Raw genomic sequence first — 72,089 nt, forward strand, 5'->3', positions numbered from 1 at the left:
CTCTGCCTGGGGTGGTCTGTGGGACTGGCAGGATTCTCTGGCTGGGTGAGGTCTGTGGGACTGGCAGGTTTCTGTGCCTGGAGAGGTCTGTGAGGCTGTCAGGTTTCTGTCCCCGGGGAGGTCTGTGGGGCTGGCAGGTTTCTCTGCCTGGGGTGGTCTCTGGGGCTGGCAGGATTCTCTGGCTGGGTGAGATCTGTGGGACTGACAGGTTCCTGTGCCTGGAGAGGTCTGTTGAGCTGCCTGGTTTGTCTGCCTGGGGAGGTCTGTTGGGCTGCCTGATTTCAATGCTTGGAGAGGTCTGTGAGTCTGGCTGGTTTCTCTGCCTGGCGAGGTCTGTGAGGCTGGCAGGTTTCTGTGCCCAGAGAGGTCTGTAGGACTAGCAGTTTTCTGTGCCCCGGGAGGTCTGTGGGGCTGGCAGGTCTCTCTGCCTGGAGGGGTCTGTGGGGCTGGCTGGCTTCTGGGGCAGGATGCTGGGTGATCTTGTCACACCCACAGAGTCAGAGATTTGGAGCTATTTATGGACCAGAAACATTGATACTTTTACTGCTACTGAGCGGAGTACAACGGCTTCAGGGCGGAACAGTGCACGGAGTGCCCCATAGTTCAAAGGTCGCAAGTGGGGTAGGTTGTGCTGGTGTTAAAAAAAAAGTCCAGGAAGAGGAGAGAGTTACACGCGCTGGTGCCTGTTTCCACGCAAGTCACGTGCAACCTCTGGTAGAACATGCTTTGTAACGTAGAAAGGCTGTAAATGTTATTTTTTTCCTTTCATATCAATGGGGTAGGATTGGTGGCTCTTAGTGATAGCAGTAAACAGAGGGGTAGTACATGGTATGCAGTGCCATGAGAATTATGCTGCAGGTACTAATTTATGCAGCAGGAAAAGGCAAATTATGCGGTCTAACACCACCCATTTTGTGATACTTATACTTAATTTTTTGTAATTTTGATACCTTTTAACCCCTTCACCGCGGGGCTAATTCCCCCACGGCGCTGGGGGGGAGGGAGGTGCGCACAGCTCCACGGTGCTTGTGATGAGCTCAGGTCGTCATGCTGCATGGTGGCGCTGTGCTCAAGACGAGATGAGCTCATCATGACCACGCTCATTTCAATGGAACGTTCAGCACAGCAGGGGAATTATCCCCGCGTGTGAGCGCAGCGCTGGTCGTGAGGAGCTCAGCCCGTCATGAGCACAGCGCCACCATGCCTCAGTTCGTCATTAGCACGGAAGGTGTTAAGACTGTTCTGGCAAACGTTTCACCTCAGTCTCTGTTTAACAGCCAAACAGCAAAGAGTAACTGAAAGGTGGCCTGTCAATTTTAGTGAAGGGCATTTAACTGTGCAGCAATGCATGTTGCTGTATTTTTATAACTTTTATCTGTCTCAGCTAGAAACCACTTTTTTCTGCAAGCTGCAATTTATGTAGCACCACTGCCACCACAGCCCCAATCCTCACCCTCTCTGCCCCAACCCTCCCCCCACTCTACCCACTCACACCCTGATGTCCAGTTCAGCTGGACCCGTCCCTTCAGAACTGACATCACTCGGCAGCTAGAAATCAACGACAAAAGAAATCGGGTCAGTTTTTGGGGGAAGTGGGTACCACTTTGCCTTGATAAAGTCGGGCGAAACCGGGAAACTTCTCCCAAAGTCACAGACGAAGGTGTACATTCATAGGTGAAGGGTACATTTTCTTGCACCCACAAACTTCAATAACGATTTTTGTGTTTTCTGTATAATCCGTAAATTAACATAAATCGCAGGTGAAACTGATGACACGCACTTTTAGTCTTTAATGTGTAACATAACCCCCCCCTCTTTTCCAAACAACCTTCATGTACCAAAGGCACCTTTCTTTCACTAACTGACTTCACTCTAAACTGGAGACCTTACGCACACAAGTGGTCGTCGCAATGAATTTTGGGTAGGGTTCACTTGTCTGTGGGGGGGTGGCATAGACTGGCAGAACAGAAAGACTCACCTGCGCGGGCCGCAGAAAATAGGGCAAACAAGGCTAACCAGAGAAATAATTAAATTATGGCCGGCGGTTGCCGTCGCACGTTAGCTCTCAATTGTCTCCACTCTGGTCTCTGGGATGCCTCCTCGTTTCACCAGTCAGCAATGCGCATGACAATTGGTCACCAGCCCCACCCTAAGGGGTTAAGAGTAAGACCGCGCAGACGCGGAGGTGGAGACATATGCACGCTGCACAGTGTGCACCATTACCATTTTTTTACATTTTACCATTTCATTTATGAAGAAAAGTCTAGAGCGAGCGTACGTTACATAACCTACCTATATTAATTGATTACCTATCCCAGACGGTCACTGATGTGTAGTGCTTGCTGGCACTGCTGAGGGGGCCCGCAACATAGGGGCCGCGGGGGCCTGTATTATGCCCCTGGGGCCTGTGTTACGCCCCTGCTTATAATTCCACGCCACACAATTCAACTATAAATAATTTGACCCTACAACATTCCATACCATATAATTATAATCCTAAAAATACACATATTTCCACTTCACTCCATACCACATAATTCCACATCACATAATAACATTCCACACAACTTAATACCACTCCCAACCACATAATTACACTCCACACAACTGAACTACACATAATTCAACTTTAACCTATATAATTACACTTCACACAACATATTTACACTCAACTCTAAAACACATTTACCCTCCACAAAATACAACTCTGCAACATGTTGCATAATTTCACTCCGCATAATTATACACCACGCCACACAATTCCACAATTCATCCCCACGCCATTGAACAGACAGCATAATAACACTCCACTTATACCACACAGCTCCACATAATTCACCTCCACATAATTATGCTCTACTCCATACTGCATACATACACTCTACATAAATCCAGTCTATGCCACATAACATTACTCTACATAGCTACAATTCACACCATGCCTCATAATACCACTCAACATAATTTCACTCAACACCACAACTTCCACGTCACACAATTCAACTCTACAAATTTCCATTCCACACCATATAATTTACAACAAAGTACATAATTCAGACTAACACCACAAATGTACAACACACCACATACATACAATCTACACCACAAAATTCCACATCATGCTACAATATTTAACAGCACACCACATACGTAAACTCTACTACATACCACTCCACACAAAATACCATTCCAGATAATACCACTCTAAGACAGACAATCGCACTCCACTCAATACCACATAATTACACTGCACACCATGCCACATTATTTCACTCACAGATCCAATCGACGCAACACAATTCCACAACTCACAATTTCAATCCAAACCATATATGTCCATTTGCCACTACACACATTCCCTCCACTCTAAACAGAAAACGCATAGGTAAAATACATTGTCCTTTACAACATCAATAGCTCTAACACTCACCTTCAAATGCGTCTCAGCAGATCCTGTTTCTGGAGCTGCAAACTTTCTGGCCGAAGTCAGCTCTGTGCTGCCTCAGAGGAGCAGAGCCCTGTGGAGAATGTTGTCTCTTGGGCCCCCACCCCCATCCTTTCTCCTGTGAGCTCTCCACTGCGCTGCCTTCTGCGCTGTCTCTGGGGCCCCCACCCCCATCCTATCTCCTGTGAGCTCTCCTCTGCGCTGCCTCCTGCTCTCCCTGGGGCCCCCACCCCATCCTTTCTCCTGTGAGCTCCCCTCTGTGCTGCCTCCTGCGCTGTCTCTGGGGCCCCCACTCCCATCATTTTTCCTGTCAGCTCTCCTCTGCGCTGCATCCTGCGCTGTCTCTGGGGCCCCCACTCCCATCCTTTCTCCTGTGAGCTCTCCTCTGTGCTGCCTCCTACTCTCTCTGGGCCCCCACCCCCATCCTTTCCCCTGTGAGCTCTTCTCTGCGCTGCCTCCTGCGCTGTCTCTGGGGCCCCCACTCCCATCCTTTTTCCTGTCAGCTCTCCTCTGCGCTGCCTCCTGCACTGTCTCTGGGGCCCCCACTCCCATCCTTTCTCCTGTGAGCTCTCCTCTGTGCTGCCTCCTACTCTCTCTGGGCCCCCACTCCCATCCTTTTTCCTGCCAGCTCTCCTCTGTGCTGCCTCTTGCGCAGTCTCAGGTGCCCCCACTCCCATCCTTTCTCCTGTCAGCTCTCCTCTGCGCTGCCTCCTGCACTGTCTCTGGGGCCCCCACTCCCATCCTTTCTCCTGTCAGCTCTCCTCTGCGCTGCCTCCTGCGCTGTCTCTGGGGCCCCCACCCCCATCCTATCTCCTGTGAGCTCTCCTCTGCTCTGCCTCCTGCTCTCCCTGGGGCCCCCACCCCATCCTTTCTCCTGTGAGCTCTCCACTGCGCTGCCTTCTGCGCTGTCTCTGGGGCCCCCACTCCCATCCTTTCTCCTGTGAGCTCTCCTCTGTGCTGCCTCCTACTCTCTCTGGGCCCCCACCCCCATCCTTTCCCCTGTGAGCTCTTCTCTGCGATGCCTCCTGCACTGTCTCTGGGGCCCCCACTCCCATCCTTTTTCCTGTCAGCTCTCCTCTGCGCTGCCTCCTGCACTGTCTCTGGGGCCCCCACTCCCATCCTTTCTCCTGCCAGCTCTCCTCTGTGCTGCCTCCTGCGCAGTCTCAGGTGCCCCCACTCCCATCCTTTCTCCTGTCAGCTGTCCTCTGCGCTGCCTCCTGCGCTGTCTCTGGGGCCCCCACTCCCATCCTTTCTCCTGTCAGCTCTCCTCTGCATTGCCTCCTGCACTGTCTCTGGTGCCCCCACTCCCATCCTTTCTCCTGTCAGCTCTCCTCTGCGTTGCCTCCTGCACTGTCTCTGGGGCCCTCACTCCCATCCTTTCTCCTGTCAGCTTTCCTATGCGCTGCCTCCTGCTCTCTCTGGGGCCCCCACCCCCATCCTTTCCCCTGTGAGCTCTCCTCTGCACTGCCTCCTGCGCTGTCTCTGGGGCCCCCAACCCCATCCTTTTACCTCTCAGCTCTCCTCTGCGCTGCCTCCTGCGCTGTCTCTGGGGCCCCCACCCCCATCCTTTCTCCTGCCAGCTCTCCTCTGCGCTGCCTCCTGCGCTGTCTCTGGGGCCCCCACTCCCATCCTTTTTCCTGTCAGCTCTCCTCTGCGCTGCCTCCTACGCTGTCTCTGGGGCCCCCACTCCCATCCTTTCTCCTGTCAGCTCTCCTCTGCGCTCCCTCCTGCTCTCTCTGGGGCCCCCACCCCCATCCTTTCCCCTGTGAGCTCTCCTCTGCGCTGCCTCCTGCGCTGTCTCTGGGGCCCCCACCCACATCCTTTTTCCTGTCAGCTCTCCTCTGCGCTGCCTCCTGCGCTGTGTCTGGGGCCCCCACCCCCATCCTTTCTCCTGCCAGCTCTCCTCTGCGCTGCCTCCAGCGCTGTCTCTGGGGCCCCCACTCCCATCCTTTTTCCTGGTCCTTTCCCAGAGGCTGTGCCCTGTGGGGAATGCTGTCTCTGAGGGCCCCACTCCCACCCTTGTCAGGCTCCTGAGCAGTGCTCTGTGCTGCCTCCTGCTCTCTGGGGTCCCCACCTCTGTCTCTGCCCTTTGGACTGCAACCTGTTGAAAAACCCCCTCTGTCCTGGCTTTGAAATCAATCTCAGACACCAGCTGGCCTAACTGCATACAGACATGTCCTGCCATTACTGATTAACCTATAGGTGCTGTAATTAATTTACTTGTGGGTTGTGCAGAAACACGACGTAAGGGGACGTTCTGGTTATATGATGCCTTGTTCTGCATGTTTTCCTATTGGCTAATATTTTGCAGATCTGGTATGTCCATATTAGGTATTTTGCATGCTTGCAAAAGCTAGGACTGACCCTTACTTTTGTGCTGAGTTTGTAACCCTAAGCATATAAAAGACCTCTGTGTTTTGTACTCTTTAGACTGCCTCATTCAGTTGCAAAGGCTCCTGTGTGACGTAGTCTCACTTAATTAGGTTTAATAAAGATGTCTTTTCATATTTCAGCTTCTGTGCCAAGTTCTTTGTATTAGTGAGACCCCTGAGATTGAAGATTACAGTTTTTCACAGCCCGGAGCTCAGAGCGAGGGGCTTAGGGCAGGCTGCAGACACTGCTGCTACTGCTAACAACACTTCTATCTTCTCTAGTCTGGTTATCACATTCATGGCATTATGCATGCGTCACAAAAGGCACAACACAGATTCCCTGCTCCACCTGCGTTCTTTCCCCCAGGAGGCACAAATAGCAATGAAGGGGGCAGAAGCATCCAGATTTACAACTGTTGGGAGGTTGGAATGCTGCTTCCGGTCTAAGGCCCTGTTCTGCTCCTGAGAGGCCTCACAGCGCAATGGCAACAATGTTGCAAGTTTTTTTTTCATGCTTTCAGCTCAGTGGAAACCAAGCTTCCACGAGCTGTTCTGTTCTTTTTGAAGCATTCGTGGCAATGAGGGGCCCCCATTAAACAGTGAAGCCTGGGGGCCCCCCCGGACTGTGTGGGCTTGCGTTACGCCCCTGGTTGTTCACAAGTATTACCTAGTACACAGAACTTCAGACAGGAGAGCCTTTAAGGCGAAAGGAACCATATTCTACAAAGTAGATATACTAGGAGACAAATATTGTCATTGGGTTGTTTCCCTTGGTTTATAGCTGTCCCTACAGAAGAGTCGAGCTGTTTTTCCAACATATAGCCCTTTTTGGAACTCTTCTCCTATTGACAAGTGTAGTGCTCTGAAACCCTTCCGCTTGGGTGGGAGCAGTGACCTTTGCGGTTCTCATTAGGCCTTGTCTGGACTATGTTAAAACAACAAAGAGTTTCTACAGCTGGTTGCATATGAGCATATCTAGTCTATGTGTAGTGATGGAAATCTGTAAGAAGTTGTTTCAGCCGGTAGGGTGTTGAAATATCGATTACAAAAATATCGTTGACAAAAATATCGTTGGAAAAATATCGTTTACAAAAATATCGACACCCTATACCTAAACAGGTAAGTACATAAATATCGACTCAAAAATATCGTTGTAATAAATATAGTTGTAAAAAATATCGAATTTTTAAATTAATTAAAATTACATTCAATATTAAATAAATATAAGTACTATTAACAAAATAAATTACATTACTTTTATTTTTTGACTATTGAAAACAAATTAAATACACTTTTTCATTATAACTTAATAAATGTGTACATATACATATATTTAACACATTACTTTATATAACAACAATAATACATACATATAATTAAAATATAAAATATATTATTAATTAAAACATTTGATAGTGAGGGGTAAAAATTACTATTCCCACTCCAGAGGGTGCAACAGTAGGGAAAGCGTTGGATAGCGTAGGGGTTTAAATTACTATTCCCACTCCAGAGGGTGCAACAGTAGGGAAAGCGTTGGATAGCGTAGGGGTTTAAATTACTATTTCCACTCCAGAGGGGATGTATGACGTTACAACGCATACTTTTACCACGCCTACCATTACCACGCATTTTTTACAACGCAGGATCCATGACAACACATACCATTACCACGCATGTATTTACAACGCATATACCTTTACAACGCATACAATTACAACGTAAGTATTGGTAAGTATATAATATTTTTTTATATTTAATTTAATTAAAATTAATATAATGTAATTTAATGTAATTTAATTAATTAATTTAATTTAATTTAATTTAATTTAATTTAATTTAATTAATTTAATTTAATTTAATCAATTTAATTTAATGTAATTTAAATTTAATTATATTTAATTTTTACACTGTACCCTTTTCCCAAAAATCCAAAACTGAGCCTGAGCCCAAAAAATACCACTTTTACCCAAAAACCCTAAACTGACCCTGAACCCTAAAAATACCCCTTTACCCAAAAACTAAAAACTGACCCTGAACCCTAAAAATACCCCTTTACCCAAAAACTGAAAACTGACCCAGAACCCTAAAAATACCCCTTTACCCAAAAACTGAAAACTGACCCTGAACCCTAAAAATACCCCTTTACTCAAAAACTGAAAACTGACCCTGAACCCTAAAAATACCCCTTTACCCAAAAACTGAAAACTGACCCTAAACCCTAAAAATACCCCTTTACCCAAAAACTGAAAACTGACCCTGAACCCTAAAAATACCCCTTTACCCAAAAACTGAAAACTGACCCTAAACCCTAAAAATACCCCTTTACCCAAAAACTGAAAACTGACCCTGAACCCTAAAAATACCCCTTTACCCAAAAACCCAAAACTGAGCCTGAACCCAAAAAATACCCCTTTACAAAAAAAACCAAATAATATTTTTAATAAAATAATATACTTACCAATACTTACGTTGTAATGGTATGCGTTGTAAAAGTACCTGCGTTGTAAATACATGCGTGGTAATGGTATGCGTTGTAATGGATCCTGCGTTGTAAAAAATGCGTGGTAATGGTAGGTCGTGGTAAAAGTTGCGTTGTAAAGGTTGTATACCCTCCAGAGGGTGCAACAGTAGGGAAAGCGTTGGATAGCGTAGGGGTTTAAATTACTATTCCCACTCCAGAGGGTGCAACAGTAGGGAAAGCGTTGGATAGCGTAGGGGTCAAAATTACTATTCCCACTCCAGAGGGTGCAACAGTAGGGTAAGCGTTGGATAGTGTAGGGGTTAAAATTACTAAATCTATTTACAATGTTTAAAAATTAAAAAATCTTTATTTTTATTTAATTAATCATTAATTAAATAATTATTCAATTAAAATGTAATTAATTCACTACTTTTTCACTTAAAAATTCAACTACACACACCTAAAATTAATTACACAATTAACATAACTAATTTACATAATTATTAATCAATTAACGAATTGAAATTAATTAACTATTATTTATTACACTATTTATATTCAATTAACACATTCATTAATCAATTATTTTATTATATTTACAATGTTTAAAAATTAACAAATCTTAATTTTTATTTAATTAATCATTAATTAAATATTTATTCAATTAAAATGTAATTAATTCACTACTTTTTCACTTAAAAATTCAACTACACACACCTAAAATTAATTAAACAATTAACATAATTAATTTACATAATTATTAATCAATTAACTAATTGAAATTAATTAACTATTATTTATTACACTATTTATATTCAATTAACACATTCATCAATTATTTTATTATATTTAAATTACTTCCCACCCTACTCCCCTATAAACCCACAACCAGCTACGGAACTATTAACACTAAATTCAACATAAAATACGGTATTAACTAATAAAATACTACCAAAAATACTACTTTGACAACCAATACTCATTAAAACACTTAATTACTTATTATTATTTAAAAAACGATATTTTTGTAAACGATGTTTTTGTAAACGATATTTATTACAACTATATTAATGTTAACGATATTACTTACCTGTCTGTCGATATTCTTGTCAAACTATATTTTTGTCATCGATATTTCTTCTTGTCGATATTTCTGTGACGATATTAATGTTAGTCGATATTTTTACGACGATATTCCCGCTCTGTACCGTTTCAGCCAACACCAGGCATTCATTTGCGATGTTTAGTAAATTACAGGCTGGTTAGCCAGAAAATATTGCACTTTTTTGTAGCAGTCTTACTTCATTGTAAAACATTGTCATATTCTCCCATCATTATGTTTTTATCAGGAATCTTAAAACTGTATATAGGTACAGGCATAACATATGCTGGTTTAAAAGAGAGATGTGATAATTGTTCATACATGCCCTATTAGAGGAGCAAACCAAAACTGTCCACTAGAGTCCAAGGAAATTGACAGCTTCCTCAAAAGGTGTATCTTAGGTGCAGGAGAGTCCAGTTCAAAAGCAGTTCCATGTTCAAGCACACAGCTATCAAAGCATTTGATAAAAGAATTATGTCCTTCAGCCAAGCATACTGCTCCAACTAGTAACGCTGAATCTTTGATAGAAGAAAGGCAAAGAGGGAGCACTTGGCGTTCTCGCGGACTTTTTGTAGCATTTCTTTTTCCCTATGTGTAGCAAGCCAGCTCTTTATATGGTATGCCAAAAAGAGGTATACCATGAAAAGAGTCCAGGTATTTCCTTAATAGTAATCAGGGACTTGCACTAGCAGTCCCAAGATGCTCTTCTAGGGGGTAATGTGACCGAGCAGCCTTAAGCCTATCAGAGAAAAGTGTTAGACAACTGCACATTCAACAGTCCCATGATGCTCATCTAGGAGGTAATGTGGTCGAGCAGCCTTAAGCCTATCAGAGAGAAGTGTTAGACATCTGCACATACACAAATAGGAACTCACTTGTATCAAATGCAGCAAGTTCATAATTATGAGGCAAACACTACAGCCGCAGAATCACATAATTCAGTTAAAGTAAATGTTTTGATATAACCTTTATTTTGCACCTTTGTAATTACTAATATCTTTTGTACAGGCAAAACACTCCTCCACCCTCCTCACCAATAACATTTTCAATTTGCACTCCACACCATGCCACCTAATTCCAATAAGCATAATTTCACTCAATGCCACATACTTCTACACCACACAATTCAAATGTACACATGTCCATTTCCACACCAATTAATTTGACAACAAACCATATAATTCAACTCAACAACACAATTACAGAACACATTGCATACATCGAATCCACACCACAGAATTCCTCATAATGCCACAAAATTCAACAAAACAACCACATAATTAAACTCCACTAACTACCACCACACAGCACAAAATTCCATTACACATAATTACACTCCATGACACACAGTCCCACTCAAAATACTTCCAGTACACTCAATACCACGTAATTACTATTCACATAATTCCACTGCACACCATGCCACATACGTCCACTCTACACCTCACAATACCACCACTCACAATTCCACAATTAACAATTTCAATCCAACCCACATAATTCTTCTCCACCACATACATCTATTCCACTTCATACCAAACACATGGGTAAAAGACATTGCAATTTACAATGCCAATAGCTCTAACCCGTACAAATGCGAGACCTACTGCATTGCAAATGCTTGTTTATCAAGCATGCTTTTTGAACTGTAGAGCACCGTCACAACTTCCAGAGAATTCAGCCGGGCGCAACGTGTCTCTATCCCCATATCTTGGTGATTTATGTTATAATTTGAGAATTGTTTTCCTTAAGTTAACCTAATATGTGCTTTGTATCATTCCAGCTCTTGGGCCATGTCACTTCCACTTCCCTACTTCTGGGCCATCGCATCAATGAGGTGCTGCCTATACTATGTGAGCTGGAGGTCAGAACTAATTTGCTTCCCCCTTCGTTTTTCAACAGTTATATTTTCCCAGGCCTTGCGGGACTCAATGTACTTTTCGGCTTATGAACATATTAATTACAAAGGTATTCCCCAAACGATTGTTTGAATATCGCAGCCGCATGTGAGCTAACTGTGTCACCATTCTCACTGCCCCTGCACACTAGTTATACTCTTTATGCACATTCAAATAAGAGGTGTTAGAACTGGGGGTATCTAGTTGGCAGAGGTAGGTACCACTTTCCAAATAGGGACCCTTGCTTCTAGTCAGGGTAAGGTGGAAACACTCTCTAGATAACCTTTGCTCACCCCCTTGGTAGCTTGGCACAAGCAGTCAGGCTTATCCATAAGCAATGTGTAAAGTATTTGTACCAACCCTCACAGTAACACAGGGAAAACACCACAAACTGACTCCACAACAGTTTAGAAAAATAAAGGTATTTAATCTAAACTACACAAGACCAAAACAACAAAAATCCAACATACACAGTTCAAGAATATGGTTGCAAAAGAGTTCTTAATGTTCTTAAGGTTAGCGGTAAAATTATCCACAGTTGCATCATGTTTTAGCCACAGTACCTTTGTTAGCGATAAAAAGTTCCAAGCACAGAAGCTGTAGCGGTAAAAAACAAGCGATGCGTTGCTCCTGAGTCCCTGGGGAGACGTTAGCGACAGCCCCGCTGCATCAGCGGGCGTGTTGCGATGAATCCGGTCTGTATGGGGAGGAAGGCCACTTGTATGGATTCCGGTGCGTAGGTTCTGCCGGAAGTTTTCTCCTGCAAATGCACAATGCGATGATTCTCGGGTGTTGCGACGATCTCCGGGGCGACGATGCCTGGTCCAGCAGCGATTTTCCTTACGCTGCTCCTCGATGCGATGGCTCTGCGACGATTCTCGCAGTGACGTGATGTGGTGATCTTAGCCAGCAGCAGCAGGCTCTGCGACGATGTTCGCAGCGGCGGAAATCTTCCAGCTAACGAAGGGTTTGACGTCTTTGGGCAGTGGCGATAGGCGCTGCGACGATCTCGGTCTTCGTAGTGGCGGGAATTTTCTCGCTCGACCGGGATTTCGATAAATTTTCTGTAGCAGAGTCTTTAAAAGCTTGATTTCTAGCTCCCCAACACAGGGACAACTTCCAGAGGCACCACACATGGGCCACGCACTCCTGGAAGGACAGAACTCTCTCAGTAGAGTTCAGGGAAGCTGGGGGTGAATTCCTTTTGTTCCTGGGACATCATAACAGGGAGCCAGCTCTCTCTCAGGCCCTTGGAGATTTCTTCAAGCAAGGGTACACAGCACCGAGCAAAGTCCTTCCCCTCTCCTTGGCAGCAAAGCAACAGCAGGTCAGTCCAGTAGAGCAACAGCAGGACAGTCTTCCTTCTTCAGTTTCAGCTTTCTCCTTGGCTGAGGTTCCTTCTTGATTCCAGGATGATCTCATTTCTGTAGTCAGAGGGTCCTGTACTTATACCCCTAAATGTCTTTGTTCCTTTTGTGCAGTAGGGCTCTGAGCCCGGTCTGAACCGGTTCTGGGTGTTCCTTGAGCACTTTGTTTTACTGGCTTCTCCTTTCTTTTCAGAGTTAGGGGCAGGGTCGTCAGCTGACCAGAAGGAGGTGGGACCAGCATTGTGGAAGGCAGGCACAGCCCTATTCAGGCCCAGGTGCTATCTCCTCCCAACACTCAAGTTGCAAATGCAGTCATTCAGCCTAGGGCTCACTCAGCTAGTCTCCTGGGGAATCCCCAGCCCCTGTCACTCTCAGACCACACAGTCAATTCACAAACAGGCCAAGGCACACAGAAAGGTCAGACAAGAGAACAGCAACTTTCTAAAAGTGTTATTCCCAAACACAGGATTTAAAAACCACCTTTCCTAAAAGATTTGTTATTAAATTCTGAGTTCAGGGATACCAGACTTGTATGTCCTATCTTATGGGAAGATATGCTGGTAGCCACTGTAGCCAGCATCCCCCATGATAGTCTACGGAGCAAGATAGCCTTGCAGCAGTGAAAAACGAAAATAGCTGTAATTCACTACCAGAGCATGTCACCTGCACACGTACATGCTCTACCTTTCACATACACTGCACCCTGCCCAAGGGGGTACCTTGGGCCTTCTATAGGGGTGACCAATGTGCACAGAAAGGTGAGGGTTAGGCCTGGTCAGTGGGGACACTGACCAGGAGGACATGGCAGTTCACAGACTGCACACAGGCACTGCTGTGGCAGGCCTGAGACACTATTTTAGGGCTACTCATGTGAGTGGCACAATCAGTGCTGCAGGCCCACTAGTAGCATTTGACATCACCAACCCTGGCAAACTCAGTGCACTTTACTAGGGACTTCTTGGTGATACAAATATGCCAATCTTGTTTATCCAATCACAATAACAATTTACACAGGGAGCACTTACACTCTGACACTGATCAGCAGTGGCAGTGTGTCCAAAGCATCTAAACCAAACAAATACGAAATCCAGCACAGCATCAAAAATACAGGAGGTAGAGGCAAAAAGATAGGGGAAACCATGCCAAAAATGCCAGGTCTAACACGAGGCACTTGGGTTTTCTTTATTTAGCATGTACAGGCTTGATGCTTCACTGCATACTTAATAAGGTGAAAGATTTCTTTTAAACCCATCTTTATAATGGGATTTGTCTACTGTTAATTCACTAACCCCATTCATCTCTATGAGCAAATCCCTCTTGAACTTCAGCTGCTTGAACTATTTACACACTAAGGTGAGAGTACTTTTTGGAGACAGACACCACATCAATCTTACATTTGTGTCCATTACCATGTGTACATGCATACAAAAGTATTACTAATATCATTTTTCAGCCTTGAGTAAGTCTTCAGACAAAACATGTGCCAGCTGCCTATCTCTAACAAAGAATGTACTCCCACTGAATCACCATATGTCTTTGCAGGGAATAAAACATATTTAACCACATACTACAACTCTGAAAGAAGATTACTATATCTGAGCTATACTTCGAATATGGACTGCATGTGTGGGCTTTGGTTGCTTTTGTAAATATTGCAACCAGGATTCCTGTGTTCCAGCTACGACAACCCAGGTGTCGGGGGTCCATTACCAAAAGAGCACCACGAAATAAGATCTTTTGTTTCTTCTTACTTAAGATTTTGCCGACATATTTCTGTGCTACTATCTATGTGCGGGGTTTTATGGCATAGCCACTATTGCTTTTTCATTGATATATCAAGTTCAGAAGATGGTTCTGTGGAATCTATAGGGGGGTTGTGTTGCCAACGAATGTGTGACGTAATGCCGCGGTATTTCTCCCTGCAAGAAATCACAACGCAGTCTTTACAACAACCGCGTTGTGATTCCGCATACCATTACTCCGCAAGTCGGAAGAACGACTTGCGGAGGGGGTGCGCTTGATGTTGGAATAGTATAATTTACTATTCCAAATCCAGTCAGTGCGGACACTAGGAAGGTGTTGGATTTTAAATTCAACACCTTCCCCCCCTCCGCAATTCGTTGTTCCGACTTGGGAAGTAATGATATGCGGAATCACAACACGGTCGTTGTAACGACTGCGTTGTGATTCCCGGCGGGGAGAAAAATCCAACAAGTGTCTATGATCAGGAAGGACACGCGTTTCTTGGTTAAGTTCAGCTTGATATTCTCTTCACTGTGAGCACATGGAGCGTTAGAGTCTCTTGTCGAATGTTGCATTCCTTGTCCATTTCCTCATCTCTATAGGTGGTAATTAGGGTCCATTTCTTATCAGATACTCTATATTCCTGAGATCCATAAGATAGTCAGAATTATTTCAATGGCACCTGTTCTTGACCCGCATTTGGTCTCCCACATTAATGTCTGAAAGTAATGCTCCCCAATTCAAGCAAAAACTGTTGTTTACTCATAAGGTAGTCAGAGACGAAGTAGGGTAATACAGAACGGTATTGGCAACTCATCTGCTGATGCAGAGTTACACAAGTGAGAATTCAGTAGTCACATAAATAAGGTGGCAGTACTCCCTCAAAAAAATAACACCTAGTCAACTCTGAGTTGTGTCCTGTCACATGAGCTACACTTTACTCATTCACCTAAGCTTGGTCTTGATGACGCACATGGGCCAGCTAGACAACTTGATTAGTAAAGTTTGAGGGAACCATCAGGCAACAGCCTCTCACAAAGAGACCCTTGTGGCAACCACTTTCTTCCTTATATGCAGTAAAGCTGTCAGAGCTGGCTGACTTCCAAAGTGCAACATGGTTAAATGTGACAGTTTTCAATTAATTCAGATGAGCTGCTTAAATTGTGACCCTTACACAGCCTTTGCTTGCATTGGCTATCTGTGGATTAAGTAAGTACATAGGGAGGGAATATTAACATTCTTCCACCATTAAACGTATTCTTCGGTCTCTTCAGCAGTCTTGGGATATTAAAATGAGGTCCACAGTCGCCTCCCTTCAAATTCTGAGAGGTGTAAAGGAGCCATCTCTGCCCATTCAGGCCAGCCTATTGTTTGCGCCTGGGAGGCATTTAACATCTACTCACATGATAATCACTGGCTTGGAGAAGCTGCAAAGCAAATGCAAATTAGTTCCCAGCAACTCCTGCCATCACTTTCCTCAGTATTTATAAAAATATTCAAATCCACCATTGAATTGGATTTTTAATAAGTATTACAAATAGCTGTTTAATTATTTTCTTAGTTAGTCCCATTCCTGAGATACAGTATTAGGATTTAAAACTTACTCTCTTACTTACTACAAAGGGCAGCTACCCTGCCTTAGTGAAAAATAGGTTTTGCGTTCTAGTCACTGTAATGACATGTTTACAATACATTTCTACATGTATTACTTTTAAATATGCACCCTATTTTGTGCTCTACAAGACGGCTATAGGAATGACATATTATTATTTAAAAGTGATTTTTTTTGACCGGTCAAAAGTGTTAAATTAAAGTTTTTGCACAGTCAGTCAGGCTACACTGGGAGACCTGAAGCCATGTTCTACACCGTCACTGTAGTGGGTGGCACAATATGTGCTGCAGTTCACCGGTGACACTTAACTTATAAGCCCTGGGTACACTTTGTACCATATATAGGGACATATATGTAAGTTAAAAATGATGATTTGGAGCATACCAATTTCATCATGTTGAAAGGAGGAACACAAGCACTTTTCCACTGCTTAGCAGGCTTAAATTGCACAAAGTTCTACAGCCAGCAGTTACAGTTAAGACAACAATCTGGGAGGACATCATACAAAGATGGTCATTTCTCTTTCTTATAGTAAGAGACCTTAGCTTTGATGATGAGGGGTCTTTGATTAGAGTGACTGATTAGAGTAGAGTCGATTCGATAAGTCTTTATTTCGAATAAAAAATTCATAAAAGACAATGTACAATCATACACAATATATAAAAAGACACTCCAGCAATATAATAAAATTATACACAGAATATTCCTAAGAACAAAAAAATACTTTACACATATGTATATTAAAACAGATGGGACAAAAATAATTTGCACAAGAGTTAGTACCACTAAGAACCATGCAGGGCGCTATATACAGCTAGAAAAGGACATTCAACGTACAGGGATGCCCAATTTCTTGGATCGGATCAGCCAGGCCCATCTCAAAAATTTGGCAACACATACCACTACGGTTTCTGATCTAATAACACGAAGTTTGAGGAGTGCATCTCGGAAACCACCACTGTTCAGAGTCAAGCAGATCGGCCTTAACCACTTACTTCTTGGTGCTCGATAAGCAGGACAACCAAAGAAGAAGTGGCCAACACTTTCCTCCTGGTCTGGACACCAGTGGCATTTATTTCCTGTAGACGTGTCCCATTTTGCTGTAAAAGAATTGATGGGCAAGGTGCCGATTCGGAACTGGTGGTATAGTTTACGATCTAATACGCTTGTGATTAGGTCCCAATACTGTTCTAGTGAGGGAACAGCCTTGAACACTAAAAAGGAGCCAGTTATGTTAGCGTCCAGGGATTGGTTTACAAGAATAGATTTTCTCCAGGCCCAAAAGAGTGCCTTAAACTCAAGTTTAGATGGAAAAGTTGCCCCCCCTGGGTTGGACCAAAGCTCCGGGAGACCCATCAGGTTCAATACATTTTTAACTACCCAAAACCATTGTATTTTGTGTGCCCCCCACATGAGTTTTACTTCCTCCAACTCTTGGGTAAACAGACCAAGCTCAGGAGTGGTCCAGAGGCGGCGCCAAAAGGCCACCACCCGATACTGGGCCATCTCGTCGATTGGTCTGCAACCAAGATCCAACAATAGGGGTTTAGTTGGAGTGGACTGAGGGAGACTAACCAGATTCCGTAGGAACCTGTTCTGCGCAGTTGCCAGACTGGAGAGATTCTTATGACCCCAAACTTCGGCTCCGTAGAGGGTTGCGGAGATGACCTTCGCCTCATAGATTTTTAAGGCAGGGGTAACACACCTAGTAAGGGAGTTCCTCTGTTCATGGAGCAAACAGCCAGCCAACCTCTTAAATTTAAGTTTAGATGTTTCCACTTGGGGGTTCCAGTTGAGTTGGTGATCTAGGGTCACACCAAGATATGTCATGACCCTAACCTGCTCGATATGGACTCCGTTTAAAGAAACAGTACACTTAGGGGGATTTTTCTTGCAAAAAACCATAAATTTGGTTTTATCCACATTAATTTGCAAGTCATTCATAGTGCAAAACTCGGAAAATCTATTCAGGGCTACCTGAAGCCCGGCTCTAGTTTTAGAAAGCAGGAGGGTGTCATCTGCAAAGATCAGCATGGGGTACTTTCGACCACCCAACATAGGAGCATCCGACTGTGTGTTAATGAAATGTTGTGTAACCTGATTAATAAATAAGAGAAACAACGTGGGGGCCAGGACACAGCCTTGACGCACCCCTCGTTGTACAGGGAATCGTTTGGTCACCTGCCCCTGACTACCCCACCTAACCTGGGCATAATTGTCCTCATGTAGTCGCTGGACTAGGATCAAGAGCTCAGGCGGAAAGCCCATGCGACTAAGGGCCTCCCACAACTTCTTCCTTGGCACCAAGTCGAAAGCCGACTTAAGGTCAACGAATGCAGCATATAACGTACCGCCACCCAACAGGACCACCTTCCAAAAAAGTAATGTAAACCGGAAGACTTGGTCAACTGTACTGGTCCCAAACCTGAAACCCGCCTGCATAGGGGAGAGTATGTTATTTGAATCGATCCAATCCAGGATTCTTGCTAGGATCATTCTCGACACAATTTTCTGGATTGAATCGATCAAACTAATGGGCCGATAGTTGTTGGGGAGGGAGCGGTCACCCTTCTTATATACTGGCAGAATTTCTGCTCCCTTCCATGAAGGAGGAATCTCGGCCCCTGCAGCTATGTTGTTTGCCAGTAAGGTGATATATGGGATCCAAAGGTCAGGTTTGAGTTTAAAAAGGTCGGCGGGAATAGCATCGATGCCAGGAGCTTTACCCGGCTGAACTGACTCGAGAGCAAGTGCGGTGTCAGATTCCAAAAATAAAAGTCTGTCTCCTATATGTGGGGGTTGGCACGTCAGTGTAGTTTTCATCGTCGGAACCGCCGCTACATTTGGATCATTAAACTGTGCGGAGTAAAATTCCACCCACAGTTGAGCGGAGACATGATTTACTGGAATCTGGGCGGCAGGATCCTTTCCCCTCCTTATAATCAACCAAAAATCTGTTAGGTTGGGGGAATCACATGCACCGAGGAGGTCAAGCCAATAAGAGTCGTCCCAGTCTCGCTTAGCAGCCTGGATGGTACGCTTGTAGCATTGCCTTGCTATCCTTATGGCATTGGAGTTCCGGGCCTTCACAGCAGCTAATAAGTTGCTGTGGGCAGCTCTACACTTCTTATTGTACCATTTTTTATATACTCTGGTTTTAGCAGGCCTTGGTGGTTTCGTGAGAAGGTTTTTAAGGGTCGAAAAACACTCCTCATGGAGGTTAGTGATTATGGAGTCTGCATTGCCAGCAGGAGATAACAAAGGCATCCTACTCCACACCCCCCATACCTCTTCCTCAATCTTTGAAATAAGTACAGGGTCCTCCAGAACTCTAGGCCATTTTACACGGCGCCTGTTGTGGCACAGAATTACATCAGATGTTAAAATATTAGTCCTCCTGACAGGAGCCCCCATGCCTGGGACCAAAATCTCAAGTGAAAGGGGATTATGGTCACTCTCTGGGCGGGGCTCTATCGCCATGTCTTGTACAATGGACCAGCACTCAATTTTAATCAATATATAGTCGATACGGCTTGAGCACAAGCCGTTATCGAAGGTGTTGGACCCAAGGCAATCGGATCGTGTACGCCCATTGACGGCCCGTAGACCCCATTCTAAACAAAAACCCAGCCAATGTAAAGCTGCCTCAGTGCCCCTGACACCCTTTGCAATAGTAAGCGGGGGGATTGCCCAAACAGTGTCCTCCTCAGAACCCACATCCTCTACCAAGGAGGAGATGGGCTCAATGGGGGTATTCAAGTCTCCCGCTACAATTACGATCTGGTCGGTCCCGAAATTCTTAAATAGAAGATACAAGATCGTCCAGGACGGCTTGTTTTTTCCCACCCTGGCAACCGCGGGCATAGACATCGACTAAAATGATATCTGGGGTGTTAGGTTTACACAGGCTAATACATAAGAGATCCGCACACGCCACCGGTGTTTCCCTACCATGGAAACCCAAATTATTTTTTATCCAAATAGTAAGACCACCAGAGGCCCTACCCTTAGGGCTCTTAATTGCGGGTTTTGAAAAATTAAGGTAACCCAACCTATACAATGGGACAGTTGACCAGGTTTCCTGGAAGATGACGATATCATATGGATCGATAAAGTTGGCCCAATCGTCATTCTCCAGACGTCCCCGTAGCCCAGCAATATTCCAAGAGATTACTCTTAATGGGCAATCCGTAGTTAGTACACATGGTGACTGTGCCACACCCTTTACTTCATTCATAGCCAAGACAGGAATCTATACCGGATCTAAAGGTGCGCCCGGATTGTTAGACAACGGTGGGCCGACGAGAGATGGACTTGGAGATGGAGGCCTCCGTTGGTGGGGAGTGATCATAGGGGGAGATAAATCTCCAAACCTCCCAAGTCAGTCCACCTCCTCCAGGCAGCCAAACCTATTGGAGGTTGAAAACCCTTGCCACCAGTTAGGTTGATTTTGACCAACAAAACTATGTGTCGGACGACTAACATTCCTAACAGTGGTCCATGACCCCTCACTCACTAGTTGTTGTCTGGGAGGGTAGAAAAAAGTGAGAGGCCTCACCACTATTGTGGAATTGGCCTCAAAAGATGGCCATGCACATAGATGCTGGGCTGTGTGGGGGTCAGAAAATGATACCACCACACAGTCACCGGCTATGGACTTGTGAGTGCGGCCAATCCAAGGGACTCTCCGAACCATAAGTACACTACTTCTTTGATGGTCGGGGAGCTGTTTGTTGGAATTCAGCCAGTGAATAACTTTATTTTTTAGAGAAAGATCATTCTCCTGGGATTGTTGATCCAACTCTGGAACACCGGCTAATATAACAACGTACGACCCTGCTTCTGGCGGGAGGTCAATAAACCCTCCTCGAAAGTTGTGGCGACTGGCCTGACGTGTTGGGTTGCGCACCAAGGGCGGCCTGGGGGGGTGGTTGGCTGGTGCCCTGGAGTCAGTGTTCGGCCTGTATGCTGGTTTATACGGATGGAAGGGTTTAGGTACTACTGGGCTAGGGGTAGGTACAACAGTTTTAGCAATGGTGGTGCGAGGTTTTGGAATGGGTTTGGATATAGGCAAAGTCTCAGGAATGATTGGGGCTAATTGTAAAGGAGATTGAGCGGGTTCTGTATCTAAGGGCTGGGGAGTGGGTTCAGTTGCACGTAAAAGCTTAGCATCCATTTCCTTAAGGCTCAGGCTGGCCAGAGTGACTATGGTCCTATCCATTTCAAGGAGGTTATTCTCTATACGAGAAAGCCTTAGTTCTAGGGGAGAGAGTAACTGCTTTAGCGTGCCCCAGACTAGTTGGAGGAATTCGCTATCACCCTCCCTGTCAGACACTGGGCCGGTCACCCGACCCTCCAGGATGTTTGTACTATTCTGACTAGGAGAGATGATAAGAATATCATCTTCCACCGAACTAGGTATTTCCGTAAAAGCTTCCCCATTGAGAACACTTGGAATCGGTTTGGGGTTAACATCTTTCGCCCCAAGAGACCCCATAGCCCGTCTGTTATTAAAGAACTTTAATCTTGCTATTCTGGCTTTTTTCCTTGCGTGTAAGGTTCTCGCAAGGCATTTCTTTTTGTATGCTGCCGCTTTCTTAGCACTGCAATGACTTACTGCTTGGGTTGCTTTGGGAAGGGGAAAGGAGGCTGCGATGCTAAATAGAGGGGCAGGGCCAATATTTTGTTGCACTGGATTGGGTTGGGAGATTGGAGGGGAATGTAGAGGAATAATAGGGGGAGCAGGATGCATTACCACCGTTGTTAATAAGGGCCGTGGAGCGGTTGAACGATCAGGGGTACGGGCAGATGCAATATTCCCCAGGGAAGATTTTTTGGAGCTAGCAATATGCACTGACAGCCTTCGTGCAGCATCAAGTTCTAAGGAGACCTTGTGCTGCATTTTGCTGATTTCCTCGTCAATAGCCAAATTGGTTTTGACTAGGAAATCGTCTATGGACCTGTTGGAATTGCTAGCAGCCATAAGGGTTTTGCTCCGGCTACCCCGTGAACACATATTACAGAGTACAGGTCAATAAATTAATATACACACAACAATAAAACTGTAAGATGTGCCACACAAGACTAAAAACATAAAGGGGGGGTGGCCCAGCCCAGCCCTCTTAGACCTCGAACGGCCTCAAACGGCCCAGTCTTTGCCCTGTCTTCGCCCGGGCTGCGTCCCGCGCTGCGGGAGTGCTAAAGCAATAAATAGGGGGGGCGTGGCAGCAGGGAGAGCGGACCGGAAGTTGTAAAATGGTCTTGCAGGGGCTCCTGGGCAATGGAGTCCCCTGCACGCTCGCAGCCCCGCTGACCGCACTCACCCGGAAGCCTGCAGCCCCTCACCAATGTCCCGGTCTGCAGGAAGGCGAAGCGGCACCCGCGGAGCGGGTGCGGCGAGATGTGGGTCTTTGTCCTCGGTTAGCCGCTGTGTAGCAAGGTTAGTCTCTAAAATGCCTCCAAAGTGCCTCTGAATGCTGGAAAGCGTCCCGCCAAAGGAAGGGGTGGGAAAGGTTTTAAAAGTGCAGGGGGCGGGGGGCGGCAGCAGGGAGAGCGGACCGGAAGTTGTAAAATGGTCTTGCAGGGGCTCCTGGGCAATGGAGTCCCCTGCACGCTCGCAGCCCCGCTGACCGCACTCACCCGGAAGCCTGCAGCCCCTCACCAATGTCCCGGTCTGCAGGAAGGCGAAGCGGCACCCGTGGAGCGGGTGCGGCGAGATGTGGGTCTTTGTCCTCGGTTAGCCGCTGTGTAGCAAGGTTAGTCTCTAAAATGCCTCCAAAGTGCCTCTGAATGCTGGAAAGCGTCCCGCCAAAGGAAGGGGTGGGAAAGGTTTTAAAAGTGCAGGGGGCGGGGGGCGGCAGCAGGGAGAGCGGACCGGAAGTTGTAAAATGGTCTTGCAGGGGCTCCTGGGCAATGGAGTCCCCTGCACGCTCGCAGCCCCGCTGACCGCACTCACCCGGAAGCCTGCAGCCCCTCACCAATGTCCCGGTCTGCAGGAAGGCGAAGCGGCACCCGCGGAGCGGGTGCGGCGAGATGTGGGTCTTTGTCCTCGGTTAGCCGCTGTGTAGCAAGGTTAGTCTCTAAAATGCCTCCAAAGTGCCTCTGAATGCTGGAAAGCGTCCCGCCAAAGGAAGGGGTGGGAAAGGTTTTAAAAGTGCAGGGGGCGGGGGGCGGCAGCAGGGAGAGCGGACCGGAAGTTGTAAAATGGTCTTGCAGGGGCTCCTGGGCAATGGAGTCCCCTGCACGCTCGCAGCCCCGCTGACCGCACTCACCCGGAAGCCTGCAGCCCCTCACCAATGTCCCGGTCTGCAGGAAGGCGAAGCGGCACCCGCGGAGCGGGTGCGGCGAGATGTGGGTCTTTGTCCTCGGTTAGCCGCTGTGTAGCAAGGTTAGTCTCTAAAATGCCTCCAAAGTGCCTCTGAATGCTGGAAAGCGTCCCGCCAAAGGAAGGGGTGGGAAAGGTTTTAAAAGTGCAGGGGGCGGGGGGCGGCAGCAGGGAGAGCGGACCGGAAGTTGTAAAATGGTCTTGCAGGGGCTCCTGGGCAATGGAGTCCCCTGCACGCTCGCAGCCCCGCTGACCGCACTCACCCGGAAGCCTGCAGCCCCTCACCAATGTCCCGGTCTGCAGGAAGGCGAAGCGGCACCCGCGGAGCGGGTGCGGCGAGATGTGGGTCTTTGTCCTCGGTTAGCCGCTGTGTAGCAAGGTTAGTCTCTAAAATGCCTCCAAAGTGCCTCTGAATGCTGGAAAGCGTCCCGCCAAAGGAAGAGGTGGGAAAGGTTTTAAAAGTGCAGGGGGCGGGGGGCGGCAGCAGGGAGAGCGGACCGGAAGTTGTAAAATGGTCTTGCAGGGGCTCCTGGGCAATGGAGTCCCCTGCACGCTCGCAGCCCCGCTGACCGCACTCACCCGGAAGCCTGCAGCCCCTCACCAATGTCCCGGTCTGCAGGAAGGCGAAGCAGCACCCGCGGAGCGGGTGCGGCGAGATGTGGGTCTTTGTCCTCGGTTAGCCGCTGTGTAGCAAGGTTAGTCTCTAAAATGCCTCCAAAGTGCCTCTGAATGCTGGAAGCGTCCGTAGAGTAGAGTCATTCAGTGACTGTAGTGAGAAAGCAGTTGCTACCCAGCTTCAGAAGCTCATCAGCAGACTCATCAGCAAAGTAATCTTCTTCATGGTAAGGAATCAGACTATGCTACAGCACTGAGACATCCACACTACTGCTTCACTCTTAAGCTTTTAACAGGGTCCACCATACAGCTCTAATTAACACCCAAAGTGTTGAAGTAAATTGATCAAGCACCTTAACACTGCACCTGTGTAGTTTATCAGAGTACCCACTGCATTTTGTAGGAATAACAGGACACTTGCAGTAGATTAATTCTTTGTTTATGTAGAGATCCAGTAATACATGTTGTTGAACTCTTGTGCTTTCCAACTGTCACCAACGGTCCCACAGTCACTTTAACATTCTAGAATCTACACTCCACAATGACTACAGGCTAACCCAGGTACCACCCCCCGCCCCCTTAATGTAAATATAACATTAAATTGTCTTCTAATTATTGAACAATATCTATTTCCAACACTACTTTACCTATTTATAATGAGTCATAAAGGTTGGAAAGTATCATCCTACAGTTACGCCCTTAACCTTCTAAGGGAGGATAGTTACTCCTCCAGACTGATTAGTTGTACTATTCTGGGTTTGGCTGGTGTTACTAGAACTGGAGTTGGTTGACTTCTCCGTCAGGCCCCCATATTTAGAACTATTTCTTAGACCCACTTTCCATGCCTCATTCCTTAAAATCACACTATTACTTCCAACTTCAAAGAACTATCCATGTTTCATCTCCCAGAACCATTCAGCAGTGCTATCTGCATCCTTGCAACCAATGTTGCTTGTTTCCAGGTCAAAGGTTTATTAAACCTTGACAGTCTACCAAAATGCCATAGTGTACCATCACAGAATAGCGAAGAACATGAATACACTTTCTTTATTTTCAAAGGTTCAGTGAACTTACTGTTCCCCTTCCTAGTTTTGAACCCTAACTTCACTTGTACTCAGTTACCCTGTTCTTGATTGACTTTGTTCACACCGTGTTTTTATCATAGTATTCTTTGTAAATGCTTCGCGCTGCAAACAAGTTTGCCTTGTTTTTCTAATCCATTCTATTCTATTCTATTCTATTCTATTCTATTCTAGTCTAAGCGACTTATATAGTGCATAGCTACCCGAAGGCTAGCCAACGCTAGAACAGTCAACATATTAGTTAGCTCTCGGATAGGACTAATTTTCAAGCCACATTTTCAGGGCCTTACAGAATGAGAGCTCATTGGAAAGCAGGCGTATTTCCTTGGGTAGAGTGTTGCAAAGTCTGGGGGCCCGATTAGAGAATGAACGGCCACACCAACAAGATCTCTTTTAGATCTTATATTAAGTGTGCTGAGGAAGATCTGCGAGACCGTTCAGGGATGTGGGAGTTGCAAGTGGTGTTACTAGAACACAACCATTCTTCTGCTCAACTGGGAGCCAGTGGAGATCCTTTAAGGTTTTTTTTGCAGACTGAAGTTGAGAGACATTCATGACAATCTGAGCAGCAACATTTTGTGTGGCCAGGAACCTCTTTATCACAGAGTGAGGTGAGCCATGAAAAAGGATGTTGCCATAGTTGAGACAGGAGATAAGAGCCTGGACAATTAATCTTCTGAATAATAAGGGAAGGAGGTTTAGCACCTTTCTAAGCAGAACAACAAAGCAAGTGGTTACAAGCTTCTTTGCTTGGTGGTCCATAGTGAGACTCTAATCTAGCCACATTCCGAGGCTCTATATCACCCTTTTCGGACAGGGAAGTCTCGATGGACATTCTGGTAAAGGGGATGGTGTCTTTTTGTTAAGATTGTTGCCCAATATCATTATCTCAGTCTTGTCCTTATTAAGATTAAGTTTGCAGCTAGCAATCCATCTAGCCACCTGCTGAAGACCAAGGCCCAAGCTGAGGTGACTGGAGCTGGGCTCGGTGGAGATAGAAATCACAGGCTTAGTCTCATCGGCATAGGAGATCAAGGACAACCCAAAAGAATGAAAAAATCTTAGCTAAGAGAAACAAATAAAGATGAAAATGAGTGGGGCTAAGTGAGGACCCTTGTGCCACCCAACTTCACAGGGGACGAGACTTAGAGTATAAGGAGTGATCAAGCATCTGGTAGGTTCTATCCTTCAAAAAGGACAAGAGGCAATTCAGGGCATGGCTGATGACAACCGTTTTAGATATCCAATGGATCAAAGGCCGTGCTCAAATCCAGAAGGATAATAGCTGATGACCCTCCTTTATCCAACAGAGATCTAAGTTCCTCGACCACAGCCATCAAAGATATTTCTGTGCTGTGCTGTGATCTGAACCCCATTTAAGTGGGGTGAAGAATATTGCTGGACTCAAATAAGGCAGAAAGATGTTTAGTGGCATGCTACTGATGGAGCGGTAATTTCTTCTGGTAATTTCTCAATGTAAAACCCTCATGCTACCTCTAATTTACCGCTGAAAAAGGTGTTGGGCTCTTCACACCATGTATTACCTTCAGGAGATTTAAATAAACCTGAACAGTCAAAAAAGCAATTAATATCTAAGCCAATAAAGAGAGTTGTTGAGTATTTTAAAGGGTTTATTTTCTAGTCAAAAGTTAAGTTTTTCTCTGACCTTTTATTCATTAGTAAAATATCAAGCAGGTTACAGAATTTGGAAAACAGGAAAAATAGCATTAATACACAACACATTACAGTCTGCATATAAGCATTACATGTAAGAAAGAAAATGTGGCACAAAAGATCAGTCAAACACACTTAAAGAGTTTCTAAGAAAAATAGTCTTGCAAGGCTAATCAATAATTAAATAGTTTGCAAAAATCTCCCTTAAAGAGAAACAAATGCATAAGACAAATAAATCTTTTCAGACCTAATTAATTAGTCAAAGCATAAAATTAAAGTTTAGCATATAATTCTATCTTAATCAGCTGCACTCTCTGTTCTGTCTGTGTCTAAAGAGCAAGCAAGGAGTGAGACAACCCCTCCTTCACCAGACCTCAAAGGAATGTGGCTGCTGTGCCAAAATATGACGTGCAAGGACTTTGGAAAAAAATCACCAGGGACTCTCCTCGGACGACCAAGGCTGCACCTGTGACGATCTCGTACCTAACCCATAGAATGTCTGGTCTAATCTGTTCCTTCTCTCAAGAGCTCACACGCCTCCCCTGAAGCCTAATGAGCCTAGTAGCCAACCACGCCTCCAGAGAGGTCATTATTTATACTCTAATTCTTGGCAGACTACAAAAAAATGTTGCATCTTCAGGAAAACTTTAACGTGATTGGTCAGCCATGATGGCATGAGGTCTCGCTATCCTGACTCATTCTAAAATCCTGACTATACCAGTTTTAACAAAAGAAGCATACATGAGTAAATACATTTATATTGCTTTTGCAACATTTACTAGGAAAAATGTTTCATTCTAATTCCTCTTCCTTCCTTCCACAGCGCAGGTTGAACGGATACTTTAGCTAACACTGGTACATTGGCACAATCACAAGAATGTTCAAAGTTCAAAGTGGCCTTGACTTCTTCCGCAGTTTGAGTCAAGCTGGTATCTGCGCAATCTCTCTTCTCTTTAATGCAAACCATAGTTTTGCTGGATTCACAGGCAGCCATTTAATTGTAGGGCCAAAAACAAAACAGACACAAAGAGAATATTAATTTCATGTAAATCAGCCCATTATGTTTCACTCCCTTATACTAATACCCATACATGCCAACATTTTAGTAGAGCAAAGTGGGAGATTTAAAAAAAAATCGGGAGAATGGGGCCTTGAATCACGTTACTGGCATGTATGGGCTTTGGAAGTGTGCTGCTGTAGGATCGGACATTTGAAACGCAAATGCACTTTTTTATCTTACCTTTCAGAAGCATGGAGCATAATGGCAGGCAGAGAGAGGGTGATGCAAGTGTTGTACACTGGCCTGGCAGGTTGTTGGCAGTACATGCACCCCACCCCCCCTCCCTCCCACCCCCCTGTGGCAGCCCGGGCTGAAACAGCTCCCCCCTTCTCCCGCTCCAGTACTTCACAGGTCTTTAAAAGACGATTCCCTTGTTAATGACGCTTTGTTGGTTTTTCCCCCCTTCGAGAGCCCCTGCACCGCCACTCTTTGCTTGAAGAATTAGCACTTTACACAATACCAAGCCCTGTCAGCTGATACCCCCAAGGAATCGGGTTTTTGCTTGTAGGAATCGGGAGGCGGGAGACTAGCCTTCAAATCGGTAGTCTCACGCCTGAATCGGGAGGGTTGGCATGTCTGATAATACCCCTTATAAATGTTTACCTAGCTAAGCTATTAGTGTAAAGCAGCTGTTTTATTATTTATGGCAACATACAAAATAAATGTGCACTGTGCAACATAGCATTTTATTGCTTTAGTGTGAATTTTAAAAGCACGCACAGTTAATACAGCGCATGCAGTTTATACAGCGCACACAGCAACATGCTTTAGTGTTTAGATAGCTTTTCATGCAAAAAGCATTTAGCCCCATGTGTAGTGTTTGGTGCATTATTAATTTACACACATTATAAAAAAGAGGTGTTATAAACTAAACATGTTTATCAAAATATGCAACAAGCCAAAGTCTTTTAAGACAGCAATAGTGAATTTAGATTACAAGGATGAGCTGGGAAGAGAGAAACACATTCTATTAATCTTCAAAGCTAAAAAGGCCACTTTTCTTTTCACTGCAAAAACACGTGTTAATTCACCACAAGCATTTCAGACTGACTTAGGCCTCACTTTCATATTTTTCATGCGCCATGTTTTTAACTTGCACCAAAATGTGCGTGGCAATTTAAATGCAGTCTGTCTGAAGCACAAAAATAAACAATGCCTGACTCCGGGGGAAATCTGCTCCATCACTACTCTAGGAGCTTTGAGAGCCCTGGTAACAAAGAAATAGGCCAGGAGTTGCTCAGGCAAGTAGAATCTAAGCCTGGCCTTTTTAGAAGGGGATTGACCACCCCATAGTTTCTTTGTTGGGGGACCCTGCCTACTTGAGAGGGAAAGATTCAGTAGATTCACCAGGGTAGGGGCAACACTGTCAAATCCCTAATGCAGGATATAAACAAGAGAATGGTCAAGGGTAAGCCAGATTTTAATTTATTTAGCAGTTTTGAGAACAAGCTCACACTTAGATCCGGAAATCCAAGAGCATTCCTTTGGACTGCACTGTAGAAGGTCCACTTCCCGAAGGTTCCTAAATAGTTGGACCATTGGCGAAGGAAGGATACATATCAGAAATCTTCTTATGATTAGAAGGAGGCCATTTACCTTGTAGTTCCACAGTAATTTATGCTTATCATCCTTAGTGAATGGTTCCCTTCCTCTTAGCATTCTGAACGGACTGTATGCAGTAAAGGTAGGAGTAATCCTATAAACCCCTAAAAGTTTCTCAATTTTTTTCTCCCATCCATCCCTGCATTAATAGACTCCCCATTTTTACCCTATAGAGCACTCCACAGTGCCTATACCTTCAGAATGGTATACAGAAGTGTGCTTGGCTTTGATTCTGTTCCTAAATAGGGACCCCTTCAATTTATCAGCTGTAAATTGGGGTCCACTGACACTCAACTGGGATTTTGCAATACATTTTCAATTAAGGAAATTACCACTGCGGAGTCAACCTTGGTCCAATAACTGATTTCAAGCCATATGGAAAACTTGTCTAAAAGAATGATTATATACTTAGTAGGTCTCGAAAATTCATAAAAATGTTACTAGAACTGCAGGTCTAGAGACCTAAATAATCTACTCGACCTATTGTAATGCTCTTGACCCATAAACTGGTTTCAAATGATGTGATCGTGGGCAAATAATTTAATTAATTGAGCAGCCATTCTCTTCATTATTAAATATAAGAGCACCTTCAAATGTGCAAGTTCAGCATGTCTGCTGTACAAAAAACTCTTTTGTTTGATTTAATAGATTAAACTTTGTTTCCATATATAATACATATCTAGCACATATAGGATACACATGACCCCTGCTTTGCCTCTTAGTTCATTAACGGAAGGAAAAAACAAGGGGAACCCTACTCACTCTGGAACCAGGGTGCATACTTTATATAGAAAACAGTAGTTCCAGTAGAGCAATGCTTTCACACTCATTAATATTTACAAAGCATAATAGCGATATCTGGTAAGGGTTAAGAGGGATGTTAAAGAGAGAGAGCGCTCACAACACCAAGGCTTGTATGACAAATAAATTTATATTGATCATCAAAATGTAACATATACAATGTACACAATTAACTTCTAATAGTGCGGCGCATCTCAAGTGTATTGTAAGAACCAAAAGCAACAGTTGAGTGACATTAGGTGAAAATATTTACAAGGTTTCAAACAAATGTTCTCAAGGAAAGTGACCGTTGTGAAATATGGTCATACAGTATAATACAGCGACTGTATACAATCATAAGCGCTGTGTCAATGGTTCGCTTCCATTAATCACCAGGACGTCAGGAGGGCATTACCATAGTCTAGTCTGCTGGTCATGAGTGCGTGGGCGACGGTCTTTCTGCTTTCAGGGGGGATCCACTTGAAGGTCTTGCGGAGGGAGTTAAAGCAGGTGGAGGCGATGGCATTGATCTGGTGGGTCATGGTGAGGGAGGAGTCTAGGATGATGCTGAGGTTTCGGGCATGGTATGATGGAGTGGGTGGGTTTCTGAGGGTGGAAGGCCATGAGGTGTTCTCCCAGGCAGTGGAGGAGGGTGCAAGGATGAGGATCTGTGTCTTCTCCAAGCTGAGCTTAAGGCAGCTGTTGTTCATCCAGACTGCAACGTCTTTCATTCCTTCCTGGAAGCTGAGGCTGGTGTCTTTGGGGTTCTTTGTGAGGGAGAGGATGAGCTGGGTGTCGTCGGTGTAGAATACTATGCTGACCCCATGCTGTCTAACGATGGCGGCAAGGGGGGCCGTGTAGATGTTGAAGAGTGTGGGGCTGAGCGAGGATCCTTGGGGTACTCAGAAGTTGATCTCTGTGGGTTCGGAGAGGAAGGGTGGGAGTCTGATCCTTTGGGTTCTGCTGGTGAGAAAGGAGTGTATCGAGTTTAGGGCAGTTCCTCATATGTTGGCGTCATGGAGTCTGGTTCCCAGAGTGCGGTGGAAGACGATGTCGACTGCTGCAGAGAGGTCTGTAGGATGAGGGCCGCAGTGTGGCCCTGGTTAAGTAGCATGCGGATGATGGCGGCAAGGAGGGCGGTCTCGGTGCTGTGGTTGCTGCGAAATCCAGACTGGGGGAAGTCAAGGATGGCGTTCTCTTCAATGAAGGAGGTCAGCTTGGCTATGACTAATCTCTGAGTGACTTTGGCTGCAAAGGAAAGGAAAGAGATGGGCCAGTAGATTTCAGGTCCGTCGGGTTGAGGAGGGGCTTGACCTCTACCCGCTTCCAGTCATCTGGAAAGAGGCCGGATTCAAAGGAGGGGTTAATGGTCCGGCCTAGTTTGGGTGCTATAGCAGCGGCGGCTCTGTGGTAGATGTGCGGCGGGCAGGAGTCCACGGGGGCTCCTGAGTGGGTGCTCTTCATGGTCTTGGCAGTGTCTTCGGTGGTAGCCAGTTTCCAGGTGGTGATGGGCTGGTTGTTGGTGGTGGAGAAGGGGTGGTGTCTGGAGTCTGTTCGCTGAAGTTGTCGTAGAGGGCCTTGATTTTCAGGTGGAAGTAGGAGCTAAGCTTGTTGCAAAGGTCCTAGGATGGTGTGATGTCCGTGGCTTCATTGGGGGGTTTGGTGAACTGCCGTATGATGTTGAAGGGCCCGATTCACAGAATGAACTTAAGACTAAATCCTAAATGTACTACTATTTGGTATTCACAGAATGCACTTACTACTTTCGGGATTCACAGAGTGAACTTACTACTTTCGGGATTCACAGAATAAACTTACAACTTTCGGTATTCACAGAATAGATTTAAGACTACTAACTCTAAGTCCGAAATCGGGGAGTAAATTCCGGCCCGGGGGCAGAGCTTACGGCCCGGAGGCGGAGCTTACGGACCGGAGGCGGGGCTTACGGCCCGGAGGCGGAGCTTACGGCCCGGAGTCGGAGCTTGCGGCCCAGAGTTGGAGATTTCAGCAAGGCAGAAATCCCCACCTCCGAGCCGGAAGCTCCGCCTCCGGGCCGAAAGCTCCGCCTCCGGGCCGTAAGCTCCGCCTCCGGGCCGGAAGCTCCGCCTCCGGGCCGTAAGCTCCGCCCCCGGGCCGGAATTTACTCCCCGATTTCGGACTTAGAGTTAGTAGTCTTAAATCTATTCTGTGAATACCGAAAGTAGTACGTTTATTCTGTGAATCCCGAAAGTAGTAAGTTCACTCTGTGAATCCCGAAAGTAGTAAGTGCATTCTGTGAATACCAAATAGTAGTAAGTTTAGGATTTAGTCTTAAGTTCATTCTGTGAATCGGGCCCAAAGAGTTCTTTTGCGTTGCTGGCATTGGTGTGGATTTATTTTTTGATAAAGATCCGCTTGGTGGCTCTCATCGGCTAGTGGTATTCAGTCATGGCGTTCCTGCAGATGTTCTGGTCTTCTGTGGTTTTCCTGTTCCTCCAGAGTTTCTTGAGGCTTCTGCAGGAGCGCCTGGCTTTTAGGAGGTCAGTGGTGAACCAGGCGACCTTCAGGGGGATTTGTCTGATGGGATGCGGAGCGGTGCGATCTTTTCTGCACAGCTGGTGACCCAGAGTTGTAGTTCTTTGGCTGCAGAGTTGGTGTCTGTCTGTCATGTAGGAGGGTGGTGTTGAGGTGTTCCTCTGCGATCGTACTCCAGTTCCTTTGTGGCGGTTGCGGGCAGGTTTGGGTGCAGTGGTGGTGTTGAAGGTGAAGTGTACACAGTGGTGGTCTGTCCAGAGGGGCTGCATGGTGTGACTGAAGTGGATGTTGGTCCTTCCTGCGAAGATGGGTTTGAGGATGTGTCCGGCTCTATGGGTAGGGGTGGTGATGAGCTGCTTTAGTCTGAGGTTTGCGAGGTCATCCAGGAGGGTGGTGGATTCAGGGTCGCTGCGGTTGTGGAGGTGGTAGTTCCGGTCTCTGATGAGAATGTAGTCCGTGGAGGCAATGGCATGGTGTGTCAAGGTCAGCAATGGTGGTGGTGGAAGAGGCTCGAGGCCGGGGGTGTCTGTAGGCACAGGTCCTGCACAGTGTGGTTCTGGGGCTGGTCTGGATCTGGAAGTGGAGGTGCTTTGTGTTAGAGAGCCAGAGGAAGCTCTTGTGTGAAATGGTGAGTCCTCCTTCTGGGTGGTGGGGGCGGTGTTTTCTCTGGATCTTGTATCTGTCGGGGATGGTGGTGGGGATTTTGGGGGTGGAGGTGGCCTTGGTCAATGTTTCTGTGAAGAAGGCAATGTCTGGTGAGAGGGTGTCGAGCAGGTCCCAGATCTCCATGGCGTGTCTGTGTAGGGAGCTCACGTTGAGGAGGATTCACATCAAGGCTTCGGTGGTATGGGCGTCCGTTGTGGGTTCAGCGATCATGGGTGGTTGTTGATGGTGAAGGATTGTCAGCAGTGTCGCAGGAAAACTGGCCGTGGGTGGTGTTTGGCATCGATCTCTGGCAGTTGTAGTTCCTTCCGGGGTTGAGTGGGAGGAAGGCGGCAGAGTTGTAGCGGTGGGGGGTTGTAGATCCAGGGTTCCTGGCACTGGCCACAGTCGGGCACAGACAAGATTGCCTTTGGCACACCCGCTGCGCAGCCACCATTAAGTAGAGGACGGGGTAGGGAAGCATAGCTGGGAGGCGGGAAGCGGGAACCGGCAAGGGGGGCTAAACGGCTGGCAGCAGCGGCAGTAAGGGCACAGAGGGCAAATGGGCACGGAGACGGAAAAACTGTTAAAACAGATAGCACACAGGTACGATTACAGGCACAATAAAAGACAGAGAGAAAACAGGTACAATTACTGGCACAATCAAAGATACACAGAGATAGAGTGAGGAGGCTTGAAGGAAGACAGAGAACGGGCACAAAAAGACAGAAAGATAGCACAAAGACAGACACAGACAACAGCGGCCAGCAGAAGAGCTAGGCTCTGCCACTGGGCCACCCGGGATGAGGCGCAGGCTGGAGCCTGCAGGAGGAGGATGGCCTTGAACACCTACCTGAGCAACAGAGCCCAAAGCACACTGCCAGAGTGGTGGCACTTGACAGCAGAGATGCCGGGGAGAGCAGGTCTCTGACCATGAGGTCAGAGGTCATGCTCCTACTCCCTTGAAGCGGCCACAATTAAGTAGGAGAGGGTGGGGGAAGCGAAGCTGGGAGTCGGGTAGGGGGAACCGGCAGGGGGGAAAGGGCCCTATTGTGTGTTACAGAAAAATAACTGACATCTTCAGACACCTGACTTGACAATAACCTCTAACTCTTGTAATAGAGAGAATAATAAACCTCATTTTCCAAGCAGCAATTAGTTAAAAGATAAACTGACATTTGACCTCTTTCCTTGAACAGACAGCAAATGTGTCAAGATAAAAACAAGATTTAATGACATCTTTATTGTTCATTCACTTTCTGAATTAACAGAACACCTGCTCCTTTACAGCCTAAGTTTACTCACCAGATGGGACTAGTAGGTGCTAAAAATTGCGTGACCTGATAAAAGTTTACTTGATTTTTTTAGGCCTGCTTAGGCACTCCTGGAATCTAGATTAGGAGCTAAGACATCAGGAACATCCTCCTCCCAGTGATTGTCTGCCCATTTCCTAAGACCCAGTGGTGGTCTGAAAACAGATTCCAATTTGTCTGAGTTAACACATTGCTCACAGGACCTCGTGAATATCTCCACGTCTGAATCTAACCCCAGACACCAATACAAGGACTTGAATCTCCCCTTAGATTTTTAACAATGCCTAGATGTCCGTCGTGAGCAATGTTTAAAATCCTTTTTCTAAGGGAACTAGGGAGAACCTCTGCTGGCCCACTAGATGAATCCTTGACCACGTACAGATAACTCCTCCTTAAGTTCTAAAACCTTTTGCATTCCTCTGGCAATTGACTTTCACTAGGCCAACCTTGTGTGATGTGCTTCCTCACCCTACACAAGGTTTCATCACCCTCATAGCCAGACAAACAATCCTCTCTCATAATAGCAATATTGTTGTCTTCTGCCAATGCTACACAGTACTCATCTCAGACATTAGAAGCAGGTTCCTTCAAGGGCAAAGGAGAGCTTCTTAAATACTATGGTATCCTTTTTTGTTTCCTGGTAAATACTCCACGTCTTAAGTGGAGGGACATTCTGGCAATGCCTGGGGCTGTTTTAATCATGCCTTCAGGATTTAAAACATTCACTAGTGGCCTATGATGTGTACTTAATGTGAATCTTAAACCCCAGAGATACTGCCTGAATTTTTCCATTGCCCATACTGTAGCCAACATTTCTCTCTCTATTAGAGAATATTGTTCCTTTGTGGGTGACAAAGAGTGAAAAGTAAAGGACACAGAATACACTGGATTTGCTCCTGAGACTTGTATAAAACCAGCTCCCAGCCCATTCTCAATAGCATCAGTGGTCAAAATGTTGTTAGCTGTGGAATCAAATACATGTAAAGGAACAGCTGTGAAAATATGTTTCTTAGAAAAGAAAGAAAGAAAGAATGAATTTGTCTTGTAAAGCGCACTGCTATCCGCACCGCAGGCCTCGTAGCGCTATAGACCGCTGGGGAACCCGTCCTGGCTTTCCCTGTGTGATAGTCCCTCCTGGGAGTCTCCAAGGTGAAACCAGGCATCCCCGGCGTTTGTGAGGGGCCGTTGTGGAGATGAGGCAAGCTTAATGCCCAGAGTTGCCGAGTGTGATCCCTGGTTAGAGTAGGCACCGAGGCGAGAATTATCGAGTCCGCTGATCCTGGTCCAAGACCCTGCCGCGTCGGGAATCGAACCCTGGTCCCGGGCCGTTCTCTGCTCTCGGGTCTGCCGCCTCTAACCAGTGAGCCACACTACTCCACTTTCTTACTACTTTCAAACTCCCTTTGCAAATACTCACCCCACTTGAATTCTTGATGATCCTCCAATAATTGTATTAAACCATGGGGTTCTTCAGCGAAGCTCTATACAATCTTGGAATTGAATTCAGACAAATCTAAAAAGGGTCTCACTTCTTCCTTGCGGGTGGGTATTGGGGAATCACAAATAGATTCAATAATCTCCTTCTTCGGAAAAATCTCTGCTACACTAACTTTGTGTCCTAAATATATCATAGACTTAATTGCAAATTTGCGTTTCTTTACTTCAGTTGTCAGTCCCTTGACTGCCAATCTGTACAAGACCGTTTCCAGCTTATGATCATGCTCCTGCTTGTCTTTACCCATTACTAGGATATCATACCCTCAAGATCTCGGAATATCCGAAATAGAATGAAAAAAGTTTATTTATAAAGCTCCACCCAACCATCCTGGAGCTATTCCAACTCTAGACCATCTACTAACAAACACTGCTAAGAAAAGCTTGAAAAGAAAGGAAAAAAGGGAAACAGAACTCTCACAAGAACCAGTCAAACAAAGCACTCTAACAAGAACAGTCAGGTTTTAAGACCCTTTCTAAAGACTGACTCCATTCAGCTGGTCTCAAGGAGAGAGGGAGCTGATTCCAAGCTGTAACTGGTAGGAGTTTTTTAGTAGTTGATTTTAATGGTCTCGGAGTATTACACATATAAACCGTTTTTCAGACCTGTTAGTTGAAGGGCTCTGAAAACTGTAGACAATGATGAATAAAATATTTTTATGTACCAGTAGCCAATGGAGTGTTCTCAGCCCCTCATATATGGAACTCAATCCTGGGGGTAATAGGAACATGAACTACAATGTTTCTAGATGCTAAATGAAGGAATTCTAAAATATTTTTTAATGAATTAATGAGAGAGCAACAGATTCCCGACACAGCCAGAATTTTTGGACGGAAAGATAAATCACTAACAAGTTGTATCCCTGAATTGTGAGCTACACTGGAAATCTAACATCGCATTGGTGTTCTGTGCGCCAACTCTGCAAGTGCCTAGACGTCCTCGGGAAGTAGTGTGCTATATAAATATATAAATAAATAAATAAGAATCATCACTCACCCATTACATCTTCTGTACGTTAGGGTGCATAATGATTTAATCTAGAATGAATTTGTAATGTAGGGAGCCATATTTTACCGAAATGGCTAGTTTCCTAACTGCAGAAACATAATCTTCTACAGTCTCACAATTGACTTATTTGCATTGAAAACAATATATTTATGGATAGCTGCACAAAAAGCTGCTTGGCAAAAACTGTCTAAAGCATGTTTAAAGGGTAAACAGTCAAAATATCGACTACAAAATATCGAATGGACATAATATCGAGTTTAAAATATAGAATGGACAAAATATCGAATGGACAGAATGTAGACATCAAAAATATCGTTTTTAAGGTAAGTAAAGTATTATTGAATTTTAAAAATATAGAAAGTTAAAATATCGAAGTATATAATATAGGTTATTAAAATTATCGATTTTTTAATAATATCGCATTTTTTATAGTGTTTTTTATGTTATTATATGTGTGAAAAGTGTGTATTTATGTTATAATTTATTTTAATTCATGAATTTTGTTTTTTTAATTTTTGCGTAATTTAATTTTGTAGCGGGTTGTGGGTTTATAGGGGAATAGGTTGGGAAGTAATTTACTTATAATTTATTAAGTATGTAAATTTATTTATTGGTATTCATTTTTAATTAATTGTTTATTAATTTACATTTTGTAATTAATTAAATTTTAATTGGCAATTAATTTTAAATAATTGATTATTTGTTAATTATGTTAATTTTACTAATTTATTTTCTGTTGCAGGTTGTGGGTGTATAGGGGAATAGGGTGGGAAGTAATTTAATTATAATTAATTAAATATGTAAATTTATTTATTGGTATTCATTTTTAAATAATTGTTAATTATTTATATTTGGTAATTAATTAAATTTTAATTGGCATTTCATTTTAATTAATTGATTAATTGGTAAATATGTTAATTTTGCTAATTTATTTTCTGTAGTGGGTTGTGGGTTTATAGGGGAATTGGGCGGGGAAGTAATTTATGAATAATTAATTAAATAAATGTATTTATTTAATTGTATTTAATTTGAATTAATTGTTAAATAATTTTTATATGTTAAATTATTAATTGTCAATTTGTAAATAATTTGTATTAATAGGTAAATAATTGTAATAATTAATTTTAATTTGTAATTTTAATTGATTAATTATTATATTATATTAAATTGGTAATTACTTTTAATACATTTTTTATAGATATTAATATATATTTTTTCAAATAATATGTGAAGTATTTAATTTCCCTACTGTTGCAATCTTTGGAGTGGGAATAGTAATTTTTACCACTATGCTATCCAACGCTTTCCCTACTGTTGCACTCTTTGGAGTGGGAATAGTAATGTTAACCCCTACGCTATCCAACGCTTTCCCTACTGTTGCACTCTTTGGAGTGGGAATAGTAATTTTTACCTCTACGCTATCCAACGTTTTCCCTACTGTTGCACTCACTGGAGTGGGAATAGTAATTTTTACCCCTACGCTATCCAATGCTTTCACCACTGTTGCACCCACTGGAGTGGGAATAGTAATTTTTACCTCTACGCTATCCAACGCTTTCCCTACTGTTGCACTCACTGGAGTGGGAATAGAAATTTTTACCCCTACGCTATCCAACGCTTTCCTCACTGTTGCACCCACTGGAGTGGGAATAGTAATTTTTACCTCTACGCTATCCAACGCTTTCCCTACTGTTGCACTCTTTGGAGTGGGAATAGTAATTTTAACCCCTACGCTATCCAACGCTTTCCCTACTGTTGCACTATTTGGAGTGGGAATAGTAATTTTTACCCCTACGCTATCCAACGCTTTCCCTACTGTTGCACTCTTTGGAGTTGGAATAGTCATTTCTACCCCTACGCTATCCAACGCTTTCCCTACTGTTGCACCCAATGGAGTGGGAATAGTAATTTTTACCCCTACGCTATCCAACGCTTTCCCTACTGTTGCACCCACTGGAGTGAGAATAGTAATTTTAACCCCTACGCTATCCAACGCTTTCCCTGCTGTTGCACTCACTGGAGTTGGAATAGAAATGTTTACCCCTACGCTATCCAATGCTTTCCCTACTGTTGCACCCACTGGAGTGGGAATAGTAATTTTTACCCCTACGCTATCCAACGCTTTCCCCACTGTTGCACCCACTGGAGTGGGAATAGTATTTTTTACCTCTACCCTATCCAACGCTTTCCCTACAGTTGCACTCACTGGAGTGGGAATAGTAATTTTTACCCCTACGCTATCCAACGCTTTCCCTACTGTTGCACTCACTGGAGTGAGAATAGTAATTTTTACACTTCTGCTATCGTACGGTAATAATATTGGATATTATTTAATTATATTATGTTACTATATATATATGTTTTAACAAATATTATTGTAAAAAAAATTTTTTATAACTTTCATTAATTATTTAATTATTATAAGTTAATTTAAGTATTTTTAAGCATATTTTAGTAAATATATTTTAATATTAATTTAATGTAACACTGTTTTTAATAAAGTCGATATTTTTATAAACTATATTTTTGTAAACGATATTTTTTACTCGATATTTTTGTACTTACCTGTTTGTAGATACAAACTCGATATTCTGTCTGTCGATATTTTGACATCGATATTTTTGCAAGTCGATATTCTGTCCCTCGATATTATGTCAGTGATCCGTTTAAAGACATCAGTATCCTCTTCTTTTCTAGTTTTTCTCCCATTTAACTATGATCCTGCAGCATTTCAGTTTCAATGTAGTACAATTCCATTTAATTCTTCCTTGCAGAATTAAACTCATAAGTACCTTCTTCCTCTACGGCTGTCATATGGCTTATACTTTCTCGAGTAAAACTGTGCGTTTGTTGGACAACATTAACATTGGATTGGTGCGAGACTTATTCTGAGCACCCCTCAGGATAAGTTGGCCTATGGTCCTGCTAGCTCACAGTGCACCATCTGTAACCCTAACCTTACAGGGTAACAAATGGATGTGCAATGTCAGAACATGACAACCATGACTCTCCATGGAAATCTCAGTAACAGATCTGGAACTTTTATGCTTAGTTAGTAATAGAGATAGAGATACACAAGAAATACACATTGTGCAGTTTTAATATGTATTGTAGCATTGTGATTCTTGAGTAAAATACTTGTGCTGAAATGATGAGTAGAAGGAAACAGAATAATGTGATTAACATTACGCGAATGGTGAAGATGAACAAATAAACCATTTTGGTGATTACAGAAAACTATATGCTGGCATACAAGAACAGTAATATAGTATACTTCAACTTAGCGCATTCTACCCTATTGTGTCTAAGTAAAGTGGATCTGCCATCTCTATCGGGTGGTCTAACTCCCCATTACCTGTAGGTAAGTGTCAGCAAGCATGGATCGACCTCTTAGTGCCAAAGAAATGCTTCTCTAAATAAACAAAGGCCTGATGTCATATATGTAATAACATCCTCTGTGTTACCATGCCAAAGCCTTAGTCAGGTGGTTATTGTTTATTATATTGTGATAGCTCTGTCGCTGAGCGGCCCAAAACAAATAACAACATCTTGTGTGCTGAACTTAACCCTTGTACAGAATGTTCAAGGTGCTTTAATTGAGTGGCTACAAAGTGGTATTGTATGATACCCTCGCGTCTAGCCAGAGCTAGATAAAACTCTCAAATAAATAAATAAATAGGCAAATTGAGTTCAAGGAATGTTCTCTTGTGTGTGCACACAAATGAATGAGTGTCAAATGTCATTGTGTTTAAGGAGAGAAGGCAACTTAAGAACTGTAGCATGTAAAGATGGCGTTTCTTAACAGGGAACAATACCTCCACATGACATTGCCAAGATGTAATTGAGCAAGTATTCCTTCCATTCCAGCCATATCATTTGGGGTTCACCCGGATGAGGAAGAAGAGGTAATAGAGCTATAAGAGTGGTTTGGGCACACATTGTCATACAAAGTGTGCGTATCACAATTGAAAATAGGTGTGCGTATCACTGGTAAAGGTAAGGTGACCAGCTAATTACCATTCAGGATATTGATGTGAGAAGAGATGTCAGTATTAGTCCAGAGTAGGTAACAGTGTCACTGCCCAATTCAATATGGCTGTGACAAGACAACTTACGTGACATTTGGAGAAATATCCGTATATTAGTGCTTCACAGCCAATCCTAGGTGGTCATAAGTGAAGGCACATTGCATGACCTGCATGCTGCTTGTGTTTGTGCTGCCTGTATAGGCACATGCAAGTGATGTTGCCTGCCGTAGAAGACTCGCGTGCAAAGAGTGTACTGTCAGGATGCTGGCGCAAGTGGAAGCCTGGTGCATCGTCAAAGAGGTCTCCAACCCCAGCGCCGGAAACAACTACATCACCCCCTCGCAAGACCTCTGCGACTCACTCGCCTCGTTCTTCCACCTCAAGATCGCCGACATACACAACAGCTTTGGCGCAATAACCATGCACCCAACTACCGAACCAATGCCCCCCACCACCACCCTCTGCGCCTGGACCCCGGTCAGCACCGAAGACACCACCCGCACGATGAACACCATCCACTCCGGATCACCAACCGACCCCTGCCCCCACCACGTCTTCAACAAGGCCGACTCCATCATCGCACCCCAACTCCAGGACGTCATCAACACCTCCTTCAACACCGCCACCTTCCCGGAGACCTGGAAGCACGCCGAGCTCAGCGCCCTCCTGAAGAAACCAACTGCAGACCCCACCGACCTCAAGAACTACCGCCCCATCTCGCTCCTCCCTTTTCCTGCCAAAGTCATCGAGAAGACCGTCAACAGACTGCTGGCCGCCTTCCTTGAGACGAACAGACCCCTCGACCCCTCGCAGTCCGGTTTCCGAGCCAACCACAGCACCGAGACCGCCCTCATCGCAGCCACTGACGACATCAGATCCCTGCTCGACAACGGGGAAACAGCGGCCCTCATCCTCCTGGACCTCTCTGCAGCGTTCAACACTGCCACCGCACCCTAGTGCAGCGCCTCAGCAACATCGGAGTCCAAGAGAAGGCACTGGAGTGGATCATCTGGTTCCTTGCCAGAAGAACACTGAGAGTCCGCCTCCCCCCGTTCAGATCCGAGGCCACCAAAGTCATCTGCGGCGTACCACAAGGATCATCACTCAGCCCAACCCTCTTCGACGTCTACATGAGCCCTCTCGCAACCATCCCACGCAAACACAACCTCAACATCATCTCCTACGCCGACGACACCCAGCTAATCCTCTTCCTCACCAACGACCCCGCCACCACCAGAACCAGCCTGCACGAAGGGATGAAAGACATCGCCGAGTGGATGAAGAACAGCTGCCTGAAACTGAACTCAGACAAGACAGAAGTCCTCATCCTGGGATCATCAGCCTGCGCCTGGGACGACTCCTGGTGGCTCCCTGCCCTGGGCACCACTCCCAAACCAACGGACCAAGCACGCAACCTGGGCTTCGTCCTGGACTCCTCCCTCTCGATGACTAGACAAGTCAACGCCGTCTCATCATCATGCTTCAACACCCTGCGCATGCTCCGTAAGATCTTCCGATGGATCCCCACCGAAACCAGGAAGACGGTCACCCAGGCACTCGTCACTAGCTGACTGGACTACGGAAACACCCTCTACGCCGGAACCACAGCCAAACTTCAGAAAAGACTCCAGCGCATCCAGAATGCCTCCGCACGACTCGTCATGGACGTCTCCCGACACAGCCACATCTCCGGCCACCTGAGAGACCTGCACTGGCTCCCCGTCAGCAAGAGGATCACGTTCAGGCTCCTCGCCCACGCACACAAGGCCCTCCATGACCTGGGCAACAAGTACCTCAACAACCGCCTGACCTTCTACGCGCCCACCCGCCAGCTATGATGGACCAGCCTCGCCCTCGCCGCCGTACCGCGCATCCGCAAAGCCACCGCCGAAGGAAGATCCTTCTCCTACCTAGCAGCCAAGACATGGAACTCCCTCCCCATCCACCTTCGACTGACCCAGGATCACCTTTCCTTCAGGAAGCTCCTCAAGACCTGGCTCTTCGAGCAGTAGCGAACCCCTCCCCCCCAGCGCCTTGAGACCCTTCCGGGTGAGTAGCGCGCTATACAAATGTCCATGATTGATTGATTGATTGATTGGTTGTCCAGCAGGCCTGTGACTATGCAGGAAATAAGTTCTTAATTCAGTGCCAAAGGCTTACACTATGAGCACTTCCAGGGATCAGCTTGCTCTCACTCAACTGGTCTGGCAGTTGCAGAGTGCCTCGACTTTCAACAGAAAACGAAGAAACAGTCTCGTGAACTTGAAGGGTAATGGCTCCTGAATGATGAAGCATGAGATGAGAAAGTCCATCGTTGACAAATTGTAGGAAAAACAGGACTCTTGGTGTAGGTTAACACTTTATTTATTGTAGAGCACAAGCAGTATGTCTTATTGAACTATTTTCCTTCTTCCAAATGCCACCAACAGTCCGTCTAGTATTCAAGAATCTACACTTCACAATGGCTACTGCTTAACCCACTAAAATAAAGATAAAATGATGGATGGAATTCTTTAATTTATCTCAGTCACTGGTAATTACCTGGACCGCATACCATTCCATCGTTATTTTGTACACCATGTCACCTCATTTTGGACCCAGCTTTGTGCACATCAGTCTTGACTCTGCTCCAATCACAACAATCCACCCTGAACTGCAAGCCAGGTCCTCCCTGAACCGGAACACAAGTAACCCAGGACCGGGTTCACCATAGTATAGAACTCATCAGCCAGATACAGCTTAGTTCCAGAGAGACAGTGTCCCACGTCTGGGCATACCCGTCCCACTTAGTATGATACACTAAAGTATACAAAAAAGTGATGGAAGAAATGCTTGACATATTCTCAGCCACTGGTAATTACAAGGGGCTGCATCCCTGTCCATGGTTATTTGCACCCCATGAAACCTTAGTTTGGACCCAAGTATATGCAAATCAGTCTTGACCCAGCTCCAATTAGAACAGTCTAGCCCAAACAGCCAAGCCAGGTCTTCCCTGAACTGGAACACAAGCATCCTGGGACTGGTTGAACCCTAGTTATGGGCTCATCAGCCAGGGTCATGCAGTTGCTTCAGGGCAATGACCATCCGTTCTAGGATACACTGCTGCTTCAGACTAGGCCAGAGCAATGAGCAATCAAAAGTATTGAAGGCTGATGTCTGTGCTATAAATATCATAGATCCGTATCATCTCTCAAGATGTCATTATGTAGAACAGATCATGTCAATCTAAATGCCTGTTCAAAAGTTTCTAAGACCTTCCTAAAGTTAGGTTGACCACTGCTTATGTTTTTATTGTCCTCCACCCACCTACAACAGTGCTTAAGCAGTACCTTGCCATAAAATTTCCAAGCTCCATCAAGCAAGGCGATTGGGCTGCTGTTCAAAATTTTGGAACAGGAATCTGGCATGAGGCCACTGCATAATGTTGCATTAACAACTGCTTTAAAACTGAGGCAAGCAATGGGGTCCTAATGCTTGTAATCAATTGATCAAAATGTATAAAGCACGTCAAATCACCTGTGAGGGTCTTAAGGTGCTGGAGATGCTAGCTGCTTCACTGATAAAGCAGTGAAAAATGAGGCACAGGAAGGAGAAAGCACTCAGAAAAAGGGCGAGAGGAAAGAGAAACTAGTTAAAAACGAGGCAAATGCAGGAAAAGCCTTCAGAAAAACAAAAGGAAAGGAAGGTGAAAGAAGTAAAAAAAAACAAGGCAAAAGCAGAAAAAGCACTCAAAAATAAAGGGGGGAAGGAAGGAGAATGAAGTAAAAAGTGAGGCAAAAGCAGGAGAGAGGACTCAGAAAAATGGGAATAAAGGAAGGAGTAAGCAGTAAAAAGTAAAGCAAAAGCAGGAAAAGCATCAAGAAAAACTGGAAGAACGAAAGGAGAAAACAGTCAAAAATTAGGCAAAAGCAAGAAAAGCACTTAAAAAACTAGGGGTAAGGAAGGAGAACGGAGTAAAAAACGATGCAAGATGAGGAAAAGCACACCAAAAAGCATGCAAAGCACCCAGAAAAACCGAGGGAAAGGAAGGAGAAGCACTAAAAAAAACGAGGCAAAAGGGATGAAGGGTTTAGGGTAATGGATGAAGGGCTTAGGGGCGAAGGGTTTAGGGTTGAAGTTTTTAAGGGTAAAGGAAATTGGTATAGGCAAAACAATTAAATTAAATGAACAAAAATAGTGTAGTAAAAGTCACATGATAAATGTATAAACATTAAGAAGCTGACAACTAAATAATAAATATGTGCTTACCCACAGGATGTCTGCCAAACAAGGAAATTGCTGTGTGAAGATGGTAGACAAAAACAAAACAGCATGGGCATCCGCGGGAGGGGGGCAAGGAGGGGCGCTTGCCCCCCTTGGAGCACCCCTCCTTGCCCTCCCTGCAGATGCCCATGACTATCACCACGCGGCGCTTCAATCCCTCTTTCACCTCTCCATTAAAGCTCACGCCAACTCATCTCCCTCCTACTTCGACTTTAAACAGAGGCGCAACAAGAGTAAAATTTCGGAAGGTGGGTGGGGGGCTAATTCATTCAGCCATATGCAGACTGGAGCTACAGGGGCCCCAAGAAGGGGTAAAAACCATCAATGCTCATTAACAAGCAAAAGATCTTTAAAAGATCTGTGAAGTGCTTGGGTGCGGCTGTGTGTGCCCCTGAAGCTGTCTCAGCCCGGGCTAACACACACGAGGCTGGGGGGAGAGGCTGCTGTAGCCCTTTGAGCGCAATGGGCATTGCGCGCCTGGCTTTAAACACTCTTGGTGCTAAAATCTGTGAATTTGTTTGTAGCTAGTTTAGTCTCCGAAGGCATCTTTGTCTCCTTTGGGTCTTTTGCTCCTTTTTTTTCCTCGTTCTTTCTCTTCTTCCATTTGGTTTCCTTCTTTTCCTGTCTTTCTCTGCTTCTTTCTTATTTTCTTTTTTTGCTCTCTTGACTTTTTCTTTCTCTGTCTCTCTCTTCCTTTTTTCTTACTCTCCCTCCTTGTTTTCTCACACATTCTCTAGCTCTCTTTCTCTTTTTATATTTCAAACTTTTTCCCTTTCCCTGTTTCGAGAGCAAAGGGACAACTCTTATCCTTCGGGACCCCAAATGTGAACCTTTTTCAATACAGTTCCTGTGCCATTATTGCTATATGCTCACTGTTGCCAGACTGGCCTACCTAAGTGTTTAAGTGTTGACTGTCAAAAATACTAGATCTGTGAAATATTCATCAACCCTGATCAGGGAGTAGTGCTGAAATCGGGGTAGTCCTCTACTTACAGCTGGATATTACAGTGTGAGATTTTACATTTTGAGGCTTTTATCTAGCGGGGAACCCTGGAGTTATTGCATTAAGTGAAATCAGGATCCAGGGAAGTTGCCTGTTATGTTAAGTTATTACACGTAGGTATGAGTTTGTTGGTGATAATTCTAATGGACCTGTGCAACAACTCTCTCAGATCCATTTCAGTTCCGTTGAGTTGGGAGCATACAATCATCACACCTATCATGAACAAGCATTGACATAGCCAATAGGTCTCGCCTTTGGGACCTGCTGCATACATAATGAAATACTTATATGGTCTCAAAGGCAAGACCTATCGGCTATGTCAAAGCTTGTTTTTCTCAGCTTGGTCTGAGCATTACTCGATCCTGATTTTCTGCCATTTTAGCCACGCCCCTATTGATAAACATTAGCCATACCCCTTCATTTGCCAGGTTAGCCCCCCCTGGGAAAATTTCTGCGGACGCCCATGCAAAACCGGTAATATACTGATATGCATCCCATGCCTACACAATTAATACGAGTCAGTATGTTAATTTAACTTTACATTAATTCTTTTTCATCAGTATAGCTTGAACTAAGGAGAAGTATGCACATGTGATAGCATAACCATTTGGCAAGGCTTTTCCCTAGGTATACCACCCTACATATTGCTTCTTCCAGAGTTGTATCAGGTGTGAGACCCGGTGTTCTTTCATGCCCACATTTCACCAATTTTGTCAGAAAGTTGTGAATCTGATATAGGATGTAAGTACTAAAAATACATAATTGAAAGACTAATTGCAATAACTGAACTAATTGCAATAACTGCGCTCCTAAGTATTTTCATAAGATTCAGGCTTGTTTCGCATAGCACTCCATTTCGATATTGTAATATAATGTGACCTCATTTCATCTGGATAAAAGGTTGGCCGTCAATTCCGGAAACCTGACCTGCTGTATGACACGTGGCAAGATATTGATACTGCTTGCACCCCAGAAAGAGGCAGTGACCTCAAACGGATCCTTCGAAAAATGGAATGCAGATGGATTGAGCAGTGTAATTCCACACGTCACCAATGACTCCACACTGCCAAGGAGTGGCGCTCCTGTTTGGCTCAACTGATCAATTGAGCTTATCATACCGGGGTTCGGCATCTCCAATTACACTAACGCTGACATATCCTGCGGGCATTCCAAATGCCTGAACCCACTTATCTTGCCTGCTCATCTTCACTGTTGTAATACGACTGTCTGATTGCTGCTTTCCCCAATTGTTCGGCAATGATTTTCCTGATTGCAGCTGTCCCCAATTGTTCGGCAATGATTTTCTTTTCTGCAAATTGATACAACCTAGTCCGAATCTTCTACCAGCACTGGTCCTGGCTCATTAAGTTGCCTCCTTCAACTGCCATCATGACTCCTACTGCCTTGCAATACGCATGCCTGTATCTGTGCATCAAATCCGCATACATGGAGAAGTGTAATCATACGCCTCCTCGCATTTTTAGCACAGCAGGAACATGTGCCGGTGGTGCACCTACTCATCTCCCTCCTCACCTCCACGCACTGGCTGCTGGTAGGAACCTCCACCCTCTTTTTTAGGTCTCGACTAGTGTAGCAGCGTATGCGCTGAACACTCAGCGAGATCTATTGTATTCAAGGCGATTTCGGAAATGGAGTGGAAGCTCCGCCCATGCTTTTAATTGGCGTGCGTCACACTTTATGCCAAACACTCGTTTTCTATTTGAAGTCATCATGAAGGATGTAATATGTGACATCATCAGCAGTGCATTGCAGGCGCGCAAGTTATAGTTAGCACAACTAACTATAACAGAGGAATTTCAATGGTTTTGTACGAGTTAAATGTCCAGCTAACTATAACACTCATGAAACTTATGGTTTTTTCAGTGAATTTCAAAGGTTTTTTAAATGCTAATTCCTAACTATAATGTCTCTGAAACGTATGTTTTTATTCAGTGAATTTCAAAGGTTTTTTAAATGCTAATTTCTAACTATAACATTTCTGAAACCCATGGTTTTTTCAGTGAATTTCAAAGGCTTTTTAAATGCTAATTTTTAAGTGCAATAGTAGTTATACCTATTTTTATGTACTGAATTTCTACATTTTTTAACTGGTTATTCATAAATATTTTATTTATTAAACAACATGATATATTTTTCTGAAAATTGCAAAAAAAATTAAATAAATTTAAAACTGAAATATTTTGAATTCTTTTGTTTTTTGTATTTTAATATATTTATATAATTTTCTTTTCAAAATTTTTTGGGGAGTTGCGCACCCGAAGCGTACCTACCGCAGCAGCTCCGGATATTCTAGCTGCCATTTTGGAAAAGTCATGAAGGATCCGCGTATGATGAGCCACGAGTGAGTGTTTTTTTCCATTTACGCCATATACGTACAATGTTACGTGGTGTGCGCGACCGGTATGCAACCGGTCCGTTACTCCTGCTCCTGCTCATTCGCGACACATACATATTACGGTATGCGATGCTTGCATGGTGGCAGGCCCCACATCACGTCATATAAGTGCTGGGGCGCGCTAGGTGCTCGTCTCCAGTGAAATTTTTTATGTTCTAAAATGATATGTACGTGTCTGTAATGTACATATCAGGGCAAAAGATTATCTAATGTATTCATAAAAATAACATAATTCTACTTGTAAGAAACTTATATTATTTTTAAATATATTTTTGCGAAGGCGCATCGGGTGCGCTCTTCGTTAGCACACGATGCGCAGATCCCATGTGACCTAAAAAAAAAAGATTTGATATGTTCATAACATTTCCCACTGTAACTACTGAAGGACCCCACCCATTTTGATTATTCTGTTTGGAGCAGTTGATAAGAGACATCTCTTCTTCTTCCATAGATCGTTTTGGAAATTTGTTGGTGTTTTTAAAAAATTGCATTGGAGAAATGGCATCTGTATCACAAGCTCCTCATCATTCTTCAGATGAAGATACCTTGGAGGAAGATCCACCCAAGCAGAGTCCTGAATCAGTGGTATGGAAAATTTTCACCTTTCCTGCCTGCGAAAAAAAGTTTAACGCAAGAAAAGTCACATGCTTGGTGTGTGAAAGGGTCCTGTCGTGAAGCACTGACAAGAAATACTCCTGTGGAGCAGCGAGTATGTATAAACATCTGCGAACCATTCACCCGAAGAATCTGGCACGAGAAGAAGTGAGGTGTGCAGCAAAAAATCCACCACCAGGCATTGCTAGCACCTTCGGAGTGTCCACTTCAGCACCACCAGTAGACATTTGCCCAGAATTTGATTTTCTGCAGCAGCACTGCACTAATTGCAAAACCATCATCTGTTATCGTGACCAGTCAGTGGACGCTGTGTGTGCAGCTCAAAGGAACCACAAATGCAATTTTTTTTGGGGGGGGTTTTGGAATGATGTTGAATTCCAAAACCTAACTGTTTACTTAGTTCTTTTTTTTTCAATTTTTAAAAAACACCCCAAAAAGTAAAAAATTGTTAAAAAACTACAAAAAATAAATAAAACAAAGAACTGAAGAAAAAGAAGTTCAGAACTATCTTATCTGGTTAAAAAAAGAAATATAATTGCATGGTAATGTCTGAAAGTTTAGTTGAATGTATGTCTAGAGCATAATTGACTGAAAAAATGCATTAGTACTATATGGTGAATTTATAGGGACAGATCTAGGAGGAAGTGCTGCAGAGGGACACTGCAAGCCCTTTAGCTGCACCGCGCTGCGGCGCTTCTGAAGCACTGGGATATGACATGTTTACATGAATATGTCCCAATTCTGTGCTCCCTCTGCACTAGCAAACAAACTGCAGCCATGCAGTGACGCAGGCACCCTTGCACCATGGTGCAAGGATATCTGTGTCGTGGGGAGATTGTTTATCTGCAGGAAGGGACTACTTCCTGCACAAAAACAATCACTAAAGGCATTTTCCTCCTTCAATGTGTGCTGTGGAATGCAGCATGCATTAAAAGAGGAAAAAACAAGGAAAAATGAAACATTTCGCCTTGTTGTGCCTCGCTACACCATCTCTAGGGTAGCGCACCATTCACACGTATCTTTAGATTTACACTTTCTCGTAAGTCTTGAGATGTGTTATTCCATGGGTGTTGTGTGGGAACAGACACGGCAACACCCATGCAACGCCCTTCAATGCAAAGTGCTGCAATTAAATGGGTCGTATTTTGAAGGCGAGGAAAAGCCACCCTGTGTGGATTTTCCTCTCCTTGTAAATATGGAGGAGTCCCCAGCACCATCACTATGTTACAAAAAGTGACGCACTGGTGGCGCAGGGTGCTTGTAAATCTGCCCCATTGGTGCTTAGGTTTTGGCAGACTAATACAATAAGAACATAGTGCTGGATGGCTGATTGACAAACTGCATGAGACTGACAGGAGGTATCCTAGGCTGCATGAGTACTACTTTAGTGTTTAGTGGAGTGTACCAATAGTATGTATCTGCTTAGAGATTTGTAGGGATTGTGCACAGAATATTGTAGGTGTACTTGAATTGGTGCCTAGGTCATTCTATAAGAACATCACTAGTAACTAGAATGATGACAGTGCTGCAAACAGAGTGCTCAGTTAATTTATAAGTACTTAGGTATTGTCTCAATGCCCGAGTCATTCTGCAAGTGCATAGACAGTGACTGGGTTCCTAGAGTGCTAGTAATTGACAGCAGGATACGTTTATATTTATTTATTTATTTCAAAGGTTTTATATAGCGCTACTGGACCCAAGAGTATCAGAGCGCTTTACAAGGATGGTGAACATAATGAGATAAAATTAACAATTAAGCGAAAAAGAGTTACAGTATGATAATGCATTCAACAGGGCTGAGTGGGCAAAGAAACAGAGAGATAACATTAAGTGGAAAGTGAATATTAAAAGTTAGGAGAGAGAGGGGGGTGAAGAGAGGGGGAGTGAGAAAAATGAATGGATTGAGAGGGGGTGGGAAGAGGAGCAGACAAGGGAAGAGAGAAGAATGGACATGTTCAGAGTCAGTAACATTAGATGTAAGCACTTATGTTTCAGCAGAGTGATTAGATAAGGACATGCTTCTGTTAGGATGATTGTAGAAGTGGGCACAGACTCACCGTGTGATTCCAGACAAGCATGACTATTAACTAGACTTTTGCAGGACTGACTCAGTAGTCTGCAAGGAGGTAAGGGACCACATATATTGTGCACATTTGACTGTACCACTGCTTTTCCCAATTCCTGAGTCATTCTGCAAGTGCATAGGCAGTGGCTATGTTCCTAGAGTGCTAGTAGTTGACAGCAGGATACGTTTATACGCGCTTATGTTTCAGCAGAGTGATTAGATAAGGACATGCTTCTGGCGGGATGATTGTAGGAGTGGACACAGACTCACAGTATGATTCCAGGCAAGCATGACTATTACCTGGACCTTTTCAGGACTGACTCCATAGTCTGCAAGGGGTTAAGGGACCGCATACATTGTGCACATTTGATTGGACCACTGCTTGTCTCATTGCCTGAGTCATTCTGAAAGTGCATAGACAGTGACTGGGTTTCTAGAGTGCTAGTAGTTGACAGCAGGATAAATGTATAATCGCTTATGTTTTAGCAGAGTGATTAGATAAGGACATGCTCCTCCCAGAGGGAGAGAACCAGGTCAGCGGATCTGCTTTAGAGCCAGAGAACCAGGTCAGCAGAGTTCTTTAGAGGGAGAGAACCAGGTCATCAGAGCTGCTTTAGAGACAGAGACACAGGTCAGCAGAGCTTCTCTAGAGCCAGAGAACCAGGTCAGCAGAGCTGCTTTAGAGCCAGAGAACCAGGTCAGCAGAGCTGCTCTAGAGGCAGAGGACCAGGTCAGCAGAGCTGCTTTAGAGGGAGAAAACCAGGTCAGCAGAGCTGCTTTAGAGCCAGAGAACCAGGTCAGCAGAGCTGCTCTAGAGCCAGAGAAACCAGGTCAGCAGAGCTGCTTTAGAGGCAGAGAACCAGGTCAGCAGAGCTGCTCTAGAGCCAGAGAAACCAGGTCAGCAGAGATGCTCTAGAGGCAGAGAACCAGGTCAGCAGAGCTGCTCTAGAGCCAGAGAAACCAGGTCAGCAGAGCTGCTTAAGAGGGAGTGAACCAGGCCAGCAGAGCTGCTTTAAAGCAATATAACCAGGTCAGCAGAGCTGCTTTAGAGCCAGAGAACCAGGTCAGCAGAGCTGCTCTAGAGCCAGAGAAACCAGGTCAGCAGAGCTGCTTTAGAGGCAGAGAACCAGGTCAGCAGAGCTGCTCTAGAGCCAGAGAAACCAGGTCAGCAGAGATGCTCTAGAGGCAGAGAACCAGGTCAGCAGAGCTGCTCTAGAGCCAGAGAAACCAGGTCAGCAGAGCTGCTTAAGAGGGAGTGAACCAGGCCAGCAGAGCTGCTTTAGAGCCATATAACCAGGTCAGCAGAGCTGATTTAGAGGCAGAGAACCAGTTCAGCAGAGCTGGTTTAGAGGGAGAGAGCCAGGGCAGCAGAGCTGCTGTAGAGCCAGAGAAACAGGTCAGCAGAGGTGCTTTGGAGCCTGAGAACCAGGTCAGCAGAGCTGCTTTGGAGTCAGAGAACCAGGTCAGCCACGCTGCTCTAGAGCCAGAGAACTATGCCAGGAAAGTTGCTGTAGAGCCAGAGAAACCAGGTCAGTGGAGCTGCTTTAGAGCAAGAGAACCAGGTCAACAGAGAGCTGCCTTAGAGCCAAGGGACCAGGTCAGCAGAGTTGCTCTAGTGCCAATGAACCAGGAGAGCAGAACTGCTGTAGAGTCATAGAACCGGGTCAGCAGAGCTGCTTTCGATCCAGAGAACCAGGTCAGCAGAGCTGTTGTAGTGCCAGAGAACCAGGTCAACAAGCTGCTCCAGAGCCTAAGAACTAGGTCAGCAGAGCTGCTCTAGAGCCAGAGAACAAGGTCAGCGAAGCTGATGTAGAGCAGAGAAACCAGGTCAGCAGAGCTGCTTTAGTGGGAGAGAACCAGGCCAGCAGAACTGCTTTAGAGCCAGAGAGCCAGGTCAGCAGGAGCTACTCTAGAGCCAGAGAACCAAGTAAGCAGAGCTGCTTTATAACCATAGAACTAGGTCAACAAGCTGCTCTAGAGCCTAGGAACCAGGTCAGCAGAGCTGCTCTAGCGCCAGAGAACCAGGTCAGCAGAGCTGCTGTAGAGCCAGAGAAACCAGGTCAGCAGAGCTGCTTTAGTGGGAGAGAACCAGGCCAGCAGAACTGCTTTAGAGCCAGAGAGCCAGGTCAGCAGGAGCTACTCTAGAGCCAGAGAACCAAGTAAGCAGAGCTGCTTTATAACCATAGAACTAGGTCAACAAGCTGCTCTAGAGCCTAGGAACCAGGTCAGCAGAGCTGCTCTAGCGCCAGAGAACCAGGTCAGCAGAGCTGCTGTAGAGCCAGAGAAACCAGGTCAGTAGAACTGCTTTAGAGGAAGAGAACCAGGTCAGCAGAGCTGCTCTAGAGCCAGAGAACCATGTCAGCAGAACTGCTTTAGAGCCATAGAACCGGGTCAGCAGAGCTGCTTTAGAGCTGGAGAACCAGGTCAGCAGAGCTGTTGTAGAGCCAGAAAACCTGATCAGCAGAGCTGCTCTGTAGCCTAAGAACTAGGTCAGCAGAGCTGCCCTAGAGCCAGAGAACCAGGTCAACAGACCTGCTGTGGAGCCAGAGAAACTAGGTCAACAGAGCTGCTTTAGAGCCAGAGAAAAAGGTCAGCAGAGCTGCTTTAGAGCCAGAGAACCAGGTCAGCAGAGCTCCTCCAGCTGACACTGACTGACCGACACTGACTGACACTAATTGACTGACACTGACTGACTGACACTGATTGACTGACACTGATTGACTGACACTGACTGACTGACACTGTCTGACTGACACTGACTGACACTGACTGACTACTCTCTACTACTCACTCTACTACTCACTCTCTACTACTCCCTACTACTCACTCTCTACTTCTCTACTACTCTCTACAACTCACTCTCTACTATTACTCTCTACTATAAAGCAGAGTTGTAATTTCTTCTTTAGCGTTTGCTTTTTTCCGCAATTAATGTTATTGTTAATGTTAATTGAGGTACCCTACCCTTTCTGGAAACATGTTTGCTGGGGAGGAATCAAATTCATAGCATTTAACCACTCGATTAGATCTTCCAGTATTATCGATGCATAGTATTTTGCTTCTGTGTCAATGAGAGCTATTAGTCTGCAATTGGATGGTTTTGTTTTATCTCCACCCTTAAAGACGGGGTTTATTATGGATCCTCTCCAACTGTCTGGAATCATACCTGTGTTTTCAACCTCTTTAAATAATAGCATTATAGGATTGGCCCAATATTTTGGGTCTGATTTAAATAGGGCTTGTGGGATACCATTTGGTCCGGAAGCACTGTCACTTCTTCCTAATTTAATAACTTTTTCGACTTTGGGAACCCTGCACGATGTACCATCTAGAGTGGGTACATGCACATGATATGACGATAGTTCAGTGATTTGCTTGATTTTGTTGTTTTTGTTTACTCACAACTGATCTTCGTCAATACAAAAGCTTTTTTAAGTACACGGCCCAGGGTTCTTCCGTAACATTTGATGATACTATTGCTTTGTGAAACTTATTTAATACATTTATTGTTTTACAAAATGCTTTGGCATTTTACTGTTTGCAATTATAAACCAGCTTTGCCCAAAACTCATTCTTACTACTCAGTCTCTACTACTCTCTACTACTACTCACTACTTCTCACTCTTTACTACTCACTCCCTACTACTCACTCTACTACTCTTTACTACTCTGTACCACTCACTCTCTACTACTCTACTACTCAATCTCTACTACTCTCTCTCTACAACTCACTCTCTACTACTCACTCTCTACTTCTCTCTCTCTCTACTACTGACTCTCTACTATTCACTCTCTACTACTCACTCTCTACTACTCACTCTCTACTACTCACTCTCTACTACTCTACTACTCTCTGCTATTCTCTACTACTTACTCTCTACTACTCACTCCATTACGCTCTCCTACTCACTCTCTACTACTCTCTCTCTACTACTCACTGTCTAATACTTGCGCTCTACTACTCTCTACTACTCACTCTCCACTACTCACTCTCTACTACTTGCTCTCTACTACTCTTTACTACTCACTCTATTACTCCCTTTCTACTACTCTACTACTCTCTACTACTCTATCTGCTACTCACTCTCTACTACTCTCTATACTATTGACTCTCTACTACTCTCTCCTACTTACTCTCTCCTACACACTCTCTACTGCTTGCTCTCTACTACTCGCTCTCTACTACTCTCTACTACTCACTCTACTTCTCACTCTCTACTACTCGCTACTACTCACTCTACTACTCACTCTCTACTACTCTCTACTACTCACTCTCTACTACTTGCTCTCTACTACTTGCTCTCTACTACTCTCTACTACTCACTCTCCACTACTCACTCTCTACTACTCTACTACGCTCTACTACTCTCTCTCTACTACTCACTGTCTAATACTCCCTTTCTACTAAACTCTACTACTTACTCTCTACTACTCACTCTCTACTACTCTCTCTCTACTACCCAGTCTCTACTACTCTACTACTGACTCTTTACTATTATTTCTCTCACTACTACTCTCTCTACTATTGACTCTCTACTACTCTCTCCTACTCACTCTCTCCTACACACTCTCTACTGCTTGCTCTCTACTACTCGCGCTCTACTACTCTCTACTACTCACTCTACTTCTCACTCTCTACTACTCTCTACTACTCACTCTACTACTCACTCTCTACTACTCTCTACTACTCACTCTCTACTACTTGCTCGCTACTACTTGCTCTCTACTACTCTCTACTACTCACTCTCCACTACTCACTCTCTACTACTCTACTACTCTCTTTCTACTACTCACTGTCTAATACTCCCTCTCTACTACTCTCTACTACTTACTCTCTACTACTCACTCTCTACTACTCTCTCTCTACTACCCAGTCTCTACTACTCTACTACTGACTCTCTACTAGCATTTCTCTCACTACTACTCTCTACTACTCACTCATTACTACTCACTCTACTACTCACTCTACTACTCACTCTCTACTACTCACTCTCTACTACTCGCTACTACTCACTCTCTATTACTCTCTCTCTACTACTCTCTCTCTACTACTCTACTACTCACTCTACTACTCACTCTCTACTACTCTCTCTCTACTACTCACTCTCTACTACTCTCTACTACTCAATCTCTACGACTCGCTCTCTATTACTCTCTACTACTCACTCTCCACTACTCACTCTCTACTGCTCTCTCTCTACTACTCACTCTCTACTACTCTCTACTACTCACTCTCTACGACTTGCTCTCTACTACTCTCTAATACTCACTCTCCACTACACCCTCTCTTTTTCTCACTCTCCACTATTCCCTCTCTTTTTCTCACTCTCTACTACTCACTCTCTACTACTCTCTCTACTAGTCACTCTCTACTACTCTAGTACTATCTCTACTACTCACTCGCTTCTACTCTACTACTACTCTCTACTACTCACTCTACTACTCTTTATTACGCTGTACCACTCACTCTCTACTACTCTACTACTCACTCTCTACTACTCTCTCTCTACTACTCACTCTACTACTCACTCTCTTCTACTCTCTCTCTACTAGTGACTCTCTACTATTCACTCTCTACTACTCACTCTCTACTACTCTACTACTCTCTATACTACTCACTCTCTACTACTCAATCTGTACTACTCACGCTCTGCTACTGTACTACTCTCTACTATTCTCTCTAATACTCACTCTCTACTACTCACTCTACTACTCTCTACTACTCCTTGTCTACTACTCTTCTAATCACTCTCTACTACTCACTCTCTACCACTCACTCTACTACTCTCTACTACTCACTCTCTACTACTCGCTCTCTACTACTCTCTACTACTCACTCTCTACTACTCACTCTCTACTGCTCGCTCTCTACTACTCACTCTCTGCTACTCTCTACTACTCACTCTACTACTTACTCTCTACTACTCTAATACTCTCTACTACTCTCTCTAATACTCGCTCTCCACTACTCTCTCTACTGCTCACTCTCTACTACTCTCTACTACTCACTCTCTACTACACACTCTCTACTACTTGCTCTACTACTCGCTCTACTACTCACTCTCTACTACTATCTCTACTACTCACTCTCTACTACTCTGCTACTCTCTACTACTTTCTCTCTACTACTCACTGTCTACTAGTCACTCTCTACTACTCTCTACTACTTACTCTCTTCTACTCTCTCACTACTACTCTCTCTACTACTCACTCTCTACAACTCTACTACTCACTCTCTACTACTCTCTCTCTACTACTCCCTACTACTCACTCATTACTACTCACTTTACTACTCACTCTACTACTCACTCTCTACTATTCACTCTCTACTACTCTATACTACTCACGCTCTACTACTCTTTACTACTCACTCTCTAATGTCTCTCTCTCTACTACTCTACTACTCACTCTCCACCATTCTCTCTCTACTACTCACTCTCTACTACTCTCTACTACTCCCTCTCTACTACTCACTCTCTACTGCTCTCTACTACTCACTCTCCACGACTCACTCTCTACTACTCGCTCTCTACTACTCTCTACTACTCACTACTACTCTACTACTCTCTACTACTCTCGCTGCTAGTCACTCTCTACTACTCTCTCTATTACTCACTTTCTACTACTCTACTACTCTCCACTACTCTCTACTAGTCACTCTCTACTTCTTTCTCTACTACTCACTCTCTACTACTCACTCTCTACTACACACTCTCTACTAATTGCTCACTACTACTCCCTCTCTACTACTATGTGGTATCCCCACAGTAAAAGATGTTTGAAAACAAAGGGAAGGGTGCTCTTTGGCAGGAAAATACTGTTTTCACCAAGTCAACAGAAGGCCATGTCAAATACAATCCTGGTAAGCTCAAATCAGAGAAACAAAGGGGATTCCATATATTATAGCACTTATGAGGCATTATATTTGGTGTCCCCAAAGGAACAGGATGTGAAAGCTTGTGGAATTAAATGAAAAATACAAAGAATTAGTGTAATCTACTATAAAATAAAAGGTACCTTGAATTGGTCATTGGGTAAAGTTAACCCTTGAAAAGTAGGGACCTCAGAGAAGTAGAGTGTTTATTTCCCTGGTCATACATCTGGATGGGCACACATGCTCTGCATAAAGAGGAAAAGATTTCCCCCATCTTGGATTTCGAGAGTGAGGGGGCACAGTGACATTGTTTACAGAAGGGCAAACAGGAACAGTTTCAAAAGCAGACAGGAATTTTGATGCATTCACTTTTGGAGCAATCTGGAAAAATACACTAGTTTTATGCCAGGCATAAATATGGCACCTAAAGACACCCGGTTTATCATACTGTTTGACCTGGCATTTCTTGGCGTGATTACCCCTGACTTTTTTCCTCTACCTCCTCTATTTTTGATGCTGTTCTGGATTGTGTTTTACAGGCTTAGATGCTTTGGGCACTTTGCCACTGCTGATCAGTGTCAAAGTGCAAGTGCTCCCTGTATAAAGTGTAATGGTAATTGGTTGTCCATGAATGGTATATTTGCCTTACTAGTAAACTGCACTATGTGTGCCAGGGCTGGTAATGCAAATGCTACTATTGGGCCTGCAGCACTAATTGTGCCACCCACACAAGTAGCCCTAAAGAGAGATCTCAGGCCTGCCACTGCAGTGCCTGCGCGCAGTTTGTTAAACTGCCTTGTTGTCCTGACTAGTGCACCCACTTGCCAGGCCTTACCCTTCCCTTTTTATGCAGACACCCCTATGGTAGGTCCAGGGTACCCCGCTGGGCAGGGTGCCACAAACTTGAAAGGTAGGACATGTACTGAGTTGTGCACCATGTCCTGACAGTGAAATACTCTCCATTTCTTTTTTCACTGTTGCAAGGCCATCTTACCCATAGGACAGAATGGGGAAGGCTGTGTAATATGTTTCCAGCCTACCTTCCCATAGGCTTAAAATGGAGAAGTTTAGTGTGCCTGAACTCACAATTTAATTTTTGTGAAGGTGGTTTTTGCATTGCGTGTTTAGATACCACACTTTTAGAAGTGGTTAGTTTTTTTGTGTTCTGGCAATTCTGTGTGTCTCTGCCTGGCTGTGGATTGACTGTCTGGATTTGAAAGCGATAGGATCTGGGGAATGTCTTGACCCAGGGGAGGAGGTAAGATAGAAACAGGTGACCTGCATCTGGAGAGTAGGGGGAGGAGTAGCCCCTTGAGGCAAAGAGGCTGGATTGCTGCCATAAAACAATGGCTCCAACTCCTGCTGAGTGATTGAGAATCCATACCCCTACTATCAAAGGAAGAAGGTATCACTGGCAGGGAAATGCCAAGAACTGGTTTGGACAGGGATCAGTGCCCCCTGAACACAAAGATTTCAAAGGCATTTAGGGGTATAACTATGAGAGCTGAAACCGCTGAACTTTGGACTGATCAAGATTGAAAAGTATTTAAACTATTTATGGTCAAGAGGAACCTCTGCCAAGGAAGAAACATCTGAAGAGACTGAAGGAAAGAACTGGCCCTTGCTGTGTGTTCTGGGGCTGGCCTGCAGTTTGCTGATTTATCCAAGGAGAGGATGGGGGACTTTGCTGTGTGCTGTGTCCCCCTGCTTGAATGGACTTTGCTGTGTGCAGTTTCCTGAAGTAACTTGTCCCCAAGGGCCCTAGGAGAGCTTGCTCCCTGTGGTGGAAACTTAGGAACATAAAGGTTTCCACATGGGTCGCAGCGACGCTGTGTGCGTGTGCTTTTTGTAGCCTAAGACCTTCGTAAGAACTGCCCCATGATTGTGTGCACCCGGAATCCAAGTGAGTCTCAGTGACGCTGTGTGGGTGTGCTTCGTGCAGCCTGAGACCATTTGTGAGGATTGCCCTGTGATCCTGTGTCACCGGAATCCAAGCGAGTCTCAGCGACGCTGTTTGCGTGTGCTTTGGGCAGCCTGAGACCTTTGTGGGAAATTGCCCTGTGACTGTGTCCCGGAGCAGTCTTATTCTGTTGTATAGCTCCTATATATCCTTATATCGTGTTAAGTTAGCATAGGTACATTTGAGATTTAAACGCCATTTTTCCTTTCTTGCAACTTCTGCACACGACCCTTAATTGTTGACTTAGCTTTCAACCTAGTGGTTTGCCGTGGTGTATGTGAGAATAATATGTTATTGCTCTGATATCAGTTTTGTTTAATAAACCATGTCTGCACGGAGAGTGCTGAAGTTTCAGGAGCAACACGATATGGAATTGTTATGAGGTCTGATCTCCACGCCTTCATAGTCATAACACAAGTGCAGCCTTTGCCAACTTGGGCTTGAGGCGGGATTGATATTGCTTTGCACGAGAATTGTTAACACACTTGATGCGGTGCACATGCAGAGAGAGCTGGTGTATGCTGATGTGATTCCTTCATGCTAGGACACTAAGGTATGGGCCCGCCCTAAAACAACCCAAAGAGACCTTCTTAGCTAATAATATAATATATGTGTTAGGGAGGGTGAGATATAAGTGTTGTTAACTCTTATTCGTTACAGCATGTTAACATGCTGTCACCATTCGCTTTTTATGTCTTAGTAACTATGCTGATAATTTTGCTACTGATAATAAGTGTACTTGTATTATCTAAGATACTGCGCCTGAGAAGACGGCATTAGTAAATAAACATTTCAAATGCACATGTGTCTTCTTTACTCCATGTTCTGGTTTGTAATGATAATATAACGAAAGAGTGTTCATGAGTCCCACGTACCCTGAGGTACTGTAAGTTCATGTTCTGGTTTGTCTAAACATTGGGGGTTTGATATGTCCAATGAGACACTGTAGCTAGCTCGGTAAGGGGTGAGTTGGTTGCTAAGGTAAGTTTTGGGACATCCTAATTTGCCGAGGTTCCACTCCTCTGTGCACAGTTCTGTGTGAGTACAGAAACCCTGCAACATGGCGCCCAACGGTTTTCGGTGGTCTTATATCATGACACTCGAGTAGTTTATCGTTCATGCCTTAACCCCTTCACATCCGTTTCCGGCAAACGGGGTGTCGGTGAAACCTACCTATTTTTTGAAATAGGTCTTTATTCAAGCTTGATTCTTTCTCAAAAGGTTTCTTTGAATTACTACCCAGTTGTGCTACAAAGTATTCTTTGTTTTTTCTTGTTTCCAATTCTGTAATGGCGGCAGCGGTGGCTATTGCGCAGCATAGTCGCGTAGCGGTACGCAACCATCTTCAGACGTACCAGGTCCCAGTAGATGGGATGGCTGTGATTTTCGTGGTATGTGCAGATCCGGCGTTTCCTTACGAGTTGTTTTACTCTTGGGTTACGTTTCCGGCTGTGGACGCTAATTCTGGTTTGTTCCACTCCTACACCGCCTCGGATGTCCCAGCTGAATATACGCCGTACAGGGCATTGGAAATACCTATTGATCATTGGCAGCATCGAGTTTGGTTTGATGGCGCCCTCCCCCACTCTATGTCCCCTGCGAGGTTAGGTCCACTCTCAATTCCAGGTACTAATTGGCCTGCGTTGGGTGGCTTTACCCCGCACCCGAATCACGGGGCTTGCACCCTGGCAGAAATTCGCAGGCTGCATGTAGTTTCCATTTCTGTGATTCGTGCTTTAGTGCAATACATCGGTCGACATCTTCCTGGTGGTCCCCAGGGGGGTGCGGCCGCTCCCATGGAACGAGGCGGAATGCGTCTCAATCCAGTGATGGTAAATTCGGTTTTTGGTGCGCGTCCTGTTGACAACGATGACTTCCCATTCTGGCTAGCAGAGAAGTTTGATCAACTGGAGGCGGTTTTTCCGAATTCTACTCCTGCTGATAAACATAGAATGTTAACGATTACTCTACCGAAGGATATTACTCCTGAACTTGCTGACTGTGACAGCTGGGGAAAAACATTTGCGGCAGTTTATACAAGGTGCTTCGGCACCCCGTCTATGACTGCCCTGCCTGAAATCGTTAGACGTGTTCAGAATGATCACGGTCCAGAGGCAGCGGTTGAATTGGGTATGCGCCTGTGTGGTTCTTTTGAGATTGTAAGTGATCTCATTCTCTCCAATGTTAAAGGAGATGCAGTTAACTTTCAGGTGTCGAATGCTTTGGCTGCTCTGCCTGATGCCGACAAACCCCGCCAGTTAGCAAAGATTGTGGTGGCCGCTTATAAAACAATTGGCCGCACAAGTAGAGGTCTAAACTATTTTCCAGTAAAGGAGAAAAAACAACCACAGGGACAATCTGCAGTGACAGATGCCCAGCCCAAGTCCAAAAAACAAAATTGGCCTAAAAAACAGACACAGGGGAAGCAGACAACGCAGACTCAGGGTACTTTTCCTGCAATACAAGCTCCTGCGCCACCCGAAAAAGTTTATGATTTGCGCGACCGCGCGATGATTAAATCGCCTGATCGTTTTCAGGGTTCTGATCAACGCTCTCCTCGTTCCTTTCAGGACACATCGGCTCCCAAGACCGGTGGAGGAGGAGGGGGTGGACGTGGACGTGGTGGCCAACAAGGACGTGGTCAGTCCCGCCAGACGGACGGCGCAGTGAAGCAGGAGGATTCTACGCCTAGGCGTCCGCAGTTTGCGAAAAAGAAAGTCGCAGCCTTAACAGCGCATCGCTATGCCACAGATAGTGAGAACGCGGCTTCGGAATCTGACGTGGGCTCTGACCTTGCTGGACAGCGCGGCGGAGATAACCATAGTCAGAGAGGCGCTGCGTCCACTACTGAGGGTGACAGCGACTGATGTCTACGTTGTGATAGAGACAGCGGATACGAGACTTGCTCCCCCTGAAAGACTATATGAAATTGTCCTGTTAATTGAAGGTGACATACAGCGTACCGTTAAAGGTGTATTTTGGGAGAATCTGTCTTCTACATATGATATTTTACTTTCGGAGGCTGACTGGCCCCCACCTTTTGTGCTCGCGGCGCCGCGAGGGGAGGAGGTGATCCTACCCAGTTTCGCGAACACTGTCTCGAAACAGCATGCGCAGCATTTTGCAGAAGAGTGGGCTCGGGCTCTCGCGCCGGCTCTGTACCGTAACCAATGTGGTTGGGATAAATTGTCGCCTTGCCACGAAATTCAGTTGCGGTCTCAGCCGCAGCCTCAACCTCAATATCCCATTCGGCGTGAAGCAAAATCTTCCGTCGCGGAAATCCTTGAACAATTGGAATATCAGGGAGTTATTGAAACGTGTGTGTCACCGATGAATAATCCCCTTTTTACTGTGAACAAACCTGACGGATCATATCGTTTGGTTTTGGATTACCGGCATTTAAACTCGCATTGCCGTAACTGTGCAGTACAGAATACTCACGGCTCTGCCCTTGTGGATAGTCTCGTGCGTAAGCGTTTCAAGACAACGCTTGACATATCCAATGGTTTTTATGCCCACAGATTGGACAGCTTTAGCTCCCAATGGACCAGTTTTACGAGCGCTGGAGTCCAAAAGCAATTCCGGCGTCTTCCAATGGGCTACAAGAATAGTCCTGGTATATTTACCGCTCGAATTGTCTCTATTCTGGAGGCAATCGACCCTGATGCTTTTTCGTATGTGGATGACATATATCTCACAGACGACGATATTTGGGAGCATCTGTGTCGTGTAAATTCTGTTGTTTGCAACTTCGCAGACATGGGTTACAAATTTAACTTTGCAAAATCGCACATTGCTGAACACACAGTGTTGTTTTTGGGCTATGAGCTCAACAATGAAGGTAGGGGTTTGGCTCCTCACTTCTTAGAGAAGTGCGCACAATTGCGCGCTCCAACAACACTGAAAAAATTACAGTCTTTACTGGGCTTTTTGAATTTCGGTAGGACTTACATTCCGGAATATGCCCAGCGTATCAAGCCTTTGTATGCTTTGATACAACCAACTTTCTCAAAATCATGCTGGCTGCCTGAGCATTCAGCCATTTTGCAATTGTTGCAGGCTGATCTGCTCGCTTCTAAATATTTACTGACTCGTGATAACCACACCAACCTGGTGATAAGAATAATTCCTGGGACGGTGGGTTTCACATACCTCACTTTTAATGAAGGTGACACAGTACCTATCGCTTACAAGTCACACTTGTACACTTCGGCTGAGATGCGGTTTCCCACAGTGGAAAAAGTTTTAACTGCTGTACAGATGGCAATTCTAAAAGAACGAGCTCTGTCACAGGGGAAACGCATGCTAGTGGTAACACCCTGTCCTCATTTGGAGGCAGTCACGAAAGCCAGTGTACCAAATTCAAAGGCTTTGCACCCTCGGTGGATTCAGTGGGCTGCGTCATTGTCATCCACGGATGTCATGTTTATTTTTGACGCTTCCTTACGGTCGCAGGAGTACTTGCAGTATGAATTCGTTCATCCTGCTCCTCTGGCGATGCGGCCTTTGGAGGACTTCCATTGCATCATTTACACTGATGGGTCGGCGCAGGTTGCGCATGGCTCTAAACATGCCTACGTTTCCGCATGCGCCATTGTGGTCGGTGCTATGTTGGATGATGAGTTCATTTCCAGGGAGGTACACACGTTGCCCCTGGGCGATTGCACCGCACAATTGGCAGAGCTTCGTGCTCTATTACTAGCTTTGGAGTACGCAGATCCAAGTGTTACTACTCTAATTGTAAGTGATTCTTACTACTGTGTCCAGTCTTACAATGAAAACTTGTTCTTTTGGATTCAAAATGACTTTCATGATTCCAAGGGTAGCACAATAAAACATAAAATGATCTGGGTTCGAGTGGCAGAGCTTAAGGCTATGTTGCCACTCGTTTATGTGATTCATACTCTCGGTCATCAGCGCGTTGGAGTTCACGCTGTTGGCAACTCGCTTGCTGATGAAGCAGCGAAATCAGCAGTATCTACATACTTAGTTGCAGCAGTTACTAGGTCTAAAACCAAGATTGATAGCGACATATTGGCAGCGATTGCTGCCTCTGAGAAGGGAAGTAAACATACTGTGGGATTCCCTTCGAAGTATAAATACCACTTAAGTCCCGAAAAGGTTCCTTTTGTGACAATTCCTGATGTTGGGGAACGGCTGATTCCCAACTCGGATCGCAGAGCAAACTTGATTACAGCGGCTCATGAAGGTGTGGCGTCTGCGCATGCGGGCGTCTCGGCCACTGTAACTCAATTACAATTACGTTTCTGGTGGCGGGGACTGTACAAACAGACGCGTGATTATGTCCTTCTTTGTGACATATGCCAGCAGATTAAACCTTCAACTGCTACGCGTCCGCCTCAGACTCAGTTGTACATTTCTAATAAACCGCTAGGCTGTGTTTATTTAGATCACTGCGGTCCTTTTTCATCTGATACTGAGTATAAGTACATCTTAGTAGCAGTTGACTCATGCACACGCTTTGTGTGGGTATGGCCACATCGCAGCGCTGATTCACGGACTGTCATTAGAGATTTGCGTATCTTTATAGGGATTTTTGCCTGTGGTACCTTCCATTCGGATCAGGGTCCGGCTTTCGCCTCTAAGGCGTATAAGGATGCCATGACTTCGATGGGGGTCCAAGTCAAGTTTTCGTCACCCTACAGACCTGAGGGTAATAGTGTAGTTGAACGAATGAACCGTGATTTAAAGCAATCTTTGACAGCCCGAGTTATAGGCACTGGCAGAAACTGGCTGGCTCACCTCTATGGCGTGCAGCGTGCTCTTAATAATCTCCCAAGAAGGTCTCTGGGTGGGCGGACCCCATACGAAATGCTCTTTGGCATCAAGATGTACGTCCCTGACCTTGACGGTCTAGACTCAGTGGTTCGCGCCACTTCCTTTGACGCAGATGAACATTGCAATGTTTTACAGAATCTACAAAAGACCAGAGACACTCTTGCAAAGGAACATTTGCCCTCCACATCGGATGATGCGTTGCAGATCCCGGTAGTTGGCTGGCTACCCCAAGTTGGAGAACTGGTTCGGGAGAAGATCGACAACAAGAAAGAGTTTGGTCCCTCCTATCGAGCTCCAGTCCCAGTGCTTGGAGTGAAGGGCACAAGAACAGTCATTTTACCACCACTTCCAGGTCGTAAGGAAAACAGGTTTATTTCTATTGACAATGTCAAGATACACAGAGTGGCCGATTCTTCTTAGCATGACACCGGCTGTTTCCTGTCCTTCCATTGTGAGAAATTCAATTATGCCCACTGCTTCTAATAATGAACTTGAGGTGGCCATCGAATTACCTGCTGTTTCCAGTCCTTTATTAAATAATTTGCCCGGAACAAACATGGATGAGACAGACTATACATACCCCACTGATTTGTCCATGCCTGACCTGCAAGCTCGTTTAGCCACGGAATCCAGATTTTCATTTGACTCTGCTTCCCTTGCCTCGAAAAAACCCTCTCAAATTGCAGTATTTGCTGGCCTGTTTAAAAAACATTTTTTGATTCCTCCTTGGATATACATTTGGCTGGTTCTTTTTTCGGTTTACCTTTTTATGTCAATTGGTTTTGTGTTTTATTTTTTTCGGATTATGAATGGACACTATGTCGAGGAGAGAACTTGCATTACTCATTTAAATGGAACATTGGCCCCACTTTCCTCTTCACATTCTACACACAGGTTAAAAAGAGACTTGACTTTGGTTAACATCACGGCGTGGCCTGTTCTGGATGGAATCGCGTGGGATGCAGTTCGTTTTCAGATTCATGGCCCAACGGAAGTCGTTAATGTTCCTAATGTACTAAGAGTTAATATGGGGGATGTGGTGAAACAAAACATTCGTTCTGATGATTGGGATGTTAATGCTGTGGAGAGTTTGTTTTCTGATTTGAAATACTATGCTGCTTTTGATGCTGAGGATTTATATTTAGAATCTGCTAATTATGGTGAATTGTTCTGTTACCAACATTATGGCAATCACGTCTTACACAAAACATCTTCCCGAAGGGAGACTGTTAATTTTACTCAGTGGGAACATTGCCCAGCTCCTACACAAGGAAGTTCAGAAACGTTTCTTAAAAAGTATACTTATTTCACTGACTTTAACCAGTCCAATCCCGAGTCCTTTTATTTTAAATTTCACAAACAGCCACTGTCCAAGGTTAGACTTACCGATACAAAATTGTTGTACTCGAAGGCCTTCCTAGATCAATTAGTTACGGGGGGCTATGAGTTATGGAAGGGAACAATAGACCTTAAATCAGTTTGGGGTTCAAGGGCCTGGCAGGTACGAGGCACTGAGGCTTTGCACCGTGCATGTCTCATCCCGAATCATATGTTGTTTTTAAATGAAACCATTTCCCAGACCACATGCTTTGGATTGGCTACATCTAAAAGGTTAAACACCCCGTCTTTCCCGGAGTTGGAGGAATATGAGAATTGGAGTAATTTTACTAAATTGTCCATTAAAGATATACAGGCTCTGCTTCTGAATTCCTCCTTTAACATTTCCAGTATGAATCCCAAGGGTTGGCTGATTTGGCACCGTAGTGCTGATTCTTGCCAAAAAAGATTTTTAAATATAACTGACGGTTTTAAGGCTGTTAGATCTGATCCCCGTTTTGATTTGAGTCATACTGTCACCTCTTACTCTGTGGGCAAGTTGTGTCAAGCTTGGCTGAAACATTCAACTTTACCTGCGGTTAAGTATCACCTTTCTAAACTGAATGCAGACGTGGATTTGAATGATTTCATTAAAGGCCCAGCTAGTGGCAGGTCGAAAAGGTGGTTATATGGTGTTTACAATGAAATTTGGAAACTCTCACAGATTGAGGCTGCTTCACGCCTTAGGGCTATTGATCAGGCAAATCTTGAGAAAGTGCTTGCAGTGGTTGACAATAGCATTAACGTGCTTTCCTCTAGAATTTACACATTAGATAATATTGTGTCGTCTGTTGTTGATATTGTGCATGATGAAGTGTCTGTATTATACCATGGTCAAAATCAATTACGTTCAATCATGCAGTTTGCATGGACACTTCAGACTCTGAAAATGGGTAAAGTTCCCTGGGGATACATGAACGTTTCTTCTTTATTTGCACCGTTTAATTTGACAGACAAACAACGCTTGCTTTCAATGCGTGATGCTTCCTTTTCTATGCTCCATATTGAAAGATTGGAGTCTTTACCTTTTTCTGTGGCAGAAGCCACTACTGCTACGTGGCTTATCCATGGTTTAATAACACTGCCTTTTGCTTTATATAAGTTTTCAAATTGTATGAAATATGTGCCAATAGGTCGTTTTGAACCCTTAGGTAGCGGTTTTCTTCATGAGGTCTGGTCACTCCCATACACATACAGATGTTTCAAGGATGAACAAGAAGTTTATCTAACAGGGGATGAGTGTTCTGAGACGCCAGATCATTCTTTAATGTGCAGACACATACAGTTACACGGTTCATGTAACAAGGACCGACCGAATATGGCTTGCGTTTTACAGGGCACGCCAGTTCCTGCTATCATCCCCACGTTTAAATTGTTAGAGAATGGTAGTTATTTAATGCTCAATAATGAAAACTGTTGTGGTTTAATTAAAGGTATAGCTTTCATAGTAACGGTTAGTGAGCGAGTTATTTGCTGCAGAAATGTTCTTTATCCTCCCACACGTGAACATAGGGAGTCTTCCATTTGGCCACAGATACCGACCTTGGGAGCAGAATTCAGCGGCATGGCTAGAATAAGAGCTCTATTGTCCCAGAAAGAGGTGGCCTTGAGCTCGGCCCGTGAAACTTTCGTGCTTCACATTGCTAACACCCGTACGGAGGTTCAGGCTCTTTTAAACACTGATTTGCCTTTGCATTTCGGAGCCATGGTCCGTTCTATCTTTAACGCATCCTCCACAACGGGCCTAGCACATTTTTTTAAAGTTGTTAGCGGTGGTCTCGTGACTTCCTTTGAGAAGATTTTTGGAGTCATCCCTGCCTTCTTCCATTCTATTTTTTCATCCTTATTTGGAGGGTTCCCGTTTTTACTAGCTTTAGCGGCTGGCGCTTTGGTGGTTTTCTGCCTTTTTAAATATGGATGCCCTTCCTGTGCAAGACCACGCACAGCAACTACTGACGCGGTTTCGCAACCGCATGCTTGATTACTATGGCACACTGCCGTTAGCGACTGTAAGCACGGCGTTTGGATTATCTTTTCGGTTCTCCTATTTCACCTGTGTCCAGCCTGTATTTCGCTGTCTGACCTGTGATTTCCTTTGGGCCATTGATTTGTGTCTCTGCGGACCAGTATCTTCTGACGTCGATTTTGATCAACTGATGAGTCCTATCATTGCTCACGAGTTGGTTTGTTCTGACGAAAGGATTATGGCCTTGGCGGTGGCACATGGACTAATGGGTCCCTGGGATGTGATGTCGGCAGCGCAAAATTTCTTGGAACAAAGTTTTCTTGAAAACCCACCGAGCTGTCCTCTGATGGTTATAGAGGATCCGGTGCTGGAAGATCACGTATGTTCCTTTCATCTTTTAAATTGGATGGCTGAACTGTTTTCGGATGAGGACAGTGACTTCCTCCTAGAGGCTGTTGCAGCTTACTTTTCATATACAGTCTTATCATAGACACTGCCTCAAATTGACATGCTGATTGATAGCATTTCCTTGTTTTTATTGACTTTGGGTCAAGACATTTTATTTTTGCTTGCCTATTGGCTTGAGCCACATTATGCTGTGGGCTGTTTTTTAGCATTTGTTTTTATATTTGAATTTTTATTCATGCACGTTTATAATTGGATTCTGCTCTCATGTGATGGCACTTCTGTTATCTTATTTAGTCCGTTCTCGGATCATGGGGGGGTGTTGTATAGCTCCTATATATCCTTATATCGTGTTAAGTTAGCATAGGTACATTTGAGATTTAAACGCCATTTTTCCTTTCTTGCAACTTCTGCACACGACCCTTAATTGTTGACTTAGCTTTCAACCTAGTGGTTTGCCGTGGTGTATGTGAGAATAATATGTTATTGCTCTGATATCAGTTTTGTTTAATAAACCATGTCTGCACGGAGAGTGCTGAAGTTTCAGGAGCAACACGATATGGAATTGTTATGAGGTCTGATCTCCACGCCTTCATAGTCATAACACAAGTGCAGCCTTTGCCAACTTGGGCTTGAGGCGGGATTGATATTGCTTTGCACGAGAATTGTTAACACACTTGATGCGGTGCACATGCAGAGAGAGCTGGTGTATGCTGATGTGATTCCTTCATGCTAGGACACTAAGGTATGGGCCCGCCCTAAAACAACCCAAAGAGACCTTCTTAGCTAATAATATAATATATGTGTTAGGGAGGGTGAGATATAAGTGTTGTTAACTCTTATTCGTTACAGCATGTTAACATGCTGTCACCATTCGCTTTTTATGTCTTAGTAACTATGCTGATAATTTTGCTACTGATAATAAGTGTACTTGTATTATCTAAGATACTGCGCCTGAGAAGACGGCATTAGTAAATAAACATTTCAAATGCACATGTGTCTTCTTTACTCCATGTTCTGGTTTGTAATGATAATATAACGAAAGAGTGTTCATGAGTCCCACGTACCCTGAGGTACTGTAAGTTCATGTTCTGGTTTGTCTAAACATTGGGGGTTTGATATGTCCAATGAGACACTGTAGCTAGCTCGGTAAGGGGTGAGTTGGTTGCTAAGGTAAGTTTTGGGACATCCTAATTTGCCGAGGTTCCACTCCTCTGTGCACAGTTCTGTGTGAGTACAGAAACCCTGCAACAATTCTCTGCTTTGATCGACAGCGTGACCAGAAGTGCTGCGATCGTCACTGCCATCAGCCAGGACCGGCATCCCCAGAGGAGCTGTGAGAATTCACCACCACCGGGCCAAGCCTGCCTTTGCCAAGGAGAGACCTCGAACCATCACCGTCGAGGGTACGAGTTCCACTGCTCAGGATCAAGTCGCATAGGAGGCCCAAGCAGAGAGGAGAGGAGAGAAGAGAGATCGCATCCCCAAGTAACGCTCAGCGAGCATGTGTGTATCGCCTCATGGGGCGAGGTGTGGGCTCCAAGAAAATGCTCTTGGCCTTTCCCATCTTTGCAGCGTGAGCCTCCACTCAAGCTTGTATCGTGGCCCGTACTTGCCGAGGAGTGGCAGTATCAGGGCCTGAGTGTGGAGCTGGACTTTGTTTTCCATCATACCATCTTGGGGGCATATTTTGGCAGTGTCTGACCGCGAGTCAGTAAGAATGGCAAAGAGACCATCCAGAGCACCGCAATCGGTGCTGGAGTACACTTTTTTGGCATTACATACTGCCTTATTGTTGCATTACACATTGCATTATTTTCGAATTACAAACTGCCTGATTGTTACATTACGCATTACATTATTTTAGCATTATGAACTGCCTGATTGTTGCATTATGCATTGCATTATTTTTTGCATTCAAACTGCCTGATTGTTGCATTACGCATTGAATTTTTTTGCATTACGAACTGCTTGATTGTTGCATTATGTATTGCATTATTTTTGCCTAATGAACTGCCTGATTGTTGCATTACGAACTGTTTTATTTTTACAACACAAAGTGCCTGATTCTTGCATTATGAACTGCATAGCATTGCATTAGTACTGCATTGGATCAACGAGAATTGCTCATTAATACTGCAAGAACCTACAATGGCTTGCTGGCCTAATAACAGGCAAGGTGAAATATTATAAATACGCATACGTTGGA

The sequence above is a fragment of the Lissotriton helveticus genome, chromosome 4_2 (genome assembly GCF_964261635.1).
Source record: "Lissotriton helveticus chromosome 4_2, aLisHel1.1, whole genome shotgun sequence".
NCBI classification, from domain to species: domain Eukaryota; kingdom Metazoa; phylum Chordata; class Amphibia; order Caudata; family Salamandridae; genus Lissotriton; species Lissotriton helveticus.